The following is a 55,548-nucleotide window of genomic DNA, read 5'->3' as shown; positions in this document are numbered from 1 at the left end:
TCTTACAGGGTACCTCTGCAACAACTGTGTTGCCAAGTTTAAATGGTTAGAAAGTGAGTTATGATAGAAGCCTTGTGATTGGTACGCTCAACCTCCCAGCATAGACACCTGATTGGATAAAGAGCAAGCAAAGGGAGGTAATACAATTATCAGGACGAGCCGTAGATGCATCCAGGGTACTAGTGGAGATTTATCAGAACGTATACCCTGGAGATTATCGAGGATATTGAATGTGTTACTTCAGACACATCAACATTGCAGCCACATCATATCAAACTGTATATAATGTTATCATTACCCATATCTCATCTTGTGATTGGACAAACTGAGAGGCAGCTGGCTGAACATGGTGGATGAATTGGCAGAAAGGGTTTACCAAAAATACATCCTTATAATGTATACACAAAGAACTTAGTTAAGCACCCCCTGACATATCTCACGATTGAATGAGCCCAGATCTTAACCCTTTGGAGCCTATCTGGGACATGATTGGTCATCGTGTGCAACAAAGGGATCCTCCTGTACAGAACCTGGCCCAATTGGAAGCTACATGAGGAATGGCGTAGACTGCCCCTTCAGAGGATCAGGAGGCTCACAGGAGGTATGAGGAGGAGAGTGTTGGCTGTCATACAGTCACATGGAGGCTACACTCGGTATTGACCTTGAATTGTGTAAGACACACAAAATGATATTTTGTGAATGTTCACATTCACCAATAAATTCAACATTAAACATTCCAGGGCCATACTTGTACAGACATGGTTTTGTATGAAAATCATTGTTATTATTAAAATGAGCAAGTATCATCATAAAACCAACATAGATTCCAATCATTTTTGTCAAAAGATCATAGGTTCAGAAAACTTTTCCACTGTGGTCACCACAAGAAGTTTTATTTGCATGTTGAAAACCTATTATTGCGAAAATACAGGGGGTGCTTAATCAAGTTCTTTGTGTATATATTCCTTGTGAACTTGGCCTAGATTTTCGAAGCTCTCTTAGCGCTAAGATAGTCGTAAGTGCCATACATTAACATTAACTTACGACTATCTTAGCTCTAAGAGAGCTTCGAAAATCTATGCCCTTGTGTCCACAGTGATTTGTATGGAGTTACAAATTTAATATTTGTGTAAGTCGTCTGACTCATGCAATTTTCTACCAACCCAGGTAAATCGCATTTTTGCATCCAGACGAAGTCTGAATAGCACAGACAAGGAGCTACGTCACTGGGTAACAGTGACATACAATCAGCCAGGTATACCATTAGCATGCAATCCTAATTCAAGTTCACGATAACAATAACTGACATGGTCTTGAGTGTGGTTTCATGACCTCTCTATATGCTTTTCTGGCTACCAAACACCCTATTGGTCATTCAAACTGGCAATATAATGGTGTACCCTTTGACCTCCAAGGATGTACACTGGTGTATTCATATACACAACCACATGCTAATCTCATCTGTATTCATGAAAGCTTTGCATTATTCAATCATACTTGTAGTAGCAGATGTGCGTTGCCATGGATACATCCAAAATAATATACAGTATGCTGAAAACAGCATAAAGAAGTCCCATGTGACCTACATCTGTGTAACAATCGTGTTCAACTTCCTCACAAGTCAAAAATTCATTATGTCGTCAAACATGAGACTAAAAGAAATTATTAATCATATTCACTAAAGTATTTCATTTGCTTCAAGGTGGTAAAAAAGCTGAACCAACAGAAGCAAGTTGCATCAACAAACTGAACAAGGAAATACTAACAGTCATTTGTGACACTGAAACCCTCACACTGGTGGCAAAATGCAATCTCTTCTGGTTGAGAATTATGCCTACAGTATTCTATGGACTATGGTCATCCCAATCAGGGTTTCAAATAATCTAGACCCCCAACTGTATCATATACTGACGACAGTCACGGCCCTGTTTCAAAAAGCGATTGTAGCGCTAAGGTGATCGTAACTCCCATCCTTTAACATAGACTTACGACAGTCGTAGCGCTACTGCTATCAGGGTAACATTGTTGCCACTCGGCAACATCCCAGCCCAAAGGTCAGCTGGTTCTACAAAACAGCCACCGGAACTGAGATGAGGAGGAGCAGCTGTGTTGCATTGTCACTGAAAGCTGAATTACCATGAGTAAGTATTCTAAATGTTAAGAAAAGAAATATGAAGAAACAATTTATACTACTCCACTTTTGATAAGGATATTTTTATCTCTTCATTAGACAAAAATGAATCTCATATTAACATGCTAAGTGTATGTTTAATAAGACCTTACAAATCTGTTATCCCTATCAAAAGTTGGGTAGTATACTTTGTTCCTGTTTACACAACTGCATATGTCACACGTTAGAAAAAAAAACGTTTTCGTTCGCCGATACACATTTTTTCAACCACACACCACTGAAGATTCCACCAAGGTCACTTCGTGCATCAGTGACCACATTGTTCGTGTAAAAGGGAACAAATGATGGCTGTGTACACATCTGCTCACGGCTGAGTCACAAGTAGAAAGCCATGACCATCACACAGCAGATCCAATACAAAAATCCAAATCGACAATAATCATGTAAGCAGTATAGAAGTGAGATCAGCTTACCCAATAAACCAAACTTTCCAGACTGCTAATTCAACACAATTAATTTCATTCAAACTCCAAGACAGTTCTCCTGAATGCCTCGTACTTCCCTGAATAAGCCTGTGGGAACACTGCACATGTTATTACTAAGTCAACACTTGGCACATTCAGTCTACGACATGGAAACAGTCCATCCATAGAAAGCATTCATCAGCCATGTATTCTCAAACAAGTCCTTCCACATGATGTGGCCATGATGTCCGGTCCCAGAGAACATGGTCCTCATGCGGTGATGATCCGAGGACGCCATGGTCCTCACGTCATGCAGGGACGGCTGTGGATCACATCCTCCTCGTCTTCATCATGCCTGGTTTTTCGTTTCAATAAACCTGCAAGATAAAAACAACATTTAACATGAGTTTTAATATTTTAAGTCCATCGGCAATATTTCAGCCATATCGTGATACTAAATTTGTAGTACATACATATAATATATAAAACTCTGTCAGCATGCAGATTATCACAGATTGAGTTGAAACTAGCTAACATATATCTTATAAATTGACGGCATGAGCTGGGTATTAAGTATATACTGAAACAGTATTCGGCATGAGCTGGGATTAAGTACTGAACAGTATTCCTGTCAACTTATAATGGGGAAAGGTTGAAGTGATCTCAGATGTTACCACTTTAGTGAAATCAACAAACACTGGATTTATATCCATTAACATAGGTTTCTGGAGTGCCCAAGAGAAGCAGCTGTGCTCAGTATATTGCAGTGCTTTAGATAACTGGTCCACCCATAACCCAAATTAACTCACACAGATCCACAAGTCACCTACCAGAGAAGGCAACATACTAGACCTTGTATTCACAACCAATTCAACCCTGATCAAGTCATCTGTGTCAATCCCTGGACTTTCAGATCATGAAGCTGTTGTCACTGATATCGACTTCAAGATAGCATACAACAAACAAAGGTGACAAAAAATCCTGAAATTCTCCAAAGCCAATTGAGAACAACTCAAAGATGACTGTGATAAGATCTCAGCTGAACTCATCGAAATGTCAAGCAAAACCACCGACATTAACAACCTATGGACTCACTTCAGAGACAATCTTTCCAGGAGTATTGACAAGAACATCCCATCAAGATTATCCAGCTCAGTTCGATCCCTCCCATGGGTCAACCGTCCTATCAAAAAATGCTTAGGAGGAAAAATCGGCTATACAAGCAAGCCAAGAAAACAAAATGTTGGACAACTACAGACACTATCAACGTGAGTGTAAGAGGGCAGTCAGGAAAGCCCAGTGGGACTACGTGAACAACATCATTGACGAAGGCATGAAGTCAAACAACACCAAACTCTTCTGGCGTCTCATCAAATCCAAGAAACAAGATAACATCGAGTCTCCCCACTGAAGGACGGAGGCAACCTGATAAGTGATACCAAACTTAAAGCCAACCTCTTATTGCGCCAGTTACAGTCTGTTTTCACTAAAGACACAACGAGTGACACAATGCCAGACATAGCAGACAAACCCATCCGACATCCACTTGAAAATATCACCATTGACAAGAACTGGATTGCTAAACTGCTTGAAAACCTCAATGCAGCTAAAGCCCCAGGTCCAGACTCCATCCCAAACACCGTCTTGAAGACATGTGCCCTAAACATAGCACCTGGTCTGAGTTGTATTTACCAGCTCTCACCCGACTCTGGTACCCTACCACCAGACTGGTTGAATGCAAATATCTCAAGTGTATATACGAAAGGAGATAAACACCAAGCAGGGAATTACAGACCAATCTCCCTCACATGCGTCTTCTGCAAGATCCTTGAGCATATCATATGTCGTAACCTCATGACCCACCTGGAGAACAACAGTATCCTGACAGATCTTAACCACGGCTTCAGAAGCGGATATTCATGTGAATCCCAACTGATTGTCACCATCCATGACTTCTTGCAATCTACAAAACTGATCAAGTGCCAGTAGAGTCCGGTGACAACCCACAATGGAACTGGCTTCCTTGGTCCACAGATCTTGTTCTTCTGGAGAGACAACATCAAGTGCGATCTGTTCCACAAGGAACTGCGTAATCTTCCTTCAGACATGACTGTTTACACAGATGACTGTTTTCTTTACCGTACCATCAACAGCCAGCAAGACCATGTCATTCTTCAACAAGACCTTGAAAATCTATCTTCATGGGCTGACTCGTGGGGAATGAAGTTCAACACCAAGAAATGCGATGTCATCAGTATGCGTGGCAGAAGTAGTCGCTACTACACGTTGGAAAACAACATCCTCCAGAAGGTGCCACAGAACCCATACCTGGGAGTAATACTGTCAGAAGATCTCAACTGGGGCCCCCACATTGACAACGTGGCCAAGAGAGCTAACTCTACACTAGGATCTTAAGAAGGAACATCAGAACCTGCCCTCCATCCAGTAAACGTACAGCCTACATATCCATGGTAAGACCAATAATGGAGTATGGATGTGTTGTCTGGGATCCCTACCAGAAGGGAAAATTTCAAATTACATAAAATAATTGTTGGCGCACTTCAATTATCAATAATAATAATAATAATAAAATAATATACTTAATAAAAATCGCCATGAATGAAAAAGACATCGATTGCTTGTACTGTTAGTATAGGACAAGTTTGTACCACCAGTATAGGATGACTCATTTTTATGCATTCACAAAGTTGGTTTTGAAAATAAGAATAAAATAAACAGAGTTATTGGTTGTAAAATGACTAGAAATACGCATATTTGAAAGCAGTGGGTAACGGAGTACCCACTCAACATTCAATGACTGGACAGAGTCACATTAGATATAATATATCTGGAGTCCTCGTGTTGTAGGCTGTTCCCTACAAGTTGGACCACAACAGAGAAAGCTAGAGTCAATTCAGCACAGCGCAAGCAGCAAGATATGTGTCCGGCAACTACACATCAAGAGAAGCAGGATGTATCACTAAGATCCTGGGGGACCTTGACCTGCCACCACTCCAGAAGAGGCGACAATACATTCGACTAGCCTACATGTACAATATTGCTGAGGGTTTAGTACCAGCTATTCCATCTGACAAGTACCTGAAGCCGAGAAGACCAGGCCGGGACATCAAAGCTACCACCTTTAAAGACCATGACGCCACCAACATCATCAACAGATATGTGTGCAACAACAACAACAGAGGCTTCCAAACACCAACTTCCAGGACCGACCAATACCGAGAATCTTTCTTCATATGAACTGTCATCGACTGGAATCAACTGCCTGACAACATTGTCAACAGTGGAAGCTTCGAGGGATTCCGACAAGCAGTCCGTTCCCGCGACTAAGATCTTTTCACGTACTCTCTCTCATCCGCTGTAATTATACCACCTTTGGTTTCTTCAAGCGTAACAATACAGATACAGATACAGAATTATGCTGTTGACTTAGGATCGGCCTATCAAAGTGGTCACTTCTTGGATGTTAGAAACAGCTCCTCTGTTTTTCACCAAGTTTGAGGTATTGAGAACAACATATTCTATTATCAGTTCACGATGGCTTTGTATTCAGTGACGTTTTACACCCAAAACGGCAATATTTGATTTTCATCAATGTGGTCTCTAAAAATATAAGCAAATACTGGAAAATAGGTGAAGATTCTAGCCATGAAATTGTTGTCATAGGCTACCTAAAACCTTAATGTTTTCAAATTTAAGTCACTGAAATTTCACTTGCCACTTTACAGATGTTTTTGTCATAATCAGTAGGTGGAAAAAAGAAAAAAAAAGCTATCATATAAAGACATTGGCTATTGTCCAGCTTCAGCTTGACAAACATCCCCCTGTGACCCACCTGTGTCTGTAGAGCTGCTGCTGGCACTGAGGCGGGCACGGTAGATAGGCTCATATTCCTGGAACACAATAAACAGTTGTAGAGATAACAGTACATATTAGTGCTGTATCAGATGAGTGCATATTCCTGGAGCACAATATACAGTTGTACAGATAACAGTACATGTTAGTGCTGTATCAGATGAGTGCATATTCCTGGAACACTACAAACAGTTGTACAGATAATACTACATGTTAGTGCCGAGTCAGATGAGTGCATATTTCTGGAACATTATAAACAGTTGTACAGATAAGACTACATGTCAGTGCTGTGTCAGATGGGCTTATTGTCCTGCATCACTGCTAACAGTTGTGAGGATAATACTATCTCAGTGCTGTGTAAGATCAGCTCATTCTCTTGCTACATCACAAACAGTTGTACAGATAATACTACATGTAAGTGCTGTGTCAGATGGGCTTATTCTCCTGCATCACTGCTAACAGTTGTGAGGATAATACTATCTGAGTGCTGTATAAGATCAGCTCATTCTCTTGCTACATCACAAACAGTTGTACACATAATACTACATGTCAGTGCTGTGTCAGATGGGCTTATTCTCCTGCATCACTGCTAACAGTTGTGAGGATAATACTATCTGAGTGCTGTATAAGATCAGCTCATTCTCTTGCTACATCACAAACAGTTGTACACATAATACTACATGTCAGTGCTGTGTCAGATGGGCTTATTCTCCTGCATCACTGCTAACAGTTGTGAGGATAATACTATCTCAGTGCTGTGTAAGATCAGCTCATTCAATGGCTTCATCACAAACAGTTGTACAGATAATACTACATGTCAGTGCTGTGTCAGATGGGCTTATTCTCCTGCATCACTGCTAACAGTTGTGAGGATAATACTATCTCAGTGCTGTGTAAGATCAGCTCATTCTCTTGCTTCATCACAAACAGTTGTACAGATAATACTACATGTCAGTGCTGTGTCAGATGGGCTTATTCTCCTGCATCACTGCTAACAGCTGTGAGGATAATACTATCTCAGTGCTGTGTAAGATCAGCTCATTCTCTTGCTTCATCACAAACAGTTGTACAGATAATACTACATGTCAGTGCTGTGTCAGATGGGCTTATTCTCCTGCATCACTGCTAACAGTTGTGAGGATAATACTATCTCAGTGCTGTGTAAGATCAGCTCATTCTCTTGCTTCATCACAAACAGTTGTACAGATAATACTACATGTCAGTGCTGTGTCAGATGGGCTTATTCTCCTGCATCACTGCTAACAGTTGTGAGGATAATACTATCTCAGTGCTGTGTAAGATCAGCTCATTCAATGGCTTCATCACAAACAGTTGTACAGATAATACTACATGTCAGTGCTGTGTCAGATGGGCTTATTCTCCTGCATCACTGCTAACAGTTGTGAGGATAATACTATCTCAGTGCTGTGTAAGATCAGCTCATTCTCTTGCTACATCACAAACAGTTGTACAGATAATACTACATGTCAGTGCCGTGTCAGATGAGCTTATTCCCCTGCATCACTGCTAACAGTTGTGAGGATAATACTATCTGAGTGCTGTGTAAGATCAGCTCATTCTCTTGCTACATCACAAACAGTTGTACAGATAATACTACATGTGTTGTCAGGATGTCTTTGTGGGGTACAAGAATTCTCATCATCACACTTACCATGAGCTGTTGAGCAAAACCTTCATTTGGGTTTATACAAAATCTGCGTTGCTGGACATAGACAAAGGCATCTCTGAAACAATTTAGGATGATGCTTATATGAAGGCTGAAGCCTCAACTCTGATTGACTGATTAGAAAGTTTAACTCACAATCTATAGAAGTTTCTGAGATGCTTCGGTGAAAGATCAAAGTCGACAGTACTTTATCAGGTGATAACATGTACTTTTTGCATTACGTCACAGTGTATTGGCGCCACTGCGCCATTCTAATCTGCCCCCTCATAATCAAACAATTTTGCATTATGTCACAATGTAAGAGACATCACAATGCATGTCAGTTGTCATCGCCTCGTACAGCCTCCTACAGTAAACTACTCCATTGCATCCCGTTTCTTGGTTTGCGGATGCTTCATGCAGCTAACACCACTGGTGGAAACATTACGTTTATGTTTTCTGACGGTTAACATGTCTCCATTCAACTCACAAGTTTTCAGCGATACGGTAACGTTCACAATGTTTACATTCCCACAACGCAATCGTGGAATGTCGCTTGACTACTCAGCTTCATCTTGATGTACTGATCTAAACTTACGTTGGTAGTAGAAATGCAACGTTTATATTGCCCCATATGGATTTACGTTAATCACAGATGTAATTAAAATAATTTAGAGAAGATATTTAATCCAAACATAAACCGTCATCAAACTATTTATCATTTGCTTTTTCTGTTAACGTTTGTCTCAACGTAGGGGGGCAGACACATCAATAGAACAGCGCCCAAGTTAGCCCTGTGCAAGGATTCTTAATTTAGGTCACAGACGCCGTCGTTTGTTTTCTGCCTTAGATTAATCATAATTATCCTTAGGAAGTATTAAATTTGGCATCTTAGAAAAGAAATACAGTTTGTTCTACCACCATGTATAGTGTAATAAAGCACACTTTCGCCCTGAACTATAACGCTTAAACCACTCAAGCGTCCTCATGCTTAACTATAATAGTTCAGGGCGAAAGTGTGCTTTATTACACTATACATGGTGGTAGAGCGAACTGTATTTCTTAAATCCTCTGCCAGAGACAGATATTGTATTTACTATGTACAGCAAACTGTGGGTATAACAAACTCAAAGGGACCACTATTTTAGTTTGTTATAACAATAATTTGTTATACACATTTCGACAAAATAGACAGCAAGTGGTAAGGAATAATAGATGCCAAATACTACATTATATCCATCAGTTTATTAAGTGTGTTTGTTATAAACATGTATGTATATTATATTTATAAAGCAAATTTCATTGCACCCATCCAGTGTGGATACAAGTCTGGGGAAACCTGCTAAGCATGGTCATCACTGCTCACCGGTATGTCAGCCCATACTTCTCCATTACAAAGGCGATGACCAAGGCCCCACTCCGAGATATGCCGGCATTGCCATGTACCAAGGCCTTGCCTCCATAGGAGAAACATTCGTCTAGAAAACACTTCACCTGCAATATTACGATAGTACCAGTGACTGCTGCTCTCTCACAGTGTAGAGGTTTAATCTGGTTGGATAGGGGCAACGTGTTCCAGCTTATCAACTGATAGTTGGATTCAACAATTAGCATCAGAGTGAGTGAAAGAGTTTAGATTTACGCCGCTTTTAGCAATATTCCAGCAATATCATGCCAGTGAGTCAGTCAGTGAGTCTAGTTTTACACCGCTTTTAGCAATATTACAGCAATATCACAGCAGGGGACACCATTGTACCCATGTGAGGAATCGAACCCCGGTGTTGGGCGTGACTAGCGAACACTTTAACCATTAGGCTACCCCACTGCCCAGCATCAGAGTACTGAGGACTGGCAGCAGGCAGTGGGTGGTCCAATTAGGTTGCACAGTATGGAGTTACATTATCAGGATTACACCCTTGGATGTCAACTTAATGAAGAAAGTGCAAGGTAATGGTGGGTACAGGTATGGTGCCAACAAACAACTAGAAAAGCTAGGAACCAATCTGAGATGAAATCCCATGATCTGCAGATGCTGGCAACATTCAGGGAAATAACTCGACACAACTAACTATGGCACTCTAAATCACTGAGCTGAACATGTCCAGTAAATACACAGGTTATGTGAAGCCTGATTATGACTTGTCTGGCACAGTTAAATGCATACCTTTCCAAAATGGCAGATGATATTCTCTGTTACTGTGTCTGCAATGTCCAACACAAGATACCTGGAACAGACCGGCCACATGACACATACAGTACAAGCAATGTCATTTGACAACCAAGGAGTTACTAGTGTTGGGAATTGGTTAAAACCTCATAATTGATGATTGGTCCATTACAACCGATCAATCATCGAAAATAATTGGTTAGCGTCATTTATCAAATGTTCCTGTTGTCTTTGTAAAAAATAAAGAAAAAACATGTAGAGTCAGTACTCCGAATACCGTACAGGCTCCTAAGTTCCGTACACTTTGATTTGTGCGCAATAGCTTATTATGTTTGCGTGTGGTATCGCCTTACCGTTGTCGCTTGAAATGAGGTAATTCCCAACTCTATTTTTAGCTATCGTGTGTATTTGTCATGCGCTTTCTCTTCGAGATACGATTGGTTATCACGTTGTGCACTTGCGCAATAGCCACTCTCTCCACTTCTTGTCGGGTTGACGTCAAGGTCACTATCCGAGACTCTCTACGCGCTACACCTAAAAGCGTGAAATTCAAACATCACTCACGGCACGAAAACCTGAAATAATGTATTTGAGCTGTCCAGAAATGTAATCTTCAAACACAGTGACCGGTTTCGTACAGGTTACTTTTAAAAGTAACACAGAATGAGGCGTACGATATTTGATGCCCAAATTATTATATTTTTGGCTATGCTCCTTATTTCGTACAGTGACATTTTATTTTTTCCCATGTCATATTTACTCATATCAAACATTTGCATAGGCACTGATAAACAGTGAATATTACATATAGACATATAATAGAATAATATAAGTGTATATGGCCGTTGTTGAAGTCCATTTCTTACTTATTGCAGGGAGACGCTTATTGTAAGAAAAGTATTTATCGTTGATATTAGCCTGTGCTACCTTGAGGGTTTTTTAACCGGTTATCACTCCTTTAAGCAGCGTCAAACCATACTCACTCACTACTGTAGCACAGCCTTAATGTGAAATGACAACACAAAGAATGCATACAGAGTAACTGTACATATTTTATAAAACATCCACGAATGTTGTAACAACAAATACATAAATGTAAAATTATAATAGACATATAATAGAAAAATACACAAAGCAGGCCCTTGGGAGTGCAGTTGCCACGGTTACGGGGCAGGGTCTCTGTCATTTCGAACTGCATAGAAATGTTTTAAAGTACCCGTCATGACCATTAGCGATCATTTTTGGGGAATATCCGAGGGAGGGAGTCTTGGCTTCCCATGAGTACTGACGGAGGCAGTTGAAGAGATTGCCGACAAAATAAAGGCTGCAACCCGTCGCCAGCTTGTCCTAAAGGGTGCACGTATATGTGGGACGCTTAAGCTGAAGACCCCCTTCAAGAATGGCGTGTCCGGTAAAGGGTGGATCGCTGGATTTTTTAAGCGCCACCCCGACATACATTTAAGATCGCCCGTACCTCTCACCACAGTCAGAGCAAGAATGCTCAATCCATCAGTGACTAAAAATTACTTTGATGAACTTGAGAAACTTGTCTACCGTCTAGGGTTAGATAAACCACACGTAATTTGGAACATCGACGAAACAAGTGTTCCGCTGCCACATAAACCAACTAAAGTTATGGCTGATGTCGGCATTAAAAACGTTCCCGGGCGTGTGGGAAACACACGTGATAATGACACGGTATTGGCATGCATAAATGCTGCAAACCATTTGACGTCAGCTTGGATTCATCTGGAGAAGGGGGAGTTGCTGATGTTCCTGTTGTTGCTGAAGCAGACAATCCGGCGACTTCTGATACTGTTACACCTGATGCCGGAGTGTCTGCTACACCAATAGCTGGGACATCAGTGGTTCCATCTACATCTGAAGCAGTGTTACCAGAGGGCGCATCTCTCCCGTCTGACACTGACTTCATTTTGTCTGTTTTGACAGGTGACACTCTGTTCTTTTGATGAATCCGGCAACTTAGTTGTTGAAATGGCTACAGTCTCCGAGGCTGCTGCAATGGACGCTATCAAGTCCCAGTTTTCCCTTCCAGCTCCTGTAATGAAGCAAAGTTCGAAATCAAATCCACGGTAGCTGACTTCCCACCGCATACTCACGAGCGATGAGATCATTAAGATAAAAGGTAGAAAAAGAGATGAGAAAGAAAAACTAGAAGAGAAAAACAAGCGCGTCTGGAAGCCAGGCAATCTCGGCAGAAGGGTGGCAAGTCAGCTTCCAAATCTAATGTTGTAAATACCTAAACAAGATTTGTTATTTGGGACCATTGTTTGTGATTGTGTGTGTGTTGTGTTGTGTGTGTGAGAGATATGATTTGGGGGGGCATCAATTTTGTACACATGCACTAGGGGGATCAGCAATTTTGTACACAAAATATTACAAAAATATGCTTAGAATTATGGGGGTGGCATTGATTTTGAACATAACATGCTGGGGTTCACGTACATTTACAAAATAATTAGGGGAGGAATCAAATTGTACAGGCTTCTCCATAAAATCATCAAACACCCACCCCAGCCATAACTTATGAGCGGTTAAACACCTATCCGACAAGCGTATGTGCTGGAGGGAATGATGTGTGTTTGGTTTACGAAATACAGTTTGTTTTGCGAAGTGTGTCTCCGTTTCGCAAACACCATTGGACACTTGCATGCTTATTGCCCATAACTTGTACGTTTCGGAAACCTAGGCTAAGAGGATAATAAACTATTTATCATGTAATGCCATTCCAGATTTATCTATTGTTTTGGACATTCTTTTACTAGCATTATGAATACAATTTTTAAGCAACATTTAGTTATTGTGTGCCAAATTATTTGCATTCATTGTTGCCAACAGAAAATATCATTGACATCGTCATACTACCTACATAAGCTGATTATGACACTCAGTCAACAAGTTGATAAACACAGCATATTGATAAGTGGAGATAAAAAAAGTTCCTGATAGGTGGCCTCATTTATATGTTATCACATCGTGGTGCCAAGTTTGATTCAGTATGATTCTAAATTGGTTTTGTGGCTGTTTCCTCAATTTTAACAGGCGTTGTACCACGCTTGGTGGCAGTCCCGTGGATGTCACGTAATGGTACTCGTTAGTTAAAACGCGGTTGTGGGGAAAAGCGCTCTATTGCATAACAATGGGAGCTCCGCCCACAACTAGTATTGCACAAAAAATCCTGTCTTCATATTAACGGCACTTACCAAAACTCTAATTGCCCATCTTGTATTATAACGGATATGTTTAAACTCTTACCTTCTGCAATGCTTTTCAGGATGTCTTGATTTTAGCGACATAAGACAGAGACCGACCGCACGAGAAGTGATGCCCGGTGAAATTTCTACTCCCATGCTTCAGTTATCCGATGTGTTCAAAGTTCACACTATTACATTCAAATGACACGCTGATTCCACCTCAAACCGTTGATGACGGTGATGCTCTGTTACTACGTCACTGCAATTCAAATTTTCCCACGGAATACGTCAGGAAGGATGTCCCCCCCACCCCCAATTTCTAGTTTATTGGTGTGGTAGAACTTGATGTATAGGCCTATGCATTTCCTGTGTTCCTGTTTTCAAATGTTTTTAGAAATACACTTGTGATTATTTATCACAAATGATCAAGTGATAAATAAATCTTTACAAGTGAGCGAGAAATATGTATTTTCAAGATTAGCTAATGTTGATCACAACACTCGACATTCATCAACTCAAGTCCATTACAGTCTAGTAAGGGCATCATTTTTGTATGTGTAGCCACCAAGTTCAGAAACCCGAAAAGAACAAACATAATAAAGACAAATTTATCTGAATAATGTTCTTGATTTTCATTTAATTGTAATTCTTATTACAATTTCTCGCGTTCTTTGAAATTGCCGCCATATTGCTGGAATATTGCTAAGTGCGGCGTACAACTAAACTCACTCACTTTTCGGAATGAAAAAAATGAAATTTATTTTCATTGTTGGTTTATTTCATTTTTTATTTTGTTTTTTGGGTTGTTTTGTTTTAGGGGGCAATAAAATCAGAAGGGTCGGTCGGGCGATGAGAAACGCAAAATATAAAAATGCTGCCCTAATAATTTGGAATGAAGGAGTGTATATGAATATAGTTTTTGAACCGGAGGTACCCCCGTTCATTATTCCGAATTTATAATTAGCCAGTAAATAGAAATTGTCTAAAGAACTAACAGCAGCGGAAGTGTCTTTCAGATAGTGTACGGAATTACAATACATGTACGATATTGGAAGAAATAGCGTACGGTATTAAAGTCACTCTGTACGAATTTAAATGACCAAGGGTAGCTTCCTTTGACTAAACGCATGGTTAAAACGGAAAACGGAATGCACAACCGGTTTACTGGGCAGGCAAGATGATTGGACAACCTTTTAAACAGCATGCGCCATGACGTAGTATTTGTGTAGGAAGCGATTCAAGGGATACCGGTGGCCAAACGTGTACGGTATTCGGAGTACTGACTCTAGTAATTTGTTTGTTTTTTTGAAAATTAAACAAAATCCATTTGCAAATTTTACATATTTAAAAGAATTGTTAGTATGTTAAGAACACAGATTTCCGGAATTCTTTAAGATATATTCAATCATGACTTGGAACGAGCATGTGCTTATGAAATGTAAATTTAATGACACAGACATAAGCAACCTTGTGAAAAATATTGTTGATGCAAACAAGTGTTCCAAGATTGGTTGCATTCGATTATGAGAAAACATGTTCGATTGCTTGGTCGTTTAGTCACTGCGACCAATCTTCGATTATTTCAATTAATCAGACCACCACTAGGAGTTACCACCACAAACATGATAAGCACCATGTTTTGGGGAACTTTAAAGTAAACTGCCAATCTGGACTTTTGTTTTACATTTCATGATAAATCACTAAATATATTCCAAATCACTTTCACCTTTCACTTAGTATGTCTGGAATCAGAAAATAATGCTTGTGACAATAATCGGGTGGTGAAAACACTAAGTTGGCCTGGGTTGTCACTCATGCTGTCAATCACCAGTCTGACTGACCCAGATTTCATTATCTACAAGCCACCATGACATACACTCACTCACAAGAAAGTGTCCATGTGTAACAAGAAGGCATAGCAGTAAATCAAAGGACACGCACCTCATATGGTCTGGGAAGTTGGGCTTGATGAAGCGAGCTTCGTTGGTCTGCCTGATGCACACAATGTGTGTTATCCCCAGGCCTTGGAGCAGGGGAAACTGAAAGTGAAGCAGGCAGGTCTACCATTAGGCAACACCTTACATATTTTCGTCATAAAGCAACACTGGCATTATTCCCATGTCAAATATTTAAAACAAGTTCATGCCCAAAAATATCTACAATATATGACTTAATCATAATGAATTCAAATTGAAAAAATGAAAATATTATTAAAATCTAAATATTTTAGATATTTAAATACTTACCTTACCATAGGTCTTATGCATATTACCTCAAGCTCTGCTTAAAGAGATCAGACAGTGGTTGATTCAAGCCATTCTATAGAACGGCCACCTGGTGTATCGACGAAAGGTGTACAGGCAACCTTGAGTGGCGTGATCTCCCTCCCGCATAGCAGCCGTCCATCAAAATCACTTTTTACTGACCAGGTCCGAAGAGCCCAGAGGGGAGGGCATCCAGCTGCTGGGAGGGTTACGCCCTATGGTAAGGTAAGTATTTAAATATCTAAAATATTTAGATTTTAATAAATTTTTAACTTACCTTACCATAGGTCTTATGCATATGGATTACGACAGTAGGGCCGTGATTGTCGGGGCTCCAGAGGACCGTCCCACGAAAAACCCACATGCCAAGGGAAAACCAGAAGAAACTACTGAATGCGCCAGACTGTCGCAGGAGGCCTGGAACAGGAGACAGATAGTAACTAAAGGCAACCCTAAGGAAAACAAATACACCCAAAGTGTAAGTTAACCTGAAGACCAGAAGGTAAGAAGTAGTTACCTAATGGGCTTGTAGAGGCGGGTGAGTTGCTGAGCAACCACCAGTGGACAAAGCGATTGAAGACCTTCCATCGTCCTCGGCCAAATCCATGAGTAATGACTAGCTTAAGACAGTAGAGGACTTCCAAAACAACCCTCCATGATGGCTGGAGCAGTTGCAGTTTCTGTGGAGAGCCATGGTGGATGCCAAACCCCTAATCTCATGCCCGGATTATTGGCTGTAGGATGAGGCAGATCTTGCGCGTCGTGGCGGTCAGGATAGTGATGCAGGCCAGAGCGCGAAAGCGTGATTCTTATTAACTTCACCTTTGGCCACAGAAGACAACGGGATGAACAGTCTCTTCTGAGACTGCCTCCTGGAAGATGACTTGGCAATATAAATCTTAAGTGCCCTCACGGGACAAAGCAGCTGTTCCTCAGCGTCATTGAGGAGTCCTAGAATGGAAGACAAAGGAGGGATGGAGAAAGATCCTATCCGGTTGTCCCGGCAGCTGGTTCTTGGCCCACGAAATCCCAAAGCAGTCCGAGATGAACAAGACCATGCAGTGACTGCTCCAAAGCGCCCCTGGTGACATCCAATGCGTGGATCTCACTAACCCCCTAGCTGCTGTGGCCAGGGCCAAGAGAAGGCTGTCTTCCTGGAGAGGGTTCTCAAAAGAAGCCGTGTCCAGGGGCTCATAAGGCAGGGACCTCTCAGATGGCCGAAACGGCAGTTGAGGTCCCAAGCCCGAGGGGCGGAGCTTTGCCTTCTGGTCCTCCAGCTTAAACGCTTGAGGGCGGCGATGAGTTCTGGCACCTTGGAAATCTTTTGTCTCACTTGACGCCAAGCGGAGTTAAAGAGCCGATAAATAAGTTCCTATAGTGTTGCCCTTGAGGCGCCCGGACTTCGAAGAAGAGAAGGAACTCTGCTATAAACTGAGGAGAAGCCTTCCAGCGGGACCTTGGACTTCTGTGCACAAAACTTCTCAAAAAGAAACCCACTTATCATCATAGAGTGATCTTGTGGAGACTTCGATGAAGCACGAGCAATAACTTAGCAACACACCCGTGGAGCCCTTGGCCTTCAAGCGCCTTTGCAGATGATCCAACCGCTGGAGATGAAACCGAGTCGGGATCGGGATACCACTGTCGACTGTGGGGATGCCTGAGCAGGTGAGGCCAGTCTGGTAACTGTTGCGGACTTCTTCGGCGAGCGAGCGCGATCTGGGAACCAGGTTCTGGCTGGCCACCAGAAGCGCGACCAAAAGCAGGCGAATGCGTCTCTGTCAGCTTGACCTTTGCTATTACCGCTGGCAACAGAACTGGTGGTGGAAAGGCGTAAGCGTCAGACCCTCCACGACAAGGACATGGCGTCGACCGTATGCCATGCAGCTGGATCTGGAATCGGAGACCGCATTACAAGCGGCAGCTGTGTGTTGGCGAGTATGCAAAACAGGTCGATCAGAGGCGGCCGTGACTGTGACAAAAGAAGTTTGAAGCAGCTTCTGGATGCTTAGCATCTACTCTGTTGGAGGCGGTTTGCCCGGCCTTGAGAGGCGTCTGCCAAAAGCGTTCTTGCACCCTGGGATGTGGCCGGGCTCTGGCGCTGATGCCATTGTCGTCCGAGGAGACTGGCCAGCTGGAGCGTCTGCTCCAACAACTGTTTGGACCTGGTGGTTCCCTGATTGTGAATCAACCACACCACCGTGGAATTGTCCGGCGCTATCAGGGCCCTGGTGTTCCGCAACAGAGAGGCCAGTGTCGAACCGCTAAAATGACTGCTTGCAGCTCAAGTTGTTGATGTGCCATCTAGCTTCGGTGCCTGACCACAGCCCAAGGTGGTCTGGTCGTCGTTGAGGTGAGCACCCCAACTTGAAGAGAGGCATCACGAACAGTTAGTGATGCGTGAACAAACTCTGTCAAGGAGACTCCTGCGCCAGGCGTTCGACTCGACAGTCCACCAGCGGTAAAGCGTGGAGATGCAGGGGCAAAGGAACCTCATCTGAAGAATTAGTCGCCTGGATGTAAGGCAACAGGAAGCTGTAGCGGCGAGAAGCATCAAAGCGACCTCTGGCGTCAAGTCCTGGGCTGAGGTGAGGGAGACCTAAGAGGACTGCCACTCCCTGAGCACGGCGGCTGGGATAGACCTCGGTTGGCCGAAACTGACAATCTTTCTCCAGCGATCTAGCGGAATCCTGACAAAAGATGCGCAATGTGTCAGGAAGAGGCCTCCTATAAACGTCAGTTCCTGGGGCGGCTCCAGGTGGGATTTGTCTATGTTGATAATCCATCCCAGTTGCTGCAAGAGATGAATGGCAAAGTGCATCTGTTTGCGAAGCAACTGAGGTCGAGTGGTTCATGAGACAGTCGTCTATATAAGGGGTCAGAAGTCGATGCCCTGAGATGGAGGAACGGTTGATGTGAGGTAATCCGAGTAAAAGCCACATGCGGGGCCGTGGAAATTCCAAATGGAAGCACTTTCCACTGGTAGTGGGACCCGTTGAAAAAGAACCTCAGGTACTTTCTGTGGCGGTGGTAAATGGGCACATGCAGGTAGGCATCCTGAAGGTCGAGGCTGGCCAACCAGACCCTGAAGCAAAGCTTGGCTCGTAGCTGTTCAGGGACACCATCGCGGAAGTGAGGCGGTTCCGAAAGATAAAGGTGGTTGAAAACTGCCATGTTGTGAATCATCGTAGTTTCCCTGAGTCCTTCTTAGGAACCAGGAAGATTGGTGAGTAGAACCCGGGGACTGTCGGGGGTCTAGCACTGTCTCTATAACTTGTTTGCGTAACAGAGTGTGGATGCTGTCTGCTAGCAGTAACTGTTGGTCTGGAGCATACACCGCGTGACTGGGGCGTTGAAGTCAGAAGCGGCGACGGCGATTGGCAGCTTGTAACGGTCCTGAGAATGTTGGTGATAAGCGGGTCTTCCAGGATTGTCAATTGGGCCAGAAGATCCCCAGTCTCCGCCTACTGGAGTAGGGCGAACCCGGCCGCGACTGGGGGGGGAGGTCCCCAGTCGTGTTGAGTCGCAACTTCAGCGACCCGAAGTAGAAAGCGCCTCTACCCCTACCTGCGAGGCGTCGAAGGGGGTCGGGGGCGATCCTGCTGGCGGCTGAAAAACAGGTTGGGATCTGCCACGGCCACGTCCTCTGCCAGAAATCGTCGAGGCGGAGTCTCTTCGGGGCATGCTTGGCGCTTCCCTCTACCCACTTGCAGATGATCTGCCACGAAAGGCCGAACTCAAAGCTTGAGCGTAGACAAAGAAACCTCCGTATTGGTAAGCTCTGCGTGTTCCTTATACACCTCCGAGATGCCGTCATTAAAGAGGAAGCGAGGCATAAAGGGGCTCTTAACAGTTTCCTTTTAAACTCTTCCTGCCAAGAACAGGGCTCCAGAAACCCATCCATCCCGAACAACCGTTGTCATGGCCAGAGCACGCCGGAGGTCGCCAGCAAATCATGCAACACCTTGCCCTGCCATTGAAACAGGGTGGTAAGATGTTCTAACCTTGGCGTGTTGTCTTCCGTCAGATCCCAGCAGCAGCCCGAAGTTGCGGGAATAGCGCTGATACCGGCTTCAACATCGGCGAGTTCTGCATCAATGGCCAACATCTTGGAGTCCTGCACTCGGTGCAGGATGCCTGTGGGAAGCCGATAAAGCGCTTGAGGGACTTCGTCATGAGCAGCGCCTCCATCGGCAAAATCAAACTATGAATCTTGTAGTCCCCTTTCGCGTGACTTAGGAGCCTTTATCGTGGTATTGAGACAAAGTAGCAAAATCAAAGCGTCCAAAGAAGCCACAGCATCGACCACCATCGGGTGAGCGGGAGGAGTAACTCGGAGAAGACCGAATAGCCGGTCGGCCGAACCTGAAGAGGAAGAAGGACAATCCGACAGTCTGTCGGCAATCCAGTCGAACACAGCAGAGAGAGGAGGTAGGTGCCCCATCATCATCATCCTCTTGCAACATTTCCTCATTATAATCCGGGAGAAAAATAAGCTCCTCCTCAGTGTCCTCCCAGGACCACGGTAGAAAACAATAAATCGTTGACCGAAGCAGCAGGCTTGGTTGGGCGCTACCGATGACAACTGAAGCAGCACTCAAAGTAACTGTCCGGAGGCGTGGGCGTCGCTGGCGGCGAACAGGAGGTGACCTTGAAGCGGGACCCGGCGGTATCGCCTACCGCGCATCGGTGACCGTGGCGCCTCTCCCTATCCTTGGAGCGTCACGGGAGGCGAGACCTTGAGTCAGACCGGCGGCGGCGAAAAGTATCGAACTAAGGCGAGGACTCCTAGACCGATGATGCTGCGAGGGAGACCTGGAGCGAGATCGTCGAGAGCGATGGGAGCGGCTTCGGCGTCCTGGCGTCGAGGCAGCTCTTCCATTAACTGGCGTTGTAGGTTCTCCTCTCTGGAACACTGTAGCCTTCCTGGGGATACGGTAGTCTGCCAAAGGTGTCGGAGTTAGGCGCTGGCGCTGGCGTCGTCGGCATGGGCGTCGGCGTCGGGCGTCGGCATAAGCGCCCGGCGTCCGCATGGCGTCGGCGTGAAACATCGGCGTTGGTTGAAGCAACAAGTCAGCAACTGGAGAATCAAGTGCCACAGGCGTCGGTAGCGAGGGACAAAGCTGAGCAGCGGCGCTGGAGCGGTGCTAGCAGGCTCCGGCAGCTGCCGGCAAAGGGGCGTCGAAGCAACTTCTGAACCTCGGATCACGACAAAGCGTCCGGGTGGGATAGAGTCAACAAAGCGTCAGGCGGCAGCTTCAGGCGTCAGCAAGCGCGCAGGGTGGGCGGCTGATCTATCACAGGAGAAGAAGCGTCCGACCCGTCACGAGGGGAGAAGACCGGGGAGTCCACAGAAGAAACAGGGGAAGACATTTTCCTCTTCCGTTGTGACAAGCGTTTCTTCTTAAGCGCTGAGGTAGGCCTTGAAATCTCTCTGCGGCGGACAGCGAATTACAAAAGTGACAGCGCTCGTCAATGGAACAGAGCAACAGTCGCACAGTCTGGGCACCAGGGGTGTGGGTCCTTGGCGAACTTCTGCACCTTGCAGATGCAACAAAACTGCGGGTCATGCACACAAAAAGCTGTAACACACAAATGTGAAGCGTAAAAACCTAGAAACAACCCCTGCAGGCGAAAAATGGAAGCACCCCTCCCACAAGAATGGGCGCGTAGAAGTAAATTGGGACAGTCGTGTAAACAACCAAGATGGCTGCCCCCACACTGAGCGAAAAAAGCGTGAAAAAACACACAATTTAGGCAAGAAAGAGAGGTACACAATAAACAAGCATGAAACAGAGGTGGAAGAACCCTGGGGTATCAAAACACCCAAACATGCCACGTGGAAAAAAACTTCGGGCGTGGGGGACACACCCCAAGCCCGAGTGAAAAACATAAACCGCAGGGTAGCCAGGTAAGTGAAGTTACTTGTAAATTATGTTCTTCACCCACAGAGAAGAGACATAAGATAGAAAAACATACATACCAATAACTTTATTATCTGAAATCTATTAGTAAGTGTCTGAAAACTTAGTGAAACAAAAACGTCTGACAAGCAAGACGCTTGAAGTAAAAGTGATTTTGGATGGACCGCGCTTACGCGGGAGGGGAGATCACGTCACTTCCGTTGCCTGTACACTCGTCGATACACGAGGTGGCCGTTCTATAGAATGGCGAATCAACGACTGTCTGATCTCTTTAAGCGGAGCTTGAGGTAATATGCATAAGACCTATGGTAAGGTAAGTTAAAAATATATATGTTAGGGATCTTTTGGTGTCAAGTGATCTACCCCTCACCACACTGCGTGGAGATGGATGCCCATATCAATTTATTCATACACATAATGTAATATTTTCTGGTTGAAATGTAGTTCTGTGCCTGACTCCTATTACCACTGTTACAAAGCAATGTTACAGGAATCTAGCAAAGAGTGACTGAGTTTGGTTTTACGCCGCTTTTAGCAATATTCCAGCAATATCACAGCGGGGGAAACCAGAAATGGGCTTCACACATTGTACCCATGTGGGGAATCGAACCCAGGTCTTCGGTGTGATGGGCGAACCCTTTAACAACTAGGCTACCCCACCACCCCATCTAGCAAAGACAAACACAAGAAGGTTTTGAAATACTAACATATAATGTAAATGATATAATGTCATAAATCCTCCTGCTTTTCATACGTAGGTTGTATATACGTTAGCTGTACATGTGTTGCATGTATCCTACAAATCTGATGTAAAAATGGGGTGTTGGTCTAAACTTACTAAAAATACAGAATATACATCAATACCTGTTTGTTCAAGAATTTTCTTTCACTTGGTTGATAGGAAAACAAACATTAACTTGTGTAATGCAATATTTTTGCACATAATCTGCCACAAAATTATGTGAGTGACAGTCAAGTAGACAGTCACTCACGTGTGTAACTTGGAAATGATCTTGATTGAAAAATATTGAGAGTGTGTGTGAGAGCGTTGTAGTGACAATGTATTGTGAGACTGTAAAAGTATCTGAGTTCCAAATCAGCCTTCTCACCTGAGACCTATTATCAACATAATTTACATACTTATGACTGGTTTACTAATTTAAATTCAAGCTCAGAAATAAAACAGAAATGCAACTGTGCTCCTCATGTTGAGTGAGTGAGTTTAGTTTTACGCCGCGCTCAGCAATATTCCAGCTATATGGCGGCGGTCTGTAAATAATTATGTCTGGACCAGACAATACAGTGATCAACAGCATGAGCATCGATCTACGCAATTGGGAACCGATGACATGTGTCAATCAAGTCAGCGAGCCTGACCACCCGATCCAGCTAGTCGCCTCTTACGACAAGCATGGGTTGCTGAAGATTAATTCTAACCCAGATCTTCACGGCTCCCCTCATGTTGAACATGAGGCAGTATATACGTGACAGACAGGTGTTTATACCTTGGACTTGGCAGCAGCACCATACGGACCGAGAAACAAGCCTGGGATTATCTCCTGAAATTAAATTAATCCAGCAATCACCTAGCATCACATGAAATGAATATCAACATGACTGTTGTTTGTTTTTCATTTGTCAATATGTTGAGAGTCCTGAAATATTGTTAAAAGTGAGTGAGTGGAGGAATATTCCAGCAATATCACGGCGGGGGACACCAGAAATGGGCTTCACACATTGTGCCCATGTGGGGATTCGAACCCGGGTCTTCGGCGTGACAAGTGAACGCTGTAACCACTAGGCTACCCCACCGCCCCTTGTTGAAAGTATATCACCAACTGAGACTCTAGTAGTTATAGTGTTGGAACATTACACTTAGCATGCTGCATAAACAAGACTAACAATACAACTTCTTATTGTATAAATGTCATGCAAAAAGATGTGCCCCCTCCACAGGATCTATATATGTGCATGAGATGTGACATGAAGCCTACCTGCATCTCTCTCCGCATGATGTATTCCCAGTCCTGAATGAAAACAAGTAGATTTAGTAAACATGGTCGGAAGTAATCTGATGTGATGTAATCATTGTCTGTGAGCATGAGTGAATGAGTTGGGTTTTTCGCCGCTTTTAGCAATATTCCAGCAATATCACGGCAGGGGACACCAGAATCTGTGAGCATGAGGTTCCCATAATAGGTTCTCAAGTGTTTTGCTGTCTAAAGTGCAGATCAAGTGGTAAGATAACATGTTTCATTGCTGTACTCAGACACCACATACTGATATCATTGCTGTATCCGGGTTCAGGCTAAAACGTCACCACAGCAAAACGGCACCTGGCGAAAAGGCACCATTTGGACATAATGGAACCTCGACTTGGTGAAAACGGCTACAAATCTTATGGCGAAAACGGCACCAACTAAAATCTTATTGGGAAAACTAGTTTGTTTTAAGATAATCGGATTGCAGAATGTTCAGATAGTAAATAGATCTACTATTATGTCGGAACTCTCAAAATTTAAGAACAAGGATGTATTTTTATATTCATGTATACGAAGTGAAAACTACTTTATACGGTAACAGCGCATTAAATAACTCAAATTAATAGTGACATTCTGAACTCATTACACCAGTTCATTACTAAAAGTAACCGCTTCCAGTAATTATAAAATCTACGTATATATTCAATGTAAGGCAAGCTATATATAACTTGATTTTCTTCGGCTGCTCAGTTCGTTGCTAGGCATAACCAACACCATATCCGAACATATTTATTATCCAATCATTTATCTGTTATTTTGTCACAGCATTTTCTTTTGTTGTCAAATTATTTCAATTATGCATCCAGCTATTGGAACAATGTACTGGAGCGGCGTTTATATAAGCCACTAGGCTTGTTCGCCTACCTATCCAGGTTTCTTTGACGAAACAAAAATATGTTTAAACCAAATACATCTACTGTGCCGACAGTGATTGGAAATGGGCATCCCATAGCTGATAATCGGATTGCAGAATGTTTCGATAGTAAATACATCTACTGTGCCGACAGTGATTGGAAAGGGCATCCCAATTTAGCGTGAAAACATCGCAACCTTTGATGTTTTAAGTACATTTACTCAACTGAAATCGCCCAGTGTCAAAATGAAATTGTATTTAAGACCCACAAATGTACCCATTGTCTACCGTCGCCGAAATACCTTAGTTGTGCGTGCGACGTTAAATAAAGCAAATAACAACAACCAATTGTTTGTTAGTTTTTTTCTATTTTGGGTATACATAACATAATATTTGTTCTGAATATACATAACATAAATTATGCAAGCTTAATGATGTTTCATTTTTTACTATTTTTATTAGAAATTTCCTGAAATTGTGTCACTGCTGTTACGAAATTTGTAACATCATTTTGAAAAGAAAAAATCCAAAGATAATATTTATTTAATGTACATATATATCAAAATATCTAGTTTTACAATATAACATGGCTAATGAGTTTTGAAATTGTATATTTATTGCTTATGAAAAAGACAAAAAAAATCAAATTGCACATCAGCCACTGGAGTTGTGACACATGCAAATTGAGTAAAATTGGGTGGTTTAAAATAAATATAAAATTATATTTTCCCTAATTTTGTTACTGTAAAGTGTAGAATAATCTGGGATAAGTTAGTTTACCATAATTTTTGTTTGTTTTGATTTTGACTTAAGTTTGTCGGATACAAACACATAACATAAATATGCACGGATTTTGAGAATGACTCATATGTTGATATAATCTTGCTAATGTTATAATGAAATGAAATAAAACATAAGTCAACGTTATACTTTGTTTTATATATGGTGTCGTTTTAGCCCAGAAGTCAGTAGCCGTTTTAACACATTGTGCCCATGTATGGTGCCATTTTCGCCAAACAAATTTGGTGCCGTTCTGCTGTGGTGCCGTTTATGCTCTAACCCCTGTATCCCAATGACACTGAGCAATGAAACTTGATAGCACTATGTGCAAACTAATAACCAATGCATACAAGTGTGTGTGTCTAAGTCTCATGGACTATATGCATAAGTCAAGTGTGGTATATAGTGCCCTTGTAATTAAAAACCCTATTTGACTGTCAGTAGACAACCGGAACAGATGCCTAAAGAAGGCATCTTCACCACGGTCACCGCAATTCTTCGACCAACGATTCTTATCAGTACTGGCATCTCTACCGGTCACTGTAGGACACTTTACAACAAAGAAAACATGATTAGAAGTTAACTCTCTTTGTAAACTGCACATTCCTCCAAAACGTCATGATAAAACACCGTTATCTTGGTAAGAAGTAAATAAAAGAATATAGGCAAACTGCATAAAGACGAATGATATGAACACCAATCTTTCTACTGGTTAACTGCTCGCGGGAGTCAGATTACCGAGTCTTTACAGAAGATAAAGGAAACAGACATACCAGCCCCTGCTCGTCCGAGTTTGGTACAGGTGGGAAATCTAGAGCGTCCATTGTACTTCATTTAACACATCATGCCATGTCTGGTACATGGTTGTTAGCCGGTATTATTGTTTTGGTCTGTAAATGACAACTGTTTCGCCATGTGATTGCTTCAAATTGTATACACATAAACTCATGACGTTTCACACATGTAAAGGTAACAATATTCCTAACAACTATGGTCAATAAGTATGTCCCCCTGTGACCTGGGATTTTGTCAACTGTTTACTTTGCACATATGTCCTCCGTCTGAAATTATAAAATTTGGACAAAACTGAAGTTTGAAAGTTTACTATGTTCATACTAGATAAATATGTTTGTTAAATGTTAGAGCCAAAATGACCCCGCATTAAAACCTCACCTCGCGAAAATGGTAGAAAATTGTCAAAAGCCTTCGTGAACGTTCACGTGGCGACATCTTATCAAGGAAATTCGGCACCGTACATCCATTCTATATTTATATTATTTTTCTTTATTTTGAGGCAATAAATATAAATGTACTGTCTAGTGTACATTTCTGATAAAATCTGCTCTGTGGCCAAAGCGTTGCCAAAAGCAGTCTTAGAATTATTCTTTGCAGTATATCACCTAAACCAGAGACCATATATACCGCCTATGGTCTCTGTCTAAACAGAAATACATGGTGTCTGTCTAAACAGAAATACACTAAACTTTATTAAATGAAACAGCTTTCGTACAGTTTTTGTATAATGTATGTAGATGATGTGTTGGTCTTGTGGCTAAAAACATTTGCTGGTAACGCCGAAGACACGGACCCAATTCCTGACACGGGTACAATAAAATATATCCCATTCTGGTCCAAACCTCACCATTCGCTCTCCCACGGAAGAATCACATCATTCATCAGGTACCTTAAAACTTCCGCCGTCGTACATGACACGCAGCCCAAGGTGAAAGGTTTGACATTTACCACGATGTATCCAATCATATAGCTCTGAAAGTGTATTCAAGGTTGAAATATTCCGACTTGCATTTTTCACTACTTTCAGCCTCGAAGGATGATCATTGCTTGACTCGTTTGGCTGGTGGTCTACGGGTATTATTTTGCGTCTTGTAATAATAATACATTACGTTGATCTGTTCCTTGCAGTCTAGGTAAAAAAAAACCTCGCGACAAAAGCCCCTTGGTACGAAAGCCCCTCAACCAAAGGACAAAAGCCCCTCGAATAATGACCAAAAGCCCTTCACTATATGTATTAATGGAAATATAAAATTAAAGACAACAAATGATTAATGACATGATTTTTTTATTGCTTCATAATATAATGACCCTAAATGATATATGTCACCTATATACTGGTCGATATGACGCAGAACTATTACCTGTATCACATCATCGATTCACTACTGTTTGTAGTTCTTGTTTGGTGTTCAGACACATCAACCTGGGTGGATGTTTCCTTGTTTATGTGTTTATACATTGATGGTGGTGTTACTGAAGTCGGGTCATGACTGATTAACCGTGGGGCACTAAGAAGCTGACAGTTCAAGGAACCACACAATATGAATTCCATTTCTTTATCCGTGGTAACGGGACATGAAACCGCTCTGTGTGCCCCATGATCAAATACCAGACACAAAGAATAAATACATTTTCGCAATTTAGTAATACAAAATAAATTACTATGTTGAAAGTATATTGGAGATATGAAACAAAAATGGTAGCATACAATTACATGATTACTTCCGAGTTAAATAAATTAATATTAAGATATTAATTAGGCAATTTATGAAAAAGCGAAACAAGAAAAGCTTATATTGCCTCAGCATATCCCGTTGTCACTCAAACATCTTAGTCTTACAAGAATGTTAAAGTGTCAATGTTTACAAAAGTACAATATAGATTGTTTAGTGGCAGCCATCGTTGGGTTTGTTGTTCTTACCGTCAGCATCTGCTACCAGGTTGTTATTGCAGTGCATATTTAGACGAGACTTCGGACCCAAATATCCAATTTCAGAGATTTCCAAATTATACTTCATTAGGTAACACACCCTCGAACTGTTCGTCTTCTTCAATGTTGTAAATACATTATAGCGGTAATACCAAAGAAAGATCAAAAGAGTCACTCACTGATGAGCAACGTTTGAGTATTGTTAAAAAACGATTACATATTGACTAGTTGTTAAGATAATGTTTAAAACAAAACGGAAGTGACGTTTTCACAATATTTGGTGCGTAAACCGCACGGAAGTTCTGCAACGCTGGACGGACTGCAGCCTAAAAGAAGCTGATATTCATGCCGCTGTAGGCAGGTAGGAGTTTAGTGTCATGGTTGCATTGTCAGGCGCATATCTGCCTCCAAATAAACATGACTTTGTACTTAAGATGACAGTTCATTCCTCACTCTGAAACAATCATGGCATTGTTTGACAAATCGTTATCTGAGTGGGACGTGTGCGAAAAGGGAGTGACAATTGTGGGGTTTTTTTATTTATTTTTTTCGAACAGGCTACAAGTGACATTCACTTAGGAGACAGAGTTACTGTCTATGTGTATGGCAAGGTTGCAGTTTACACAACGCTGCTTATAGCACTATTTGCCTGGCTGTTGGTTTTGCTTCACTGATCTTGAGTGCCTTTTCTGATCTTTGTGTTAGGGTAGCTTACTACAACTCTCAGATACCTATTGGTTATAAATATCTGTATAGTACCTGTGCCGACAACGACCCCTTCAGCATCAGTGACAGTATATATACCTTGACGCCAGTTTTTAGCGTTACAAGCCCTGTGAAAAATATAAACCATGCAAATGCAAGCAGAGACCCTTATTTAACTTATATTGAGATTTACTGCCATATTTCAGATATTCAGGAACATGTGGTTGTGTGGACATGTGCACATTGTCAGTTTTGTCTAAACAGATTATGTTAATCAAGACCAGTAGTTTACGATCAAGTTCGTTTCTTGCTGGAAATAGTCCTGCTTTTTGGAAACAGTCCTGCGCCAATGCACCAAGATGAAGTGTCAGCTTGTGTTTTTTCTTTCCACTTTCTCAAACAGTAAGAACATCACATCTAGTCCTGCAAGTTCTGATTGTAAGATTCTAACAATTGCCTACATTGGTGTTCCAGATGTGAGCAAGAGGCTGTGATGATCCGCACAACCCTGCCTAGATGACTTCTGGTGACCCCAGTTTCAACAGACCCTCTGCACTACTTCTGGCCCTATGTTGTGCGGCGGCAGTAACATCATGTTCCGCACATCTCCTCCTTCAGACTGTCAACAGCGACATTGGTGCAGAGAACTATACCTACTACCGCCTCAACCGCCCCGGTACAATTATTCTTCAATTAGAGAGCATCCAAGGTGACGCTGACCTTTTTGTCTCTGATCTCACGCTGAATCCAACCTACGATGATTATGAAGCTCAATCTGTCACTTGTGGCCTTGACGTTGTGGAGATTCCATATTACTTCTCTCGCCCAGTTGGGGTTGCCATATACGGGCATGTGTCATACGAACTCTCACAATATAAGCTTGAAATCCTACTAGTGTCTGATGAAGAGCAAATTTCATATGAACACCTGAATGCAGATGGTGCTAGCGACAATTATGGCTCAGAGTACAGTTTCGAGAAGAGAGTTCCCCCTCACTTCCCAAAAGATGTTGAAGAAGAGGAATCACCATGGTGGACTTTACTTGTTGGCATTCTTAAAATCATTGTGGAAGTTCTAATGTGAATGGCAGAATGCTAAACTATTTCAATGGTTGCCTGAAATTGCATGTCAGACCGATAATGGTTTATTAAGCAGAAAAATATTATTTTATAAAAATATGAGTTTATTTTGTGAAAATGTATCTCTGACTGTTTTGAAGATTTAAGTGATTTGATATTCAACTATTTTGCAATGACTATGTAACGTTAATGTCGACAAATCATGCTTATTAATGTAAACATTTATTTACTATCACTGCAGGATTGCCCCTAGGAATACATGATGATGATGGTGCCACATTCCCAGTCCTCAACAAGAAATGGGAATGAAACACATGCCCTTTATTCTATACTTAAATGTCAAGTCAAATACCAATAGATTTGGCCATGGTTCCCTTTGTAATCACAGTTTCGTTTGTTATCATATGACTACCCACTATGTAATTCTTTAAATATTTTCACTTTAGGATATAGGTCATGATTTATCTGTCACTTGGAAGGCAATTGGGCAAATTGTTTACCACAGATTGTCTCTAAAATTTAGAAATTACAAATGTTCTTAAATATGGTGACTAACAGTGGCCTTCACAGGGCTCCAGATAAGGGCCGTATCGGCGTATGTACGAATATAAAATAAGCAAGATACGGTAGGAAACAATTTTAAAAACGTAGCAGATACGAACCACAGCAATGGTGTTACGGTTTCAGAATCATTTACAGACGTATTTATCTGAAAAAGTATTGTTTTATTGTTTACTGACCTGTTTACGCTAGAGTAGCAATGTTGTGGTGCATATATGAAACGAAACACAAGATTACTGATCGCCATTAAATTCCATTCAGTACTCTAAATGTACTCTTATTGTTTTCCAGTAATCCTATATTGAAAAAATAAGGAGTAAGTACTCCTGATCATGAAAAATTATCTGGAGCCCTGCCTTCATTCATATTATTATTCCTTGGACCTCACTTGAAATTGTAAGTTTCTTTGTATAGACATCACACATGATGGCCTTTTTGGGTTTATCCTCCCACAACATATTTAAGACAGACTGAATTTGTTTGAGTTGTATAATGTAATCATGTAATGGTGGCTGCAATGATATGATAGATATATGAATTGAATTTTGTCATGTGTAATGACTAGGTGTTGTGACCATGTCGTTAAGAGCAATGTCATCCCATTATTGTGATGTTTAAATGCTATGACCCCCTGACTACTACTAAAACAAGTCGTCTTGTAACCATACCCTCCTACAATTACCTATCAAGCTTATGAAATGAACAGATGTCTGTGCTTTTATGACATGGGTAGTTCACTTTGTCCAGAAGTCTGATTGGAAGTTATGTTGTTATTTCTAGCACTTTTTCTACAGTATACTGGTATAAGCCCAAATGCAAGAAATGTTTTAATGAAAAATACAAGGTTATGATATTCTGAAATCTCATCCAGTACATATGAGGGGGTCTACACTGCTGTTAGACTCACTGGAAACAGCAATAATGCAGACTTTGTATGTTTGCTGTGCTCAGCAATATTTCAGCTATATTAAGGCAGAGGGCAATCTAGTGATTGACATCATAAGCATTGATCAAGACAAGTGGGAGGCTATGACATACATCAGCTGAGGCAGACTAGTTCATCCTGTTAGTCATCTATTAAGACAAGCCTAAGACCAACCCAGATCTTCACAGATTCACGTGGTATAGAGCTAGACCTTTGGTAGGACATGCTGGTGTAGGTGGTTTCTTTGTATTACTTTGTCCGTCCCATTTGTGTAGGACTTTCCTAATGTAGCAGTGCAAGATAAGGGTTGTGTATAAATGACACAGCCTAGAGGCAACCCTGCTCATTTAATTATATTGAGACTAACAACTTGCTTCATATCTGTAGCTGCTGGAAATCTAACAATCTGATAGGTATACAATGTGAATTTGTAAAGGTGATTCAGAATGAGCAGTAACAGTAGTTGTTGAATTAAATTCTTTCAAAGCCATCGGTCTTCCCTGGCTATACAGTTTTTACAAGGCCAATACTTTCACAGGTACATGGGAAACTTGACTATTAGTATTCATGAACACAGTACAGAACATTCTGAAGTACTGGGATTAGACTCTGTCATCATTTTCATGTGCTTAGTGGTATGTTGTGCATTGAATCCCCCCAAATACAAGAATTATGAACTGTATGTGAGGTATATTTGTCAGAAAGCCAGTGAATAATCAGAAAATTTGATACAAAAGTCTGAGACTGAGTGTCTTTTGTATTCCATTTGCCATTTTGAAATTAAAACTGATATGTGAGATTTTGTATCCATGTATTGAATAAAATGAGTTTATTATCAGCATGTTCTTGATTTTTTAGATTTTGGAACTACTTTCAACTTATAACATCATTTAGGAGTTCCCAAGTCAAATTAAGGACATCTTTGTGAACTAGCCGTCTTGATCCACCAGTTAGATAACTACAAGAACTGGCATTGCAGCAAAATGGTAAAACCTACTCCATGAAGACATCAGACTGGAGGGGGTGAAGTGAATATGTGGCAAAAGTACCCATTGACAATCACATGACAGGAACTTCTTCTACTGCTACCATCTAGTACTACTGGAATACAGCTAGAAGCAGTGTAAAAGCCTTATTCACTCCACCGCTACTACTAATACTAATCAATCGCAATTACACATTCAATTTCATACACTATATAATTAATTGGTGATATATTTAGTTTGTTGTTGGATTCAACATTTAATTATTTGAAGGCCATACTGAGAGCAACTTTTGTTGAGAGGTGCTTTTTGTTAACATTTTAAACCACTGGCATATCCAGTTGGCGATGGTGCAGTAGCATTGAACCCATGACTGCAGGTTCTGGAATGCCCAAGGGATGCAACTCTGCAGAGCAAACTGACAGCTGAAGGACTGATACCCATGTGTCCCCTATGATAAAAGTTCTTAAGAACATAGCTAGTGAAGATCCGGGTTAGAATTGGTCTTCAGAAACCCATGCTTGTTGTAAGAGGCGCCTAATGGAATTGGGTGGTCAGGCTCGCTGACTTGGTTGACATGTCATCTGATCACAATTGAGTAGACATGATGCACATGCTGTTGATCACTCGATTATTTACAGACTGCTGGAGTATGGTGTTAAACAACAAACAAACAAAAGCTACTGATAACAATCACTTATTAGCTGCAAAAGGGCTGATGTTTTGTTATGCACCAAACCGTTATGGAATACACTCACAATAACCATAAGACACTAAATATTATTGTGAGTTTTTATTTTCAAAATATTACAATATTTACAAGTTGTTGAAGCACATGCCATGAATGATATACTCTGACTGAAACTTATTTCTTTAATCATTTCCAGATCCATTCAGTACAGTGCTCCTGTAACAGGAATTCTCAGATATCCAATCTCTGATTCAATGTCAAAAATGGACTATCAGTTTGTACACATCCTACAAACAATGGGGAGCCTGTTCCTCTCAGAAACAAGTGCTAAACAAGGACAATAGACTTTCCAGAGAATTGCAAAAAAATATCTCAAAAGATTGTTAAATTCAAAACTAAATTGTACATTTTGTGGACCACAATTTTCCACAGTATCTTGAAATTTACAGTGAACATTAAATACAAATTAGAAAATATTAAATAATCAACACTCTTCTAAGATTTTGCTGTGAATTTGCAATTAACTTGATATTTTAAAGTTGAAAATTCAATTTACCAATTCTCACGATTTTATAGCAAACCAAAAAGAGTCCACAAATGTTTTCATCAAATTCACAGCATTAGCCAGCATTTCGAAACTCTAAATTTCTAAATATCATTTATTGCTAAACAGTGATATTGTAAGTACAAGAGTTAGGGTGGTGCACCTTTCATAGCCATAATGGACATACTGCTATATTCAATATTCATTCACATAGGACAGCTGTACTCTAACTTCTGTGTTCACACACATCCTGTGACAGACTTACTATCACTGTTGAGATCTATATCCCAGATCATATGAATGAGAGATGTACCATTATTTATTTACCAAGCAAACATGTTTCACTGTAGTCTTGACCTACAGTACTAGGAATATCAGAGCAAGTTTCCATTTTACTCTGTTATCCAATGTATACTGCTCAAAACAAATTAAAGAACACACGTTTTTCATATTAGTGAGTGAGTGAGTTAATTTTACTCCACACTCAGCAATATTCCAGCTATATGGTGGTGGTCTGTAAATAATTGAGTCTGGACCAGACAATCCAGTGATCAACAGCATGAGCATCAATCTGCGCAATTGGGAACCGATGACATGTGTCAACCAAGTCAGCGAGCCTGACCACCCGATCCCGTTAGTCGCCTCTTACGACAAGCATGGGTTTACAGAAGATCAATATTCTAACCCGGACTTACACGGGTATGTTTTTCATATTACTGTGATTCATCTGTTGTGGCAATGGCAGATTAACTATAGCTTTAAGAACAAATTGTGTAGTGTTTAACTTATTTTGACCAGTATACATTTGGTTTCTATTACCATAAATACTCCGGACCCATTTGCTGTGAAAGTTTGTATTGAGCTTGGTGCAAAACGCAAAATGTTAAAAACAAGCCGATCAGGCCAAATTATATTCCTGAGCTGAACAAATTAGTTAGAATAGGTGATGGCAGGACCAAAGGAGGCTGTGATAACATTCCCAAACTAGGTAGGTCCTGGGTATTTACCAAAGTATATTTTGAACATAGGCCCCCACTAGGGGTCAGAAAATCGATATATAAAACTAGACCCCGGTTTAGTATCCACACCCCCTACTATATAATATGGAAAGATTCATCACAGAAATATGGTGACATGATCGAAAACCGGACAATTACACACACATTAATTGATACATCGTATTCTCAAGGTCTCACAAGTATCAAAATCTTTTGTCCATATCTCCGATGTGTGTAGGGGGCATATACATGCGCTTTCCGTGGGGATGCATTTGATGGTATTTATTAAATCGCAAAAGACAGAGTTGCTGTGCCGGAAGTATACAAAACTAGGTCATCAGCGCAATCAAATTGGTTAATAAAATGACAACAAATGAGACGGAAACTCAAACGTCTTTCATCCAAGATGTCACGGTCTGATGTTTTATCTTGGTAAGAATAATTTTAAAAACGAATAAAAATAATTTTTTTTACAAACACATAATAATCCATTCATTCAGTGTAATGTGTTACCCAATCAGATCGCCGGAGGTAGTGAAGACAAGCGCTGGCAACCTAATTTTGTATACTTCTGGCAAAGCAACTCAGTCTTTGGCGATTTAATAAAAACCTTTAATAATGAACCTTTACATATTATATAGTAGGGGGTGTGGATACTAAACCGGGGCTTAGTTCATCGATTTTCTGACCCGCAGTGGGGGCCTATGATTTTGAAATAATACAAAGAATAATCAAGGCTGAAGTAGACTTCACCGTCATGACTTCACACCAAACACTTGGGGAAACTGAGCAACAAACAGGTCAGAGATGCACACATCTTTGTATAAATGGTACTGCTCCACAGTTTATATGGATACTGGAGTGACTTGGACACTAGATAGGGACTGAAGACTGAACACTTGATAGGGACTATGGGATATGACTTCTTGGTGGAGATCTGAAAACAAATAGTACTTGATATTGCCATGGAGATCTCTTGCCTCCACCAAGTACATTTCCATAAGTACTTGGCCCATCAGTAAGACACATTTCAAGTATCCCAATAAAATGAAACGAAAAGGTTTTTCTTTACAACTGGTCTACTTCAGCTTAAAAATTATAATTTTCATTCATCATATTCATAATCGTAGTTCCAACCACTGCCTCAACATGTCAAACATAGCACTTTCATATAAAAATATTCAAACAGGAGACAGCTTCCTCTGACCCACTGTAACACGCATACTTGAATCTCGATGTTACGTGATAACTGACATGCCACATCTAACCAATGACAAGCAGCTGGTGTCACGATCACCGCACTCCCCACTGATGGCATGGACGAGTTCAATATGTACACTGGGCGTTACTGTTCTTTATCCATGAACAATTTGTTTATCGTGTGCATGGAAACCGAGCCCAAAAGGTATGATCTGTGCAGTCAGGTTTGTCCACAGGGCCTGCATAACAACCACATCCATGGTAACAAGCAGCTTGCACTCTATCTGTAACCGTGGTAACCATGTAGCTCGATTGCCGTTAGAGGCTGCCACGGGACTGCTACAGATTCACTCTATAACACTCACAAGCACCTGTGCTAAATCAGTGTTATTTCCGGAAGCCCTTCAGGATGGGGTAAATATTTTCAAAAGCGTCGTAGATTTCAGTTCTCACTTTCGCACCTGAAACAAAAACATCTCCGCGTCAAATTTCAGAAACATGGAAAAGTGGGTGTGAGCAAATGTTGCTGAAAAGTATTCCAGCAATATCATGACAGTCTGTAAAGTTTCTAATCTTGACCAGGACTGGGTGGTGTGACTACAGGTTTCTCTTGGTTACTGACAAGTCTTAGGGCCTCATCTCAGCATGGTAAAGAGCCTAATGTGGAGATGAGATGAATTGGGTTTAATGTCATGCTTGAGAATATTTCGCTCATATGACGACGTGCATGCGTGTGTATGTGTATGTGCGGCTTCTTGTACTAGCCCAGACTGAAGCTGGTTTTATAGTGCTAGCCTACTGAGGTACCATGCCCGCAGTGAAGCATGAATACCCCACTCAGACACATTATACTGACTCCAGGCCGACCAGTCCTTGTTGTACCCATTAATGCCGAGCGCCAGACAGGGACCAACAAGTACCATATTTTAACGTCTTTTTGGTATGACGTGGTCGGGGATCAGCCCGCGACCTTCCGCTCTCCGGGCGGACGCTCTAACCACTACACCACGGGGGCGGTCTGCCTAATGTGGAAGAAACATGGGTAGATGACTGAGAAAACCAGAGAAGCACAGGATGTAATCATGATAATATCCAAGTCTATTTAACATGTTAAACAATGTTTTATTAATAGAGGCATCAGATTAGAATTTCCTATCCTCTCAGTCTAAGAACAATGACAGGGAGAGATGTTAGTTTGTACTGTATCAGAAATAGCATGATGTAACAAGAACAGGAACTTTTTTTTTGTATTTACAACATCTAATATGTTGATGAAAATGGCACATATTATGGTATATGTTGGAAATGATATTCAAGGTTAACTCACCTGACATTTTGTCATACAGTAAACAAGTCAGTTATTTCCACAAATAAGGACTTACCTGTTAATACAACCTTTCCAGACACAAATATGAGCAACACAATTCTGGGTTTGACCATTCTGTAGATGAGACCTGGGAACAGCTCAGGCTCGTAGCTGGAAGGAGAGGAGACACATTCAGTATTGTCCCCAGGGGCGCTGACATTTGGAATGTACTGACTGACTGAGTTTGGTTTTACTCCGCTTTTAGCAATATTTCAGCAACATCACGGTGGGGGACACCAGAAATGGGCTTCACACATTGTACCCATGTGGGGAATCGAACCCGAGCCTTCGGCATGATGAGCGAACACTTAACTACTAGGCTAGCCCACCGCCCCTGTACAGACATTAACCAAATCTATCATGACTCAGAGAAAGATTCCAGGCTTGATACCATGGTTTCGTTTGTCAAAACATGCATATCATTTACCTCCACTATTCTTATGGTGCCATGGGGTAACCTAGTGGTTAAAGCTTTCGCTCGTCATGTCGAAGACCCGAGTTCAATTCCCCATTTCAGGTGTCCACAGCCTTGATATTACTGGATGACTGCTAGAAAGCGGAGTAAAACCACACTCACTCACTTTTATTCCTTAATGTACCAACAAACTGCAAAACTACCAATCATCAGCTCTTTGGGTAGACATTCTCTCCACTAGACCTTGACTGTCATGGTGCAACTCTCCCCTACAAGCAACACTCTACTGACCTGGAGAACTGACTGTGTGTTAGGACCAGGCCCTCCAGTCGGATGGGAAACTTGACGTCACAGCTCCCTACCATATTCTGAATCTTAAAGTCAAGGAACTTGGCCTGAAAACAGAAATTACATGGCACAACTTGGCACATGCCATTCATTCTAAAAAACATAACTTTTTGTCTTAAACGTAATATTAATAACAGCAACTTCTCACTTATTGCACTATATCCACAACAAGCTGAAAGTGCCAACAGTAGGGTGTAGTTCAGGGAATGTCATGTCATAATGACTTGGTCTTTAGGATTAGTGGACATTCCATGTACACTGGGCTGTAAAACTCAAGCATCTGGCTCAGTAGCACTTCAAATGGCACAAAGGCAAATCGACTTTGAATAAATATGTTAAAGGTTCTTGTAGTTAATTATTTTCAGTCTGTGTATGCGTTAAAATTATATATGTATTCCTTCAGTTGATAGTGACTGTGAACCAACTAAGTGGCATCTTAATCACAATGGTTGTGAAAATCTCACTTGAACTCCTTATCAATCTCACTTGAACTCCTTATCAATCTCCCCTGCAAATATAAATATACTCACTGGGAAGCCAAGTTTCTGGACAATTCTGGCATATTTCCTGGCTGCCAGTTTAGCTTGTTCTTCACTACAAATATAAAACAGTAGACGATAAATACACAAAAACTGGACCAGATTACTGGAGTATAAGACAAAATATTATGGATGTCAAATTTTAAGGAGTTTACTGGAGTCAAATGCACATGCTACAACTGAATACAAGCATTTTAACACATCATTCACAGCCAACATAGAACCTCGAGGCTACGTCTTTAGTCAAAACACAACATTGTTTAACCAGAATTTTTCACTTGCAAGACTCATGTATGATCTGTTTATGACAACTGCCATAGAAAATCAACATGTTGTCATTTGAAAATTGAAATTTAACTCCTCTTCTGGAAGGTCTTCTAACGTCTGGGACAGACACCAAATGATGAAGTGTACTATTCTGAAGGTCAATTTCAGACTCCATTACTTCAATGGCATGTGTAACATATCTAGATTTGGTGAGAACACAACAAGCCTTTCCAGACTGTGGGAAGAATCTGTAGTTCTAATAGACTGGTGCTACTGACACTGACAGAATATGTATCAACATAACTCACAGAGTATCTGGACACAATGTAAGTAACATACCTTTTGGCACCTGTACACACCATCTTCCCTGAACTGAAAATGAGAGCGGTGGTTCGTGGATCTCGTATCCTCATGATGACGGCAGCAAAACGTTTGGGATTGTACTCAGCATTTCTGGCTTGTAATGCTATCTTTTTCAAATCTAACTTGGTGCCAAGGTTGACTGTACAGACAATATTCCTGAAACAAACACAGAATAATTATCATAACACATTTCCTAGCCCTACAAATGGCAGATGTGATACACTTCTTCTGTATGTGTAATAGTTCCTTTGTCTCCCACATGTTTTGCATTTTAGTGTGTACTAACATGGGATGAGAATGACGTTTTTAGAAAAACTCTGAAAACTAGCCGGGGGTCTGATGGCCGCGGGCTTTAGACGATTCACAAAAATGACCCTTGGCCTTATGAAATTCCCGGAATTCTCATCCCAGTACACAGTAGAGGATGGTAAGAAGAAAGTAAGTGAGTATGGGTTTATGCTGCCTTTAGCAATATTCCAGCAATATCGTGGTGGGAAACCAGAAATGGGCTTCACACATTGTGCCCATGTGGGGAATCGAACCCGGGTCTTCGGCATGATGAGCCAACACTATAACCATTAGGCTACCCCACCGCCCCGTAAGAGGCAAGGGGAACCAGTAGTAGAGATGTAGTGTATCCATGATTGCCATAAGAAACAAGTTACACCTTTTATGTGTATACTGATCATGCTTATGTTCAAATGCTGTATACATCATCATGAATATTTCAGCATTATTAACAAAGATTTTGATAACAATGTGAAAGACAGCACACGGCCATGTGACAAATAATATAATGGACAGAACAGAATGCCAGTCATATCATGGCATGCTATCATAATCATGTAAATATTGGGGAAAATCCAAAAGTGAAGCAGTTTGCCACATGTTTATTACCCATGTGTATGGTCTCTTCAGAAGGAGGATATGTACTTGGGTACATTGAGAATTAGCATCCTCATGAGGAGCTGGGTAGCTAAAGGGATGTAACTCTGCACAACTGATGCAGGATAAAAGATTCTCATGCTAAATGCAACACAATTCTGAAGGTGCTCATTGAACAATACTAAAGGTCTGAAACATCTAAAGCAATAAATTGTGTCACAATGACATTTATACATTGTACTCAGCGATCCACAGCATCAGTGTTCTAAATACAGGCTAGGAGATGTGTCATCAAATACAGGTTGTTTAGATCAATATTCACTATGTCGATCACTGGATCATCAAGTCTAAATATGATTATTTACAGATCACCACCATAGAGCTGGAATATTGTTGTGTTAAGCAACAAACATTGTTGGAAATTGTTAAATTTAGAAAACCTTAGACTAAATCATAGTCTCTGAATCTATATAACTTTGATAGTAACAAATAAACCCATTTAACATGTTTAAATTGAAAGAAGCCCCAGGGAGACCAGAGATTCAGAACCCAAGGAGATCTATGCTTGCTTATTTAGCATGTTTAGGGTGCTAGCACTGCAGGGAGGGCTGGTCAGTAGGGGAAATAATGTGGTTCTGGGACTGTGAGACAGACTCGAGCAATGCTAAATAAGCAGAATAATGTAGGCCTTGTTTGGAGACTAAATCTTCTTGAAACATGTTGAATGAGCACTTGATCTTGTTGATGGCCAGCTTTAACTACAACTATTTCATACAGATACAACTTACAAGGGCACATTAAACAGCAGCAGTATATATGAATTGTGTCAGGTCCTCCCTGCTTGTAATGTCCCTGGCCATAATGCCATGTTTTTCGCAGTGCAAAATTCCCCGAATTTAATCCAAAAAAAAGCATCAAGGCATACATTGTCACTGATCTTCTGATATTGAGCTCAGTTTGTTTATTTGCTTGTTGTTTCATGTCACATACAGCAACATTTCAGCCATATGATGGCAGTGCTAAATATTAAAGCCTGGAACAAACAAACCAAATTACTACATGTTTTTCTTTATTTTGGGTGTGGATTAACAAAGATAACAGGAACGTTTGATAAATGACGCTGACCAATTATTTTTGATGATTGATCGGTTGTAATGGACCAATCATCAATTATGAGATTTTAACCAATTCCCAACACTAGCTCACACCCCAGCAATGAATATACTAGTATATACTCTGTGTTTAAGCTCCTGTGGTCTTAATGCCACACTTGTTATGTTTTGTATGTCACAAATATTAAGACTTACTGTAGCTGTGGTCGAATGCCTGACCCTTCTGATGCTGGTGTGGCTGGAGTTCCAGGGGTCATGGGACCCCCTGGGGTTGGTGGGTATAAACTGACATTTGAGGGTGGGAGCATAGGGTTGGGTGTGGCACCCAAGCCATATCCACTGAGTGCTGGAGACAGTAGTGGACTCTGAAACAAAAAGGCACTTTTAGTATTTACATATACAAATACAGTAAGTAAGGAAAATATCAGACCATATATATCAGACATACTTGAGCAACCAGATGATTTATGGTTGGTTGGTTGTTGTTTAACTCCACACTCAGAAATATTCCAGCTATATGGCGGCGGCCTGTAAATAATCGAGTCTGGACCAGACAATCCAATGATCAACATCATGAGCATAGATCTAGGCAATTGGGATATGATGACATGTGTAAACAAAGTCAACAACTGTAACCACCCGATCCCATTAGTCGCCTTTTACGACAAGCATTGGGTGCTGAAGACCAATTCTATCCCTGGTCTAAACGGGTGAGACGATTTATGCAAAGGCATAGGTATGACAAAAATACTTGATGTAGCAAATCTGTGGAAATCTGCAGAATTCTGTGGATTCCCAGAAAATTATCATCTCCTTATACTTACACTTATCATTTCAGGAATGGAAGTTAACTATGTTTACTTAGTGACTGAAATTAAGAAGTAAGCATAGCAAGTCCAAACTGTGTAAATTCTGGCAAGAACAATTTTAAAAATTACATTATTGCTAAGCTAAATATCACAAAATAGTTTTTCTTTACCCATCATGCTCAGGAACAAATCATCTGTGAAAACAGTTGGTCTGTCTCCAGATTTCAGAGACCTGTGCATACTACCAGGTAGCAAGTTAATTAAACTTTATCTCATGTTAACCAAAAAAGGTAATGAGTCAATTAAGTAAATATGTTTTACCTTAGTCATGAATCTAAAGAGCTGTTTTATTTTGTAATATTAGGGATAGGACAAGGATCGCTTATCTAGGGTAAGGGTCTCTTTAAGATCCAATATATTGAATACAATTTACAATGGGAATAGTTATTTGGGACAAGGCAAATATGGCTAGCTAAATAGGTCAATAATAACAAATTTTGTTGACATCTAAATTATGTCCAGAATGCTGTTTTGTTTTAGCATAAATGTATTACCACTCACCAGTGACAACAAATATGTTGATTTCTTTTGGGACATTTATAGCATTTTTGCTCAACGTAACTTCATTGATCATGTTGATATATTAGCAATAATTCAAAAATATGTAGAACCAATTGTCAACCTCTTTGATCTGGACCTGTCCCAAAGAACAGTACGTGTCTCCCAATTATCAACTGTCCAATTGTTTTGTCACATTCTTTGAGGATGAGAGGCTATCAAATAGGACATCATACCTGTGCTTGTTGTGGATTTGGAGTCAAGCCAGTCCCATAGGAGGGGAAACCACTGCCGTCCATCATTGTGCTTGGTTGGACCCGCAGTAATTATCTCCTATATTTGGGTCGTGTTGAGGCTATTCTTGCACCCCTAGTCTCCAACGATGACTACAGCACACTCACTTACAATATTGAATCGTTTTATAAAAGTGCTAAACATATCAGATCAAATCCATTTCGCAAGTGTTTTCAACATGCCGGTTCACACGACCCAGAGCCACAATCTTCAGAGATCGAACAACCGTCTCATCTAACTCCCACTGTCTCACATATGCTCATTTGGTGCCCTGAATAGTTTCAGGAACACAAACTCGGACAATAAAAGCACAAGTTACAGTTGTGTGACACGCTGTTGTCAATTCTTATTGCGCGAAATTGCATGCATTTACACCGGATGATAGATATGCTCCAGTACAGCGCGTGCTACATGTTCGCCATGGACTAAAGAAAGAAAATATTGCTGTAAAATACACGAGACCCGTGGTGCGGCGCGCAGCTAATAACGAATGCCAGTCCAGAAACTATCGCTGTTCGGAGTTTATATGCCGCTTGTGGAAAAGGAAATGTAATATTTTTTTCAGGCCTTAACATAAACAAACTCTCGATCGTGTTTTACATATTAGATAAGAAGAAACCTATGCGTACGATAATGATGAAAACGTACATGGATATCATTAAAACAATTTTGAGTATGAGACATGCGACATTGACTGGTTATGCGGCAAACTGAACCCAAATCCCCACTCATCATAAAATTGTAGTACAATAGATGCGATGGGATTAACTAATCTATGCATTATGTATTCACTTGTTAGGGGCAATGGGATGAACTTATCTGTGCACTAGGGGTATGTTTGGAGTATGCTGGTCAGTAAGGTCATGAGAATGTTTTTATATAATGATTTCCTGTGGTTTTCGAGATGGGACTCAAGATGAAGTGAAAGTTTTCACAGCAATTAATGATTTCCTGTGTCCATCAGCCAATCTAGCAAAAGGCCACATTACTGTATAAACTTCTCCAAGATAAAATGAGATTTACAATAATGTATAAATATTCTGGTAAAATGCTGTCAGATCCCGAATTCTGAAATGGAATTCATTCCGAATAACTGTGGAGGCCTGAAGCTCTGTTTCGAGGGGTATATGTATACTAAGCGCTTCACTAGAAAAACTCGTACCAGATGGGAATGTTCCAGCAGGATGGCCTTTGTAACCACTGATATAGCCTGCAATGAAATCCACTCAACAACGCCACACTCTCGTGACAGCAGTGAAGATAAGGTCAATGCCACCAAAACACTATCAAATCAAACGCTTCTACCATTCGCAGCAAACCCGCCCAACTCATCGCTGATGCCCTACAGCCTTTGACTATTCCAGAATGAGCAACTCTTGGAAGAACTGACAGCGTCAAGAGAACCATCTGCAACAGGGATCCTTACCCAAGGCACAACTACACTCCAAGAGTTTCAACCAGACGACCACTGGAGGGACACAACCACAGCCATTCCTCACCCATGGTAGTGTCCCAGATTAGGGATTCCAGAGTCGTTGTGTTTGCCACACAAGAATCATTACTCCACCAAGCCTGTTCTAAGACATGGTTTATAGACGGAACTTTTTTTTGTGCCCCTGCCTTGTTTCACCAACTGTTCATTGTGCGAGCTCCACTGGGTAACACTTCTGTTACATGTGTTTATGGATTTTTGACTGGCAACTCCCAAGCACTGTATGAACATTTCTGAACAAGTGTCAGGAACTAGGGTTTGATGTTGACCCATCACTTATTATTTCTGACTTTGAACAGGCAATCTTGAGAGCATCTGCATCAGTGTTTGGTGCTCACGTTTCCCTGAAAGGATGTTTTTATAATCTGACCCAGAACACTTGGAGACAAGTGCAGAATCTTGGGTTGTCTGAACTCTACAAAGCAGATGAAAACATTAGAACCTACTGTTGGATGCTCTTGCTTTCCTACCTGTCGATGACGTACCAGCTGGTTTGGACTTCATCAAAGAAAGTACTCCAGAACAACTTGATGAACTGATTGCCTACTTTGACTCCACCTACGCAACAGGATCCCTCGTCGAGTCCGGTCACCTCCTTCAGTTGATGGAACAGTGCCCTTGATGTGTGTTCTCCGTGTTCCCCCACTATATCCTCCTCATCTGTGGAATGTTCATCAATTAAGCAACCATCGGTGATGGCGACCGCACCAACAGCCTATGTGAGAGCTGGAACTACAGTTTCGGCCAGCTGGTAGGACACCGCAAGCCCACTGTGTGGAGAGCCATTGAGAGTCTGCAGAAAGATGCCGCCAACGTCCTCACAGTTCTTCATCGAGATGCAGAAGGTCGACCTCCAGCAAAGCGTGTGAGAAAAGCAACACGAGATCATCAAGCTCAGTTGAAAACCCCGTGTCTTGCCTACAATGACAATCGAAGGACATTAGAGCAGCTCCTGTTATCATTGGCGAAAAAGATTCGCCATTCCAAGTGAATTTCAAGTTAATCAATCTGACAATGAACTGAGTGAACTGATTTATATTATTATATACTCCCCATCAAAAGTTTAGACTCACTAGTGTAAATGTAGCCACTTACTTAAGTCAACTGTTCTAAACTAGATTTGGCAAAATATTCCATATTGTTTAAAGGTACTGTTTTGCACATGAACTGATGTATTGTAAAACAAATTCGCCATGTTGAAAAGTGGGGAATTGACCTACTGGTTACAAAACAGGTGTTGGGAAATGTCATGTGGGGAATAGTCCTGATGGGAAATTGTCCGTAGACTGCCAAGTGGTTCCTCGACCGTGACGGACACGGGGACTGGGCAACTGTCCACCTTGGCAGAATTTCAGATTGCAGATGGTATGGCGACTAAATCCAATTTGATTATATTTCTGTGGTATTTACCTCGACATGTAATCATGTATCGACGTCATGTCTTTACCTAGGACATTAAAACATATTCTTTTAATTTGTACATCACATAGACATTGCTAGAAATGGCATTGTGTAATCATTGCTAAAAAAGTCTAAAAATGTGCTTAGGTAAATAGGTATACATGTATACAGTTTTAAAGTTTAGTACACAGCAAATGCTTATATGTATTTTTCATGTAACAATGAAGTTCATGTCCTCGAGACAGCGTTGACCCCACAGTTTTTAGGGAATAAAAATTTCACGTGACACGGCGATTACTACTCCCTTGCTGTTGCCCATGTTTTTGGGCATAAACCTACACCTGTTTATTTGTCATCATTCACTTGATGGTCCGTTAATAATTTATAACAGGTATAATTAGTGGTAACACCACTCAGATTACCCGACAAAGGTTCCCATGTGGCATTTCTGGTGTCTGGAGTAACATTTTTAATTAAGATCAGATGTGACAAAAGTATTACATGTTATATGTGCATGGAAGTGTAGCAAGCGGAATTATCTGCAGTGTTAAAAAGAAAAACATCGATAAAAGGATTAACCGATAACACGTTGATTAATTAATTACTTTAATCTTGCACAGCGGATTTCTCAAAAGGTTGCGTTTATATCTGTAGATATATTGAATACACACCCATTCTCTCGTAAAGCGCCTGTGTAAAAACAACGTATTTGATTGCTCATTGTTTTTTTAAAGACTCATGTAAATAGTTGTGCTATCTTGGGCGACCAATGAGACTATACACCACTGTGAAATCCCTTAAACAAAGTCACGGAACCTGTTGAGAAACTATGACTAGCTATAACGTTATATACAATTTTTCCATATTAGACTGATAAAAGACATGGCATGGAGCAGGTGTCTTTGTCAACTGCAAAAGGACGGCATATCGCGTTCTTTTATGTGGATATTGATGGATACATACATTCCTCGAAAAAGGTAATAGCCTGATATTATTGCTATAGTCGGTTGTAATTTTGATAGTTGTATTTTGTTCTTATTCATTCAACAAAATCATTCCACTTAATTCTTCTTCGCCGGGAAGTTCTTCGATGCAAAACAGACAACATGCACTAGGTCGCTCAGCGGATCCTGATACGATTTAGAGACAATTCAACAAATGAACTGCAGAGTATTTGACAACATTTTAGATTTCCATTTTTTTAAAATTGACAACAAAATGTCGTATTTAGTGAAAGAATTTATTGAAAATAAGATTCAACACAACAGAAAATGAAAAACAGCAATGTACTATGCACACAATCGGGTAACGCTGTCAAATTACAGATATTGACAGTACAATGGTACTATTCCGGGGTAGGGTGGAGGAAGGGTGGGGACTGAAATCAACGGAACATGGAAAAAGAATAACAAACACGTTTGTACATTTTGTACATCCATGTGTACACAGCCTCTGAAGGCGTCTCAGCACATCTCTTACAATGTTCCTGGCTAAACAGGGGCGGTGGGGTAGCCGGGTATCTGCACATGACGCACACCTTTAGGTTTCAAACTATGCACATGAGGCAGACCTTTTTTCCTTTGATGTTCACCGATCTGGTCTTGCAACCGATTGGTGTTTGTGTAGTGGCTTAAAGATCAGATTTCTTGATTGACTAATTAACTGATCAATCAGGTATCACATATATGAGTAGGTATTCTCCTACACTGATCCGTGTTCAAAGTGACACATGTCACTTCATCATAATAGTATGAAAAGTGTTCATTGGAATACTACTTAAGGAATTAGCCGAGTGGTTAAAGCGTTCGCTCGTCAAGCCGAAGGCCCAGGGCCCCGTTTCACAAAACTCTCGCAAGCCTAAGATCTCGTAACTTTCCTCGTAGCATTCCTACCTCATATACTATAACATTGACTTACGATAGTCATGGCGCTACGAGAGCTTTGTGAAACGGGGCCCTGGTTCGATTCCCCACATGGGTACAATGTGTGAAGCACATGATATTGCAGGAATATTGCAAAAAAATAAAAACGGCCTAAAACCAAATTCACTCCTGGCTAAACATGGACTGTTGCTGGTATAGGTTGTAAACGTTCGTTCATAATGTGCATATATCCCACGTATGACAAGTATGTATGCCTAGTTGCATTTTTTAAATGTACTTCCTTATATTGTCAGTAGAATGTATACATCCAGAGCAGCATGGCTCAACTACGTCTGTATATATCCATCCTCCTGACAGGCAAAATCAATTCCTATCTCACATGGAGACGCTTTACCAGACATCTAAATACACCAAAACTTATATAACATATGTTATATTTGGAATAAAACTTCCTTAGTAAAGTACAAATACTAGTACTTTTTGGGGTTGAGTCCCATCGGGGATTCGAACCCACACCGTCAGAGTCAGGCACTAAATCGCCAGCACACCAAAAGTTATATTTGAATTCCAAACCTGACCAAATAAATGTTTTTTTAAGAATGTCACTCCATACTCCTGACAAGCAAAATCAATTACATTCTCAAATGTAGACCATTTACCAGACTTGTAAAACTTACGTGCATTTGAATTCCAAACCTGACAAAATATATATTTTTTCGAATGTCACTCGGCTGAATACATCCAGGGTAGCATGGCTCAACCACACCTGTATATATCCACCCTCCTGACAGGCCGAAAGAGAGGAAGTGCTTAGCAACAGTAACAGTAAACCTACATGCATTTACCTGACAATGAGGTCAGATAGTATTTCGTAATGGAACACTGAAACAGTCCTGATAGAGTTCTAATACGTTTACCCATTGTATTCAAGAAAGACTGCTTTAGGGTACATCCCAAGTGTAATGTGTTTCATATACCAGGGACATAGACTCTTTGAAGAGGCAGATAAAGTTACACTGAGATCAAGTAATGTACTGATGACTGACACATATTTAAAAAACATTCCGGTCAGTGTTCTGTAGTGTGTAGGACCTGGAGAGATTCTCAACATCCTTCTGAAGGGGGAAGACGGTCACGGTGTCAGTCAGGTGCTTCATCATGCCTGTTGGATAAAGATACATGACTTTAAAATCTATAACATTGACCAATGAATAATAAATGTAGGTAGGGAAATTGTTGTATTCATTTACATATAAAACCTGTGAACTTTTTAGAACCACACGGAACAAGGTAGTGTCAGAAATTAAAAAAGAGAAAGAAGGGTACTTTTTTAAATTAGATAGTATGATAAACGAACAGAGTCATACCAAGAAATGGTGGCAGCTAATTAAATACTATCTTAAGAAAAGAGAGAAATCAATATCCTTTCCTTCCATTTCCCATGAAAATGTAATTTAAATTGATGCTACATCTATAGCTAATATCTTTAATGATTTTTTCGTTGCTCAATCTACGGTTGAAGATCCAGAACGTTCCCTCCCACCCCTATGTAGTAAAACATTGAACTGTTTAGCAAACATCGAATTAACACAGAGAGATGTTGAAGATATACTTCTTTCTCTAGACGTTCGCAAAGCGTCGGGCCCTGATGGTATTGGTAATACATTCCTAGCTTGCTGCCAAAGTGCAGTCTTCCCCCATCACTTCCATACTTAATAAGTCTTTAGGCTTGACAAATTTTCCCAGAGTATGGAAACGTGCTCCGTAATACCCTTTCATAAAAAATGTACCAATTATAGACCAGTGTCTCTCACATGTTGTTTATCTAAAGTCTTTGAAAAATGTGCTCATAAATACGTCTTTAATGTTTTTTTTAAAACAATGGCTTTATAAATAAATTACACTCTGGTTTTATTCCTGGTGATTCAACAACTTATCAATTATTAGATTTGTATAACTTCATTTCAAGTGCCATGGATAAAGGTAAAGAAGTAAGAGCTGTCTTTTGTGATATAAGCAAGGCATTTGATAAAGTGTGGCATAAGGGACTTCTATCCAAATTACAATCATAAGGAATATGTGGTAAATTACTTCATTGGTTTGATAGTTATCTTCATGAAAGAGTTCAGAAAGTTGTTATAAACGGTTACAATTCCGAATTCAGATCTGTATTAGCTGGTGTCCCCCAAGGATCTGTGCTTGGGCCATTATTATTTCTTGTCTATATAAATGATCTTGTTGAAAATAATGATTGCAATATAAGACTGTTTGCTGACGACACTTCACTTTATGTTATAATAGAAGATCTTACTGAAGACGCCATGCGCCTCAATCAAGATTTAGAAATGATTTCTCAATGGGCAGTACGGTGGCAAGTTAAATTCAATCCTTCTAAGACTGAAACTATACAGTTTAGTAAACGACGTTCCATAGAGACTAGTCCGAGATCATTTATAGGATTATTTTGCATAAATAAAGTTTCCGAGCACAAATATTTAGGCCTCTGGCTTCAAAAAGACGCAAATTGGACTGCACAGATAAATTTTCTATTTGATAAAGTTTCACCAATGACAAGTTGTTTAAGGAGTTACAAATATCGATTATCAAGAAAAATACTATTCGTTATGTATAAATCATGTATTCTGCCATCATTTGATTATTGTAGTTGTGTATGGGATAACTGTACTGTTAACCAGGCATCAATGCTTGAAACATTATAGCTTGATGCACTTAATTAGAACAATATGTGGGGCTACAAGGGGAACAAGTCATAATAAATTATATTCAGAAACTGATCTTTTACCTCTAGTAGAAAGAAGGCGCATTTAGAAATTAACTATTCCATAAAATGATACATAACAAAGCACCAGATTACTTAAACAGACTCGTGCCTGAATCTGTCTCTGTTGCAAAACCATATAACTTAAGAAAGAAAATTTGCCCAAAAAAACCACAAGAACGTCTTATTATGCTAAATTATTTTTACCCAGTACTATTGAACTTTGGAATTCTTTACCTGAAGAACTCAGACTTATACAGTCACCAAGTGAATTCATAAACAAGATTACATTATACTGTAATACTTCATTCCGGTTTAATATCGACACTGGAAACAGTTTCTGTCGAATAATCCACTGCAAACTCCGTTTAGAATGCAGCGATTTAAATGCCAATAAAGTCAGTAGATTTATATCTGTCACTCTGATAACCCATCATGTACTTGTGCTTCTCTCGAGGACATCCTTCATTATATTTTATATGTCCCAATTATGATGCTAAAAGAAACGATTTATTTTACTTCAAACATAGATATAACACAAATGACGCTCTGTATGGTAACTTAGAATTACCTAGATCTATAAATCATATTAAATCTGTACGTAACTTTATTACCACTTCAAGAAGATGTAACCAATCTTAAGTTTTTCATTTGGCCCTTTGCATAACTAAAGTATTTTGGCAGTATAGATGTTGATATTCATGTATATTGTATGCTTAATGTTATTTATGATATCATGTACTTTTTATAATGTTATGAAATCAAATGCTATTTTGTCTGGAGAGACATTAATATAAGCGGTTTGTTTATTTGCCGATCTAGTTTCTGAACAATGTATCGTATCAGAAATAAATATGTTTAAACCAAAACCTGTTGTTAAAGTGTGGCAGGTGTATTTTAGTGTAAATATGTTATTTTAATCTTCTTATTAATCTCTCCTTTTAGCAATATTATTATTAGGCACTTTAAGGTTTAAACTTTAGAGGTAGGCTACTCCGACCAATTGCTCAAGCCATGACGCTTTAACTCCTCTGATTGGTCTGACTAACTTCGTGCACAACTTGACTCATTCTGCACAGCTTCTTTGCCACGATAAGACAGGATGGACAGACACACAATGTAACATTAAGGTTAGTATTTATTTAATTAAAGAAATATTGCATTTAATCCTTGCAGTATCTTTATAATTAAAATATATCTATTTAGTTACTATCATTTAAATTGGTATAATATTCTATAGCATGTAAGTGTGCTATATGCAAATATCTTAGCTTTCCAATCCTAAGCTAGTATCACTAATATTCTTAACTTTACTATCCTTTCACTGAATGTGTGAGATGAGAGAATGTGTTTTGATATAAGCTGCTATGTTTTAGCTATGATAACTATGATAATTGTAATAATCACTGTGTGGAAGTAATTCTATGCTCATGAATGTTGCCCTAAATCTACTCCACATTACCTTGCGTATTACTTATGATTTAATATTATTTGTAACAGATAAGTCCCCGTCCATATGCCTGGTGCTGTGCGTGATTGGTGTACACCCTTGTACCACCCACAGGGTATGTGTATATGTATGTTTTATATCCATGTATTGTATACAGTACCATCACGTATTGTGCTGTGATAGATCATGTGTAGGGTATCAATTAATGCGTAATGGTGCATTATTACCGATCATGTGTGCATTGCATTATATATGTATTATCATTACGTTTTGCGTAATATGTAATATCATAATTTGCACTGCATATGTGTAATAAGTAATGTTATTCATGCTTTGAGTAACTTCGGTATTATTGGTAATTATCCATATGTATTAACCCGTGTATGGAATCATATGTATCTTGCATGAATTATGTGTGAGGTATATTATATTATTATATTCATTGTTAACTTATCCATTGGAGAAGTTAACTGAATGCCAGGCAGGTTTTAGACAAGGCTACACAACCATTGATAATATCGTCCGGAGATACCTTAATATTACAGGGGGGAAATTTTATGCGTTTTTTGTTGACTTTGCTAAAGCGTTTTACCCTGGAATTAAATAAATTATGGAATCTTCTAAACACAAGTTGACTAAGCCCAAAAATGAATAAACTCTTAACACAGATATATGAGAATGTTAAAGCCTGTGTCAGAAATAATAATGTAGTATCAGGAACCTTTGACATACAAGTAGGAGTCAGACAAGGCTGTGTATTGAGTCCCTTCTTATTTTCTTTTTTCATAAATGAATTGGCCACGCAGATCGAGAATAATTGTACACAGGCGTACACGTACATCCTGATATCTTCCAACTTTTTGCTGATGACATTGTATTAATATCAAGTTCTATTATTGGCCTGCAAAGGCATATATATGAACTGGAAAACTTTCGTGAGCAGTCAAAGCTGACAGTTAATTTGGATAAAACAAATGTAGTGGTATTTAAAAATGGGAGAAAACTGGGAAAAACTGAAAAATGGTATTATAAAGATTGTGAACTTGAAACTACAAATTCTTACAAATATCTTGGTGTATATATCACTAATCAATTATCCTGGTAATTGCACGCAAACTATGCAGTAGTGCAGGCACAGAAAGTACTTCTTGGAATCCTAATACATATTCTTGGTGATCTCAGTATGAATTCATTTTTCAAAATATTTGATGTAAAAATATATCCTATTCTTTTATATGGCGCAGAAATTTGGGGGTTAAATACACTTGGAAAATTAGAAATGGTACATTTGTATGCCTGTAAAAAGTTTTTGGGTGTTAAACACTCCAAATATCATGATCTATGGAGAATGTGGCAGGTTTCCTTTACATATACACTCTTATTGTAAAGTAATTCGGTACTGGATAATGTTAATACACATGCCAACCTATCGCTTACCAAAGAAATGTTATAATATGATGCTTTCATATGATAGAAATGGACACAAAACCTGGGTGACTGAGATAAAACAATTATTATTTTCTACTGGATTTGGAGATATTTGGCATAACCAAGAAAATGGAATATATCCGGAATTTATCAAATCATTTACTCAAAGACTAAAAGATATGTATTTTCAAAACTGGCAAGAAAAACTATCTATTTCAAGCAAATGTGACACTTACCTAATGTTTAAAAACAATATCCATACCGAATTCTATCTATCATGTTTAAATGTAAAAAGGTATAGAGTAAGTTTAACACAATTTCGATGCTCATCTCATGAACTTCTAATCGAGAAAGGTAGATATGTAAATATGGATAGAGAACATAGAACTTGTAAATTATGTAATACAAATGCAATTGAAGACGAGTATCATTTTCTTCTTGTATGCCCTAACTACAGTAGTCTTCGAAGCAAATATATAAGAGAAAAATATTATGTCCATCCAAACAGGCTTAAGTTTTCACTACTGCTAAACAGTTCAAATCCTAAAGAAATTGAAAACCTGTCCATGTATATTTTCTTCTCATTTGTACATAGAAAACATATTGTTCCTTGAACGTGTATAAAGCAATGTATATGGTGTACTATAGGCCTGAGGCCTTTTGAGTCCAGGAATAAAGATTGAAGATATATTCATTGTTACAGGGTGTCGTTTATCGATCTCACTACCTACATCCTACTGAAATAAACGACCTCACGCCCCAACAGAGTGTTGGTAATCTATGCCTTACGTTGATCCTGCTATGTAGTGAAAGAAAAACGTTGCTGACATCATCACGAAGTGGTTACGGCATGCGTGCCTTCAAATCATTTCTTAAGTCTGAGTACACAATCAATTTTAGCTGCCTGGTGGATGTTCTGATGGAAGATAGCTAGGTCATGTGCATGCATATCAGTGTTTTATTTAAATTATACAAATTAATTGCTCAGATCGAAGTTGTAAATACTTACCGTAGACAACATGCAGATGCTGATGTGAGACAGGTGAGTTTGATGTTACAGGTGTAGCAGGTGGGAGACAGGTGTGTTCTACTGCTGCAGCAAAGGTACCTGTACAAGTACAGATTGGGATCAGAATCACATATACCTCAGTCAACTAACAAGCATGCAAACACTGAGTCAAAACATGAATGAGTGTATATTCCTTATGATTATGAAATGTACGTAGCGTCAACCAAACAGATTCTGAGGCTGTTTATATTATAGCTATGAAGAGCATGTATGCTAGGTTTTACCTGCAAATGTGTGCAATCTGTACCAAAGGCAGAATATGATTGGATAGTGCTCGTTGTAAAGGGAAAGTTGACTATTGGAAAGTTGAAGCCACCTTTCTTGTCATAGGTTTATGAATATATATGAATCGATATATGGAACACCTGAGGCTGTTTCAAAGTTTCCAGTGGTAGGGTATAGACCATTTGATCGTTTTGTTTTTGGATAAGATGATGGAAAGAATGATGCATTAGGGAAAAAATACGTACACAGAAAAGGAATATATAGAAACTACAATTCTACAACTCATTATTGCATGTATAGTTTGAAACTCACCTTCTGGAGTCACACATCCATGCATGAGATGTGAAGTTGGACAGCATCTGGATGAGTCAGAACATGTCCATGTTTGTTGTCGACTGAGATCTGTACGTTGATCTCGTGGTTGTCGGAGATCGGGAAGTATATCTCAGTGGTTGGCAAATGTCTTGATTTGAACCATCTCAGGTGGAGGCCCTAGACTTTGTGAAGTTGGTAGACTGGAGACTTTGTCCATGTTGGTAGACTGGAGACTTTGTCCATGTTGGTAGACTGGAGACTTTGTCCATGTTGGTAGACTGGAGACTTTGTCCATGTTGGTAGACTGGAGACAGTGTTCCGCATATTACATCCGATGAGACAGCATTTGACATGTGGATCCGATAAGACGGGTAAGATGAGCAAAGCACTTTGTGATACCAACCATATGACCGCACATGATTAGGAACATACTCCATCCTCTACTCCTAGTATCAAGGATAATTAAACTACTACGAGAAACCGAACAACATAATACGGTTCAACATGTAAACGGAATATCAGTATGATCTGACATTCTCGTGGCGTTGGTATTGAACTTCCTGTTGACAGTTGCCTTTAAACATGCTCACCAAATACAACCAACCGAGACAATGCTAACGAATACCACCGAGTCATCGTTCAGCTAGAAGGTGTTAGCGAGTGTTTCATGTAGGAGTGTGAGCCATGAAACATGAAACACCCCTCAACACCTCAAAGCTGCCCGGTTATCAGTAGGTACACGATACACCATCAACGAGTT

At 40.3% G+C, this 55,548-nt stretch overlaps 2 protein-coding genes across 2 annotated transcripts; one reads left to right on the top strand and one right to left on the bottom strand.

Annotated features, from left to right (window-relative positions):
• Window positions 1–1,331: 1,331 nt before the first annotated feature.
• On the bottom strand, window positions 1,332–43,182 carry LOC124267186 (TATA-box-binding protein-like). Its single transcript, XM_046702101.1, has 15 exons — window positions 42,689–43,182; window positions 41,281–41,450; window positions 39,065–39,244; window positions 38,450–38,513; window positions 37,863–37,966; window positions 37,173–37,267; window positions 36,244–36,251; window positions 23,699–23,731; window positions 23,210–23,263; window positions 15,458–15,555; window positions 10,299–10,359; window positions 9,501–9,628; window positions 8,141–8,213; window positions 6,449–6,506; window positions 1,332–2,972 (listed from the first exon to the last, which is right to left on the bottom strand). Exons 1-15 carry the CDS (start codon window positions 42,752–42,754, stop codon window positions 2,899–2,901), a joined length of 1,266 nt encoding a protein of 421 aa, XP_046558057.1. The 5' UTR covers window positions 42,755–43,182; the 3' UTR covers window positions 1,332–2,898.
• On the top strand, window positions 28,380–30,501 carry LOC124267185 (UPF0669 protein C6orf120 homolog). The gene is made up of 2 exons (XM_046702100.1): window positions 28,380–28,465; window positions 29,284–30,501. Exon 2 carries the CDS (start codon window positions 29,326–29,328, stop codon window positions 29,890–29,892), a length of 567 nt encoding a protein of 188 aa, XP_046558056.1. The 5' UTR covers window positions 28,380–28,465; window positions 29,284–29,325; the 3' UTR covers window positions 29,893–30,501.
• Window positions 43,183–55,548: the final 12,366 nt, after the last annotated feature.

This window comes from Haliotis rubra, unplaced genomic scaffold, assembly GCF_003918875.1.
Source record: "Haliotis rubra isolate DU_JTF1 unplaced genomic scaffold, ASM391887v1 Scf13, whole genome shotgun sequence".
Classification (NCBI taxonomy): domain Eukaryota; kingdom Metazoa; phylum Mollusca; class Gastropoda; order Lepetellida; family Haliotidae; genus Haliotis; species Haliotis rubra.
This window is presented reverse-complemented; position numbering and strand designations above follow the sequence as displayed.

What these genes read in the sequence shown, in the direction of transcription:
- LOC124267185 (XM_046702100.1), top strand. Translation starts at nt 29,326, where the DNA reads ATGACTTCTGGTGACCCCAGTTTCAACAGACCCTCTGCACTACTTCTG.
- LOC124267186 (XM_046702101.1), bottom strand. Translation starts at nt 42,754, where the DNA reads ATGATGGACGGCAGTGGTTTCCCCTCCTATGGGACTGGCTTGACTCCA. An exon ending in CAAATCCACAACAAGCACAG is followed by an intron (nt 41,451 to 42,688) that starts GTATGATGTCCT and finishes TTTTTGTTTCAG; the next exon opens with AGTCCACTACTGTCTCCAGC. An exon ending in TCATGCGGAGAGAGATGCAG is followed by an intron (nt 23,264 to 23,698) that starts GTAGGCTTCATG and finishes ATTTAATTTCAG; the next exon opens with GAGATAATCCCAGGCTTGTT.